This window comes from Aotus nancymaae, unplaced genomic scaffold (genome assembly GCF_030222135.1).
Source record: "Aotus nancymaae isolate 86718 unplaced genomic scaffold, 86718_ANA_hifiasm-v0.15.2.pri h1tg000138l, whole genome shotgun sequence".
Lineage (NCBI taxonomy): Eukaryota > Metazoa > Chordata > Mammalia > Primates > Aotidae > Aotus > Aotus nancymaae.
The window spans coordinates 2,571,014-2,632,202 of record NW_026988553.1 but is presented as its reverse complement, the minus strand read 5'-3'; the positions used below and the strand labels follow the sequence as shown (position 1 = coordinate 2,632,202).

Sequence of the window (61,189 nt, the reverse complement as noted above, 5' to 3'; positions counted from 1 at the left end):
AGGGACACGGCATCCTCTTTCCTCCACACTCACCTTTGGAGTTGATGACTTCTCCATTTAATTTCTGGGCTTAAAGCAGACCCTCCTCAGGACTTGAGTCTTCAGGGATAAGACTATGGAGTCTGGGATGGAGAGCCCCTGAGTTAAATGAGATCAGCTTTCTTCAGAATTCCCCTTTACAGGCCGGAATCCCGGCCTGTAATCCCAGCACTTTGGAAGGTTGAGTTGGGTGGATCACCTGAGGTCAGGAGTTTGAGACCAGCCTGGCCAACATGGTGAAACCTCATCTCTACCAAAAATATAAAAATCAGCCGGGTGTGGTGGTGGGCGCCTGTAATCTCAGCTACTCGGGTGGCTGAGGCAGGAGAATCGCTTGAACCCAGGAGGCGGAAGTTGCAGTGAGCCAAGATCACACCACTACACTCCAGCCTGGGCGACAGAAGCAAGACTTCTCGGGGAAAAAAAAAAAGAAGTCCTGTTTCCAGACCAAATGCCTTCAGATGAAAGGAGGTGAGGCAGGCTGCTAAGTAACATAGTGACCAGGAGGAAGAAGGACTGTCCCCGGCAGTAGAGGGGGAGTTGTGGGGTCCTCAGTCTGGGTCTTGGGCTCAAGGGCTCAAAAACAGTCACCTGCATGAGAAGCATGTGCCACCTCCAGCACCCTGCCTGGAGATACTGTCAGCAGATCGGTTCAGAAGGACCTGGGTGATGGGCACGTGGGGACTGCTCAGATTGTAGCCACTAAGGACATCTAAGCCACAGCCCGGCTCCGAGAGGAGACCCACAAAGCAACTTTCTGTTGAGAATTCAACTTCCGACATTTGTGTGTTTCCTCATCTGGATGCAACCTGCCTGGTTCCACACACGATCTGAGGTGATGTGGCTCTCACGTGACCTGCTTACAGTTAACACGCACAGATGTCATGAGGTAACTGATTTCCCCATCAGTTTGCTGGGCACGTATTTAGTGTGACTCAGTCTCCCTGAATCCAGCTGCATCTAAGGACACTCACCGGTATCCCACTGGCTGGCCTGCCTTGCTGCTGCCAGTCCACACCCACAGCTGACACCCCAAAGATACTGCAGACGATCACTCTCTGTCCGACCATGTGCATGACGGACTTCTTAGGGTCATTTCTACTCCCCTTGCCAATATTTATTTGGAAACATTTCAAACTACAGAAAAGTTATGACATCAGGAGTACCCACGTCCCCTGTGCCGAGATCGTTGCTTTATGTCTTTGAAAGTAAGTTGTCGAGATCACAGCATTTCACCCCTCCACACCGAAGCCTGTAGCTTCTCAGGGAAGGGCAGTCTTGGCGATCAGCGCATACCGTCACCCGCACGACGCCCCACACTGATTCCACGTTTCAATGCTGGGGGGTTGTCGGTTTTCAGCAGCTTCTTCCCACACTTCAGTGCGACTCCCTGCTGGAGGGATGGAATCTTGGGTGAGTGTTGAAATGCGTCAGAAACAAAAACGCGAAGTGGAACTGGAGCACATCACAGATCTTGGACCAGAAGTGGCCTGTGAGGCACTGGAACAGACGCCACCGTGCGAGCTGATGGTCACACAGCTTGAGGACCACAAAGCCCAGGCAGGAGAGCACTCCCAAAGCTAAGTAGGTGGCCGAGGTGGCGCTGCCATAGCGCCTCTGGGTGCAAAGGGCCTGCCCCACAGCGGCCACTATGTGAGTGCCCAGTGCGATCTCGAAGCCCTGGGGATGCAGCAGAGTGAGGCTGTAACTCGCCAGGGAGGCACACTCAAGGGAGAGAAACAGCCAGGGCCACCAGCCCCGTTCTAGGTAGAGGCACCAGGCCACAGGCCATGCGAAGATGGGCAGGGTGAGCCACTGGTCCAGCACGGCGGCACGGGGCCACTGTGTCCACAGGCGCAGCCACTGAACGGGGCCATAGAGCAGGGCCATGGCCGCGAACGCATCCTTCAGATAGCGGGGACCTGGTCCCACCACGCCATCCCTGCGCAGCCAGAACAGCCCCAGCAGCACGTAGGCCACGTTCACTAGCGAGTTGAAGGGCATGGCCAGGGAGGCAGGGAGGCTGGCCACTGGTGCCTCGGCGTAGTGCTGGTAGCCCACTTGCACAGAGACGCTGTCAAAAATGCCTGTGGACACTGCCACGGCACAGAGGCTGCCGGCCACGGCCACGTGCACGAGGGCCTGCCCCCACTCCGGCTTCATCTGGACGTCGAGGTATGACCTGGGGCAGGGAGCTTCAGAGAGGCGCCTTCAAAACGCGGCCTCTGCAGAACACTCTGGGCCTCCCAGCTAAGCCAGCAGGAAGAAGCCCCGTGATTTCCGAGGCTGATGCTGCGACCTTGCCCCGAAGGAAGGCAGGAGTCCTGTTGATTGGTTGGCGCCAGCGGAGGAACACTCTGTCTTTTTCCTTTGTGGTTACAAAAGGCGTGTGGTTAGAAAACAAGCCGTCCCCAGCACCGCCTCCATGTTCCTGACCCCGGCCTCGGACCCACCGACCATCTTCACGGGAAGAAGCAAAGCAAAGTGAAGCCATAGCCACTGTGCACTGGCTCTCACTCAGGACCGCTAGAATCCTCTGTCACCCCTTTCTCCTGGCACCCAGGAAAATCCTGCCCATCGCCCCAGTTTCCTCAAAGCCACTGCATCTACAGACGAGCCCTGCCCAGCTGTCATACAACTCAGAATGGCCTTCCCATGCCAATGTGTTATAAAAGTGACGTCTCCAGCCAACAAAGCCCTTTTCAACAAATACCCAGTTGAACTAGACACAATTAGCTGGAGTCCGAGCTCTGGCCTCTGACGCAAGGTGGGGGAGGGAGGAGAAGGAGGACTCACTGTCTGCCACTCAAGCACCAGGCCAAGAGGCAAGGGGTGACCCGGAGGCCTCCCAGGCCAGCTTCCCGGGCTCCCTCTCTTGCCCTCCCCTGAAGTGCCAAGCCCCAAATCACCTTCTTTCCTCAGGCCACCATAAACCTTCCATCTCCTTCAGTCACAGAACCAGAGAGACAATTATCACTATCAACTGCTCTGAAAATGACTCCAATCATTAAAGCTCTTCTCTCTTCCATATTAATACATTTCACACTCAAGAGGTTGGGTGGGCAGGTGGGCTCAGGGAGAGAGAAGCATGGACCTCCAGTTCCTGGTCAGCTGATGCCAGACTGTGATCAAAACTCAGCTCTCCCACTCACTAACGATGTGATCTTGCACCTTAACTGTTTCGGGCCTCAGTTTGAGCACCTGTTTTTTTTGTTTGTTTGTTTTTGAGACAGAGTCTCACTCTGTTTGCCCAGGCTGGAATGCAGTGGCGCGATCTTGGCTTACTGCAACCTTCTCCTCCCAGGTTCAGACGATTCCCCTGTCTTTGCTTCCTGAGTAGCTGGGATTACAGGTGTGCACCACCACACCCAGCTAACTTTTGTATTTTTACTAGAGATGGGGTTTCACCATGTTGGCCAGGCTGCTCTTGAACTCCTGACCTCAAGTGATCCACTCAGCTCAGCCTCCCAAAATGCTGGGATTACAGGCGTGAGCCACCATGCCTGGCCGAGTTTGCTCACCTTTGACCTAACGGCTTAGAAGTTCCAGGCCTGGGAGGGATCTTAGAAGCCATCTGCACCAGCCCCGTCATTTCACAGATAAAGAAACTGAAACTCCAGAAGTTTGACTTGGCTGAAAGTTACAGCCCGTGGAGGAGCAGAAACCCAGGCATGCCGCCTCCTGACCCCAGGGACCCTCTGCTCTTCTCCTGGGAAGACGCGACAGGAGGGCTTCCACCTGGCCTCTTCCTTGCTTCCTGGTGCCATGGCCTGGGTATTTTTATTAAGATACAGGGTCTCACTCTTTTGCCCAGGTTGGAGTACAGTGGCACAATCAGCTCACTGCAGCCTCCACATCCTGGGCCCAAGCTATCCTCCTGCCTCAGCCTCCCCAATAGTTGGGACCAGGGGTGCACCATCACCTCGCCCTGCTAACTTTTGTTAAACATTTTTTGTAGAGACAGGGTCTCACTATGTTGCCCAAGCTGGTCTCGAAGTCTTGGCCTTAAGTGATTCTCCTGCCTTTGCCTCTCAAAGTCTTGAGATTACAAGAGTGAGCCACTGCACCCAGCTAAACCCCTCTTAAGTTGAAAGTCCAGTTCCAATATTTTCAACTTATGATGGCTTTTTCTGGACATTACCCTGTTACAAGTTAAAAAGGATCTGTAGCTGGGCATGGTGGCTCATGCCTGTAATCCCAACACTTGGGGACTTTGGGAGGATGAGGCGGGTGGATCATCTGAGGCCAGAAGTTTGAGACCAGCCTGGCCAACACGGTATAACTCCATCTCTACCAAAAATACAAAATATTAAGCCGGGCAAGGTGGCTCAGGCCTGTAATCCCAGCACTTTGGGAGGATGAGGTGGGTGGATCACTTGAGGTGAGGAATTCATGATCACCCCAGCCAATATGGGAAAACCGTATCTCTGCTAAAATACAAAAACTAGCTGGGCGTGATGGCTAGCGCCTGTAGTTCCAGCTACTTTGGAGGCTGAGGCAGAAGAATCGCCTGAACCCAGGAGGTGGAGATTGCAGTAAACCGAGATTGCGCCACTGCACTCCAGCCTGGGTGACAGAGTGAGACTCTGTCTCAGAAACAAACACAAAGTGTCTGTATATGTAGACCACTTAGCATATTTTATTATTATTATTTTATTTTATTTTGCTTTTTAAGACAGAGTCTCATTCTGTCTCCAGGCTGGAGTGCAGTGGCGTGATCTCAGCTCACTGCAACCTCCGGCTCCCGAGTTAGAGCAACTCTCCCGCTTCAGACTCCTGAGTAGCTGGGATTACAGGTGCCCACCACCATGCCCAGCTAATTTTTGTATTTTTAGTAGAGATGGGGTTCCACCATCTTAGCCAGGCTAGTCTTAAACTCCTGACCTTGTGATCCACCTGCCTTGGCCTCCCAAAGTGCTAGGATTACAGATGTAAGCCACCGCGCCTGGCTTATTTTATTTTTTGAGACAGAGTTTTGCACTGTCCACACCATCACCTGGGCTGGAGTGCAATGGCGCAATCTCGGCTGACTGCCACCTCTGCCTCCTGGGTTCAAGTGATTCTCCCGCCTCAGCCTCCCAAGTAGCTAGGATTACAGTTGCCCACCACCACGCCCAGCTAATTTTTTGTATTTTTTGTAGTAGAGACAGGGTTTCACCATGTTGGCCAGGCTGGTCTCGAACTCCTGACCTCGTGATTTTCCCACCTCGGCCTGAGGTGGCATGAGCCACCGCACCCAGCCTATTTTATTTAATTAATTTTTTTGAGACAGTCTTGCTCTGTCGCCCAGGCTGGAGTGCACTGGCATGAACTCAGCTCACTGCCGCCTTCACCTCCTGGGTTCAGGCGATTCTCCTGCCTCAGCCTCCCAAGTAGCTGGAACTACAGGCGATAGCCATCACGCCCAGCTAACTTTTGTATTTTAGTAGAGAAGAGGTTTCGCCATATTGGTCAGGGTGGTCTTGAACTCCTGACTTCAACTGATCTGCCTGCCTCGGCCTCCTAAAGTGCTGGGATTACAGGCATGAACCACTGCACCCAGCCTATTTTGTTATTTTTAATGGCTTATAGAGTGACATTTTGATACACCTATATAATGTATAGTGATCAAACAAGGTAATTAGCATATCCATCACCTCAAACATTTATCATTTCTTTGTGTTGGGAACATTCCAAATCCTTTCTTGTAGTCTTTTGAACATACACAAGAAATGACAGTTAACAATGCTCACCCGACCGTGCAGAACAGCAGGGTCCACTCGTGCAACGAAGCTGGGATTCCGTATCTGTTATCCAGCTCCTCCCAATCTTTCCCTACCCTCTAATCTTTCCAGTTTCTAATGCCCACTATGCTTCTATTTCCATGAGCTTGATTTTTTTTTTTTTTTTTTTTTAGTATTTCACATAAGGATTAGTGCATAAAATATTTATCTTTATGTTCCTGGCTTATTTCACTTAACATAATGTCCTCTAGGCTCACCTATGTTGCCACAAATAACAAGATTTATTTTATTAGTTTGCTTATTTCTTTGAGACAGGGTCTCACTTTGTCTCCCAGGCTGGGGCGTGCAGTGGTGCAATCGCAGCTCACTACAGCCTCCACCTCCCAGGCTCAAGTCAATCTCCCACTTCAGCCTCCCAAGTAGCTGGGACCACAGGCATATGTCACCATGCCTGGCAAATTTTGAAAATTTTTTGGAAAAACAGGGTCTTGCTATGTTGCCCAGGCTGGTCTCAAACTCCTAGGTTCAAGCGACCCTCTCACTTTGGCCTCCCAAAGTGCTGGGATTACAGGTGTGAGTTACTGCACCCAGCCAATAGGCTTTTTTTTTTTTTCCAAGACAGGGTCTCACTTTGTTGCCCAGGCTGGAGTGCAATGGCATGATCTCGGCTCACTGCAACCTCTGCCTCCTGGGTTCAAGTGATTCTACTGCCTCAGCCTCCCAAGTAGCTGGGATTACAGGTGTGCGCCACCACGCCCAACTAATTTTTGTATGTTTAGTAGAAACGGGGTGTCACCATGTTAGCCAGCTGGTCTCGAACTCCTGACCTCAGGTGATCTGCCCGCCTTGGCCTCCCAAAGTGCTGGGATTACAGGCGTGAGCCACCATGCCTGCCAATAGTTTATTTTTAAATGGCTCAATAACATTCCATCATGAATATATACCACATTTTCTTTATATATCAATCCACTGATGGACACTTAGATTCCTTCCTTATCTTAGCTATTATGAGTAGTACAAAGGCACAAAGAATCTACATTGGGGAAAGGATAGTCTGTTCAATAAATGGCCCTGGGAAAACTGGGTAAGTATGTGAGAAGAATGAAACTAGACCCCTATCTCCCACCACACACAATAATCAACTCGGAATGGATTAAAGGCTTAAATGTAAGACCTGAAACTATAAAACTACTAGAAGAGGCCGGGTGTGGTGGCTCACACTTGTAATCCCAACACTTTGGGAGGCTGAGGAGGGCGGATAACCTGAGGTCAAGAGTTTGAGAGCAGCGTGATCAACAAGGGAAACCCATCTCTACTAAAAATACAAAAATTAGCTGGGCGTGGTGGTAAGCACCTGTAATCCCAGCTACTTGGGAGGCTGAGGCAGGAGAATCGCTTGAACCCAGGAGGCGGAGGTTGTAGTGAGCCGAGATCATGCGACTGCATTCCATCCTGGGCAGCAGAGTGAGACTCTGTCTCAATCAATCAATCAATGAAAATAAATAAATACATAAATAATACAAATAAAACTACTAGAAGAAAATGAGGAAATGCTCCAGGATATTGGTTTGGGGAAAGATTTTATGCCAAGACCCCAAAAGCACAGGCAACAAAAACAAAAACAGACACATGGGAGTGTATGAAAGTGAAAAGCTTCCGCACAGCACAGAAGCAATCAACAATGAACAGACAATATGGGAGAAAATATTTGCAAATGATTCATGTGACAAGCACTGTTTAGTTTTGAGGTGCAAAGTCCATCTGCCCTCCTGCAATTTAGGCCCCAAATGGGTGGGGCAGGGTCTGATTCCTTGCTCTTCCTCAGGTGCCAGTGAAGCCCTGCTCAATTTCAATTCAATTACATTAAAGTACAAAGCCAGCACTTCTGCTGCCTTTTACCATTCCTATTTGCTATTTCACTTCTCAGGCACATCCTGGGGCCCACCTGAATCCTCTTGAGCCTCATTCTCAGCCTTCTTGCCTTGGGGTTCCATTGCTGAGGAGGACCACCAGCCCTGGCATGTGAGTGCCCCATTGCCCTCTGAAGCGTGGTGTTGCCACACAGGAACCACAGCCCTCACTGTCACTCCACATGTCCTTGCTTCACACAAGCCTGCCATCTCAGCAGGGGGCACCCGCACTCCTCCTGCCCCCTCCTCCCAGTCAAAGAAGCTTCCGGGTCCAGGGGTGTACACACAGTAGCCCCAGCATCTTTGTGGAGCAGCCATGGACAGGATCATGTCTGCCCTGACTTCCACCCTTCCATGACCAGCTTCCCATTCCATGTCCTGGATTATGTCTCAAACTCTTGGCCAGACTTAAAGTGCCATTCCCATGCAGCTTTTTGAGCTCAGGCCCAGCTCTGTACTGGAAGCTCTTTGCTCACTGTGCCTGGCCACTGCCCTTGACTCAGCTGTCATTTCCTCTCAGGCACTTCCCCTTCAGCTCCTAACTCCAGCCGAGGCACCAGCTGAGGCCCAACCTGGTGTCTACAGGTCCTTCCCTGCACCCATCTAGGGCCCCATGGCACCCATGCTAGCCTGACCCTCCTGCCTGCCAGCAAGCAGGGCAGAGACCTGGAACAGGAGTCAAACACTGTCAACCTGACCGAGGAAGAACTCCAGGAAGGGCGTGGAAAGCAACTCCTCTTTCCGGATGCAGGGGCTCAGTCCACTTGAACCAGGGCACGGCCGACAGTGACGATGTAATCAAAGTACCTGTCCAAAACCCAACCGAGCTGGCTACCATACAGCCTAGCTTCCCTGTACCTTTGAACAGCCATGATCCTTATTATGTGACACTCAAATCTCGCCACAGCTTCCCCCAGGGCCCGGCATGGGAAGGCAAACACCTCAACAGCATGGGCCCCTGGATCTGGGGTCTTTCAGGGAAGCCCTGGAAAGCCTGACAATCTCCTGGCTAAGGGCCCAGACTCTCCTGCACGTGTTTAAACAGCAGGCACTGACATATCCAGGCCTTTAGCATTTATGACAACTAGTTATGTCCCCCCATGACCTTCCTTGCTGTCTGTCTGCAGATAAGGGGACATCGTGTGGGACATCCCAGCAGGAAAAGCTAACCTGGGCCAGACGGATGTGCAAGCAGCGAGGAACAGCCACGTACACTTGAATTTCTTAAATTAAAATTAATTTGGCTTCTGGACTGAATTCAGGCAAGGCCCTTGGAAACCAGCAGCTCAATTTTTTTGTTTGTTTTTTTGAGACAGGGTGTTGCTCTGTCGCCCAGGCTGGAGCACAGTGGCGCGATCTCAGCTCACTGCAGCCTTGAACTTTCTGGCTCAAGCCATCTTCCCACCTAAGCGTCCCAAGTAACTGGGACCACAGGCGTGTGCCACCATGCCTCGGGGTCTCACTATGTTGCCCAGGCCAGGTTCAGGCGATCCTCCCACCTCAGTCTTCCAAAGTGTTGGGATTACAGGCGTGAGCCAACGTGTCAGGACTTAGTTTTCTTATTTACCATGGGTGGGGAACTTGGGGACATATAAGTGAACTTGGGGACATAGAAGTGAGGTAACTAGCCTCGGTCACAAACAGCAGGTGGTGGCACAGACAAGCAGGAATTCTTCTGTGGCCTTTCTCAAATGGATACTTCCAACTGCATGAACCGAAACACAGAGGATTACAAAATACATGTAATATGTTGAGAGGCGACTTAAAAAATATTGTTGAAAATGTGAGAGACAGTGATGCATTAAATTACAAGGTCTTCCAGCAGGACGCTTAACTTCAAAGTAATAATTCTGCCTGTCGGTAGATCTTGTAATTTAATTGAACTTCTAGGCATTTACAACAAAAGCCACAGGCTCTGACAGGACCTGTCTATCCATTTATACTGGTGACTGCAGCTCCCGGGCAGCAGCTTGGGCCCCTGCGCCGCGGCCTGCGCGTGGCAGGGAGGATGCCGCCGCCGCGCCCGGGCTGCCTCCTGGAGGAGGTGGAACGTAGGGGCGACGCTGGGACCCACCTCCCGGGGCTGCGGTGAGCACTTACAGTAATGGCGCGAAAAGGCCAGCAATCACCATACGGGTATTTCGCCTCGCTTGGGGAAATTCAAATCTCCGATAAGGGCGGACCCGAGCAGCGCGGGTGCGCCTGCGCGCGGGGCGGGACACGGGGCCTGGGAAGCGGGCGGGGGGGGGTGACGCAAAGTGATGCGAGCGCCTCCCGCGCCCGCCTGGTTCGGGCGCCACCGGTCCGACTGCGGGCCCCTCGGCGGTGGGGGCGGCCGGGCGCGCGGCGGTTTGGGGCGCGCGGCCCAGCTCATTTTGCTGCGGCGCCGGCGGAGGTGCTGGCGCCCGGGGGCGGGGCCAGCGGCCTGGGAGCCTAGGAGCGGGCGGACGCTCCACCCCCGGGCGCCTTCGCTCGGCCGCGTCGCCTCCCACTCTCGCCCCGCCCCCGGTTTCCCCCGGAGCGCGCCTTGGGCCACCTCCTGTGGCTGCTGGGTGTGCAGGGCGGGAAAACGCTCGCTCCCCGGCCGGAGGTCTGGCTGTGGTGACTCTTCGCCACCCCCGACCACCTGCATGCCCCTGTCACCACTGCTGGTTAAAGGCAGTTCCTCAGGCGTGCGTCCCTTCAGCAACCCGACACAGTTCCCAAGGGGGCGGGGCCGAACGCGTCGAAGGGTGGGGGGTATAACTCTCATCCGGGTATTCCCGAGATGCCGCCGCCGCCATCTTTGTTTTGTGCTGACAGTCGCTATTGACGCCCGCGGACGGCCGGGCGAGGGGAAGTGGCAAGATGGCGGCTCCCAGGGCGGAGGCGTGGAGGCTCGCCCGGGGGGGCTGTGGGGCGGGGCGCGCCTGCGCCTGCACCTGACCTGAGCGCGGCTCCAGCCCTAGCCCAGCGCGCGGCCGCGCCGACCCCTCACCCCCGCCGCGAGGCAGCGCCGGGGTCCTTAAAGAGGCTTCGGCCCAGCGGCGAAGAGGTGCGAGGGCGGGTGGGGGAAAGCGGTGACGTCGTCCGACTCCGCCCCCTCGGCCGACCGCCGGCGCCGCCGCCGCCATGTTTAGTTGTTACTTCTTTACACAAGATGGCGGCTCCCAGGGAGGAGGCATGAGCGCCCTGCCGTTACCGCTCCTCCTGCCGTACAGTTGCCGCTTCGGGGCCTAACTCTGGCTCCTTGAAGCGGCTCCTGTGGGAAGGAGTCATAAGGAGGGAAGTGAGGATCGGACACTGCCTTGAGTTTGGTTTGCAGTGGAAGAACTGACCCAGGAAGAAGAGAATAGGGGGGAACGGGGAGCTAGTCTCAAGATGGCGGCTCCCAGGGCGGCAGGCGCAGCTTGAGCTGCAGAGGCGGACTAAGGGGAAAGGTGCGAGACCTCTGACGGCCTTACGGCGCGCGCCTCCAAACGGCCCTCGGGAGCTCGAGCTGATTCCGCCGGCCTCCGGCGCGCCTCCATTACTTAGGTGTGTCGAGGCTGTTTCGGGAGCGGCTGCTGCACTTAGCGCTGGGCGGGGAAGCGAGACGGTCTCAAGATGGCGGCTCCCACAATTGTGGTCTGAGCGCCGGCGGGGCTGCGACGACCGCGGCGCCTGTGGCTCCTTTCCACCCGCCCCGGAAGCCGGCCAGTCCTGGGGACTTGGGGGTGTGGGAACCGGGCCGGGGTTCCGCCATTTCCGGCGGGGGAGGGCTACGACTGAGGAAGGGAGGAGAGAGAGGCGGCTCAAGATGGCGGCTCCCAGGGCCTTCCGTCCGAGCTTGTAAGCGGGAGCGCCCGAGCAAGTAGTCGGGGCGACGGGACTCGGTGGCCTCCAGCTTATCGAGCCTGGGCGCTTGACAGTTTTGGGCAGCTCTTGAGGAGACGAGGTGAGCGAGAAGAAAGGGAAGAGCCAAAGGGAAGGAGAGCAGTTAAGATGGCGGCCTCCATGGAGTCGTCTACCGCTGTGTGAGGAACCGCTTCTCCGTTAGAGCTGCCTTAGACGAAAGGGGGTGTGTGAGAAGAATTGAGGGGCTCCCTTCCCGCTTCTTGACTTCTCCCTACCGCACCCTTTCCCGGAACTATGGCTTCGGCCGTGTCGCCCGCCAACTCGCCAGCGGTGCTACTGCAGCCCCGCTGGAAGCGAGTGGTGGGCTGGTCGGGTCCGGTGCCGCGTCCCCGTCACGGCCACCGCGCCGTGGCTATCAAGGAGCTCATCGTGGTGTTTGGCGGCGGCAACGAGGGAATAGTGGACGAACTGCACGTGTACAACACGGGTGAGTGCAAAGCCCGCTGGGTCCTCGGCACTTTCCCTCCCTCCATCTCCTTCCTCTCTCTCTTCCCTCCCTCCCGCCCTCCCTCCATCTCCTCCCTCCCGCCCTCCCTCACCATCTTCCCTTCCCCCGTCCGTCTCCCCCTCCCTCCCCTCTCCCCCTCCCCCCTCCTCCCTCTCCGTCCCCCCTCCCTCTCGGTCCCCCCTCCTTCCCCTCCCTCCCCACTGATCGGTTTGCCCCTCCCCTTTGCTGTGCCGGGCTTCAGTGCTTTACTCTGATCTTCTTCCCGTTCTGAAACCTCTTGTCTCCCGTATTTGAGGATTGGTTTTCGTCAGTTAAAAGAAAGTCCCTGGTCCGACTGATCGGGGAGTGGGGCTGTTGCCAGCGGTGGTGACTTCAGACCCACACCGTTACCCAGCGGGCCGGGGCCGGGGCCGGGGCCGGGGCCAGGGCTGGTGCGGGCGGATGTGTCCCCTTGGCGCAGGCAGAGTTCCCTCCCTCCCTCCCTTCTCCTGCGCCTGCTCAGCTCTCCATCTCGAGTGCCCATTCTGGATAAATGACCATTTCTAGATTACAGATTCGTTCTCTGTCTCGAAAAAGGGAGGGAAGGGACGCCTTCATAGGGCGCAGAGTTTAACATCCTCATCTGCCAGCCGGCTAATGCCGGAGCCCTGGGTACCCCAGCAGGGCCGCCTCCCTTTCGACATTTACTTCTGCAGCGTTTCTTTTCAAGTCGCCCCTTCTCTTAATCTGGTGCCTTCTGGTTTACAAGCTGAGTTCTAGTTACCCCTCAGCGGCCTGTGTAGTCCTGTGTCTCCCCGCTTCGGCGGATCCAGGGGCTTACCCCGCCCGCTCTTCTGCCTCCCCGCAAAACCCAAGCCCTTGTTAGTTGGGAGGGGGGAGGACTCTCTCTCTTCAGGTATGCCTGAAGCAGCACAGCCTTCGTGGGGGCTATCTGTTGTTGCCCGTGCCTAGTAGCCCTGCCTGTCCATGAACTTTGTGACATCCTTTTTCTTGGTGGCCACTTGGCCCGTTTTGCGCCCCTAGCACGAGGGTCAGCTCCCACATTGCCTGCTGGCTGCCCGTTGGCCCACAGGATCCTGGTCTTGCCTAGAAGGCAGGGTCAGGGTGAGTTCTGTCCCAGGCAAGACCTGGAAGAGTCTGGGTGAAGGGAACCCCCCCACCCGCAGGCTGGGGTCCTGGGAAGCCCTAGTCCTCAGTGGGAGCCGTGGCTTCCAGCACAAAGCCCTTGCTCTGCAGCATCCTCCCCTGGGGCTCTGGCAATCCCCTGGCCTCCGTGGAGTCCCTGCAGACAAACCCTTGCTGGGTGGGCTTTGTGTCCTGGGCAGTGAAAGACTGTTGTTCTTTGACTGGGCCCTAGCGCCTTGACGCTCTGCGGTGGGAAGTCAGAGCTGCCTGGAGGGAGAAAGTTGGTTTGGGGAATTGGGAGGGCTGGAGCTGGGCTCTTGGGTGCCACTTCCTTCCCCACCCCCCAAGGCAGAAAGTGCTGGTTTCTCCACACCTTGGAAACGGTTGCCACCTACCACACGTTGCTTTGAAAGGCTGGTGGGTTGCCGGTGACCCTTTTTCATTCCAGGTCTCTCAGCACCTGTTGCCTCCAGGGAGCAGGACCTTTCTCAGCACCCCTCCCCCGGGCGGGGGTGCTTGGTGGTTGGTAGTGCCAGCCCACGCAGCTGCAGTAGCAGGAATTAGCTCAGTAACCTAAGGTCAAGGGGCAGGGATACAGCTTCTCCAGTGGTAGGGCTGTTTATAGCGGCGCCGTCACCATGAGCAGCACCTCCTCAACTCTTTGGACTGACTTTCTTCTCAGAAGGCCTGGAGCAGGCTCCCTGGCAGGGAAACGCAATTTTAGAAAGTAGGGCAGGGGCCTAATTACAATTGGCTCCAAAGTCCACCGCCACCGCTGCCTTGGCTTCCTGGGGCCTCTGCATATTCATTAGTTTATTAAAATGAATTGACCACTTTGGCATGAATTCATTACCAGTCTGCAAAGACAGGTTGTGCATTAGAGGGCAGTCTGCCTTCCAGAGGGCTGCTTTAAACGAAGCCCTGGTATCCTCCAGGGTAGCAGTTTGGGAACTGTCATCGGCAGTTCCTCGGAGGACTTCTCCAGAGAGAGCAGCTGGCCGACCCAATGCCCTCTTCCTCACCAGGGTTTCTGCTTGGGAATCGGCAGAATGGCAGAATCCGGAATCAGCGGGAGTTGCCCCCTCCCAGCAGCCCAGCCTCCTCACCTTTGTCCTGGCTGCTTTTGCGGTGTTTGGGAGGAGGCGGGGCGTTTTCTCAGGGTCAGTCCTCAGAGAACCTTGCTTGGAGAGAGCTGATCTGGAAGGGGTCCCCGTTGCTAGGAGAAGAAAGAAAGCTTCAGGGGCTGTGTGCTTTGAGAGGTCTTAGGGTAGCTACTGTCCTTGTCCTTAGGAAATTTTAGTTCCACATGGCAAGCCAAAGGATTCAGAGCGCTGCCAGTGGTGGTGGGTGGGGGTGGTGGTGATGAGAGTTTTGGCCTCAGCGGCTCTGAAAGCTGGAAGGAGCCTCGGACAATGTCTAGTGAAACTTCCTTGTTTCTGCACGTGAGGAAATTGGGGTCCAGGGTCACCCTGCCAGCTGGTGGCAGAGTTGAGCGGGAGTGCAAACCTTCACAGAATCTGTTCTACCACCTGTCTCTTGGGGGCCACCACCTTTGAAACACCTCCCTTCTCGTCTGTCCCTGTATCTAATTGGTCATTGCGTCGAGCTGACATCAAATCTGTCCCCTCCACACCAAGCTCTCCTGTCCTTTTATTAGACTCGTGCGGTCACTTCCTGATTGGCCCTATGAGTTTCATTTGTCGGGAAATCCTGTTCACCCTTCAAGGCCCGGCTGAAATGTCACCTCTTCTGAGAAGCCCTTTCCACTGCTGCCCTCCCTCTCCGGCGGTCGCCCCGCTCTGTGCTCCCGAGGGCCAGGCTTGGGTCAGAGCTCCTCTAGGGTGCTTGTCTCATTGTGGGAGGGGGGCACGCAGCCTTCCTACCCCATTGGGAGTATGAGCACAAGAGCGGTGTCCTCTGTGCCTCCCAGCATGTCATGTGCCACACAGGAAGTGCTCTAATGTGACAGGTGGAACAGAGAGGAAGGCAGTTCGTTGAACTTGACCGGCTGCCCCCCTGCATGGGCACTGGTCTCTAGATGGTGATGGGACGCTAGCAACCACGGTGGAGCTGGTGGAGCATGAAGTGGGTGGGGGAGCTGATGAAACACGGAGAAGCCGGGGCGTGGCCTTGCCCTCAGGAGGAGGGCAGCTGGAGTGGTGTTCGTCCAGGGCAGGGTCCTTTCCACACCTTCCCCTCTCAGCTGAGAGCCAGCATCTCCAGGATGAGGTTCCCCAGGACTGGGTTATGTGACACCCCCCGGATGATTCAGGGGCGACTGAGAGCAGCTGTCACATTGAGAAGCTGGGAGAAGGGAGGGGTGCTTCTCGTGTGCTTTCAGAGGTGGAACCAGGACTGGTGGGTGAGATGAGGGCCGCAGGCTTGTCTTCACACCAGGAGCTGTGCTCCCTGATAGATCTCTCTTGACGTGTTCTAGAATGAGATCAGCAGCTCTTGGGTCCTGTAGAAGGTATCACAGGGCACTTCTGGCCTGGCCTGCTGGTTCACTGGTCAGCATGTGATGGGAGAGCTGCCGGCTGACTCCATGTGCCATTTAGCTTTGTCCCAAACGCTGACCCATGGCCCCATAGCTGTGGGCTTTGACCATGACAGGGCTCAGGGGAGTGAGGGTGGCTGCATGGACATGGGACCCTTGGGCAGACACGGATCGGTCGCTTTAAGTCAGTGATGGGGCTCTTGTCTCCCTGTCTCTGTTTTGCACTGTGACCGCAGGTGTCGCTTGCCCTCCTGGCTTTGCCCCTTTACCTATCGAGAGCAGTTGACCCAGGCAGTCTTGGGTCTCCTTGTGCGTTTACCTTGGCAGCTTGCATGGAGCCCCCTCCAGGGATTAGTCAAGGTGGCCTTGGCAGCTCCTGCTTTTCTGGGGTAGTTTTTGCACTGGGAATGAGAAAGAGGCAGGGCCCAGGCCCCAAGCTTGTGGGTGCGGGCTGCACAAGTGTTGCCTTCGGCCTTAGGAAAATGGCATGGGAGCTCAATGCTTGGCATGTCTGAGGCCCAGTGACTCAGCTGAGCGGCTGCAGAGACCGACAGCCTGCTGAAAGCCCACCCGCGGAGTGGGTGCTAGAGAGTGGGGTGGGGGCCGCCTCTGGAGGTGGTGCTGGTGCGGTCGTGCTGTGGGGGTTTTTCTGTTTTTCTTCTTCTTTTCTTTTTTGAGGCTAGATCTTGCTCTGCTGCCCAGGCTGGGATGCAGTGGCACGGTCTCAGCTCACTGCAGCCTAAAACTCTGAGGATCAGGCAGTTCTCCTGCCTCAACCTCCCGAGCAGCTGGGACCACAAGTGTATGTCACCACACTCAGCTAATGTTTTAAAATTTGTAGACACAGGGTCTCCCTGTGCTGCCCAGGCTGGGAGTTGTGCTTTGGATGAGGGCAAGCCTTGCACACGGTGTGCATTGAGCCCTGGGGGTGACGGTGTGGGACTGGGTGGGACCAGAGTGCAGCGGGGTGTGCATTCCTGACCATGGCCCTGGGTGCACCTGAAGACGGAAAAAACTACTTCGTTTTTCTTCTTCTATGGTCTCACAACGCTTTTGGTCACCAAACTGAATAGTCTGTGCTATAACACAAGATCACAGCATCCCCTGTGTGGAAACCTTCCCAGTTCCCACCCCACCGGAATCCCCTATGCCCTGTCATGTCCTGGGGAACCCATCTTACGTCTCAAGTCGTGTGAAGGGGCCTCAGCGCCTTCCGCTGTCTGCTCACTGAGATCTCACCCAGGCCAGCTCAGAGGCATAGAGTCGGGGTTGCACCTGGCCCCCAGTTTGGGGTTTTCGTAAAGAGTGTGGTGAATCCTCTGTGGGGCCCCTTCATAGGAGGAGGTTTCCTGGGAAGCCCTGGCATGGAGGGTGTGAGGGGAGTCGAGTTCAAGGGCCCAGTCCCAGCTGAAGGCTGGCTGCGCTGTCCTGGGGAAGTAAAGCAGTGCCTAGGGTCTGATTCGCCTCTTTCTTGGTGGTCTCCTCACCCCCATGCGCTTTCGAGAAGCTTCTGTCATGGCTCTGCTGAGACTGCCGCCTCTGGCTTTCAAGAATGTTCCAGAATAGCATAGGTGTGGCAGCAGGGGTGGGGAGGGATGCTGGTGGACCAGCACCTAGGAGGCCAGAGGAGGTCTGGGAGGTCTCGTCCCGTGGCTCTCCGCGGCCTTGAGTGGTTGCTTTTTTGGCCACTTGAAAGTGCTGCTGTGGGCTCTGGCTGTCCTGACCCTGTGATACAGGGACAAAAATGTGGGCCCCAGGGAGGAGGAGCACAGGTCCACCAAGAGGGTATTTTGGGGAGAAGTTCATGTCTGATCCACTGAGTGGTTGGTAGGGAAGGAAGGCAGTGGCTAGGCTCCCAGTAGCCGATGAGGGATCTTGCACAGTGACATCCCACTCATTAAGATGACCTTGATGAGAAGCAGGGTGGTCACAGGCCCTTTGGCAGTGGCCTGAAGTCGTAGGGTTTGGAAGATGGCCCAGGTGGCATGGCTGGAGTTGCTAGAGCACCCACAGGGATGGTGCTGGCTCAGCCCCTCACCAAGCTTGACGGCTGGCAGATTTGGGGAATGAGGGGAATGGGCGCTGCCGGCTCTACTGACTTCTGCCTCCTTCTGTTCCCCAGCAACCAACCAGTGGTTCATCCCAGCTGTGAGGGGGGACATCCCTCCTGGGTGTGCAGCCTATGGCTTTGTGTGTGATGGAACTCGCCTCCTGGTGTTTGGCGGGATGGTGGAGTATGGGAAATACAGCAATGACCTGTACGAGCTCCAGGTAAAGCAGCCCCAGGTTCTCACTCTGCCTCCTCAGCCCCACGACCTGATGGTAGTGGCTTCAGGATTGAGACAAGTGGGAGGTGGAAGGGACGCTTGAGAGTCTGCAACGCCACTCTGAACTTGGCCCGCCTCAGGAGAAGGCCGGGCCTGACACCCAGGACCTTCTTGCTCCAGCAAGGCACCTAGCTTGCCCCCGGCCATTTTCTCCTCCACCACGAGTTGCCCTGGGCCCCCAGGGTTCAGCCTCCAGGTCTTGGTTTTGCAGGCGAGCCGGTGGGAGTGGAAGAGACTCAAAGCAAAGACGCCCAAAAACGGGCCCCCTCCATGTCCTCGGCTCGGGCACAGCTTCTCCCTTGTGGGCAACAAATGCTACCTGTTTGGGGGTCTGGCCAATGACAGCGAGGACCCAAAGAACAACATTCCAAGGTGAGGCTTGGTCCTGTTCTCTTCGGAACCCCCCGGGTGGGTGTGCGGCTGGGTCCCTGTCCCATGCTGGGTTGTAAATGAGAGCTGTACCGGATGCCCTCTAAGGAGCCTTCTGGCTCCAAAGTCACTGCTAAGCCTGAGCAGGCCTCATGGGTGGAGGGCCAAGCCGGAGGCGGAAGCCGCTTTGCCTTGGGCTGGGGCCTGCTCTCAGACTCGGCCTAGAGTTGCTCACGTTCCTTCTCGGCGTCAACTGCCTACAGGTTTCCTGATGGGTATTTTCCAAGGCCTATGGCCAAGGACTCTATTTGGAGGTAGTCCCAAGCCGGTGCCCCTCTTGCTCTGTGGAGCCCTTGTATAATGCCCAGCTTTGTGTACACAGCAGGGCGTGCTGCTGGGTCTGGGACTCGGGGCTGCTGTACAGCCTCGCCCACCCTCTCCCCTTCTCTAGCTGGGCTCATCCTAGGGAGCTTCTGGCAGCCCCTTCCTCAGGAGCCAGGGCAGAAGAACTGCACAGCTCCCATGGCCCTAGTCCCTTTGTGTACTGGGGAGCCTCTCTGTCACTAGTAGCCATCCAGCGAAGCCTCTGGTATGAGGAGCTGAGACTTGCTCTAACTGAGCCCTCCTCATCAGGTACCTGAATGACTTATACATCCTGGAATTACGGCCAGGCTCTGGAGTGGTAGCCTGGGACATCCCCATCACTTACGGGGTCCTGCCACCACCCCGGGAGTCACATACTGCTGTGGTCTACACTGAAAAAGACAACAAGAAGTCTAAGCTGGTGATCTACGGCGGGATGAGTGGCTGCAGGCTGGGGGACCTGTGGACCCTAGATATCGGTGAGCAGGGTGGCAGCACCCGGCCTGAGTCTCGGCTGGTCCCGGGGGTGGCGCTGTTGTGTGGTCAGGTGGGGCTCGTAGGGAGCTGGAACGCCCCACTTTAGTGCTTTCCTCTTGTCATGGATTGTCCTTAGGTTTGGGGCTCTTACCTCCGCCCTGTGCTGGCTTAGTTGGCCGAATTGGTCTGCTGGCTTATAGGAGAATAAGAGATTAAGCCTTTCTAGAATGGAATTCTCTGGACTCGTCAGTGGTCAGACTGTGTGGACTGCTGTGTCCTCCTCTGACTGCTGAGGTACCACTGCATGCCGGTAAACTGTGAGGCCTTGGGGGACTGCTTGGACAGGTCGCCAGCTGGTGGCATCAGGAGTGATTGGGGAAGATGGCTAACTGTGGGCTGAGAGAGAGATGTCAGTGTTGTCCTATACATAAGAGTCAGCACTGCAGAGAAACAGTGTCCTGTGAGGGAAATTTCCAGTAGTGTTTGCTGAAGCGTCTGTAGCCTAAGGTGGTTATGATGGTGAATATATTTCATGGAGAGTTTGGGGTGTGCTCCCAACTCCTCCCCAAGCACAGAGCGCAGTGCCGGCTCAGGGCAGGCACTCGGGATGTACCTGAAGGAGCGTGCCTGCTAGGCTGGTCAAAACTGACTGGATAACACGGGAATCTAGCTCCCATGACAACAATCAGAGGGCCTGCTGTGGGCTGTAGGGAGCCAGGGATGTAATTCTTTAACTGAGACAGATCCTATCTTCCTGAGCTAGCTTGAATCCAGGGAACGGTCTGTGTGTGGTCCAGCGTGTGTAACCCTCTCCCCTGTTTCTCTGCAGATACCCTGACATGGAATAAGCCCAGTCTCAGCGGGGTGGCGCCTCTTCCTCGCAGTCTCCACTCAGCAACCACCATCGGAAATAAGTGAGTGTCTGCTCACCTGTGTCTCCCTTCTCTAGACCAGCGTGGCCCTCCCCCGAAGGGCTCTCAGTTTTGTTCTGTCAGACCCTAAGACCTGAAGATGCCTCTTTCTGGCTAGACTGGCATTTGGCAGCCCTATTTTTCCATTACGACCCTGGGGGACCAAGGAAAGACAGATTCAGCGTGGAGGGGGCCACACACAAGCCCAGCCTGAGACCCTCCCTGGGCCTGTGAGGCTCTGCACCATTGGATACAGAGCGTTCTAGGTCCTCTGTGCAAGCACTTGGCTGTCTTTGTGAGTGCCCAGGTCCTAAGGGGAGCCTAGGAACTGTGGAGATGAAGGTGAGCTTTAGATGAGCTGAACGACGCTTTTATATGGTAGAGGTGGCACAGTTCTGAGAGCTGAGCTACCAGGCAGGAGAGGGCCGCTTCAGGAGGCTTCACGAGTCCTTGGGGATTCTCCTGGGGATAGCCAGAGGACTGAGCTCAAGAACTGGGGTAGCAGAGGTGGTCACTAGCTTGGCACCAACTCTACAATCTTTTCCCACTCTTCCCTCCTCACTCCCAGAATGTATGTGTTTGGTGGCTGGGTGCCTCTCGTCATGGATGACGTCAAAGTGGCCACACACGAGAAGGAGTGGAAGTGTACCAACACGCTGGCTTGTCTCAACCTGGGTATGGCCTCCTTGGGCTCTGAGTGGCCTGTGGCTGTGGGAGACTGCAGGAGGCCAGCCCTCCTCAGCCTAAGCTGTGTGGGGTGTGGGGTGAACAAGCTTGGGCCCCTGGCTCACTCTGGAATCCACCAGAAGGATCCAGTGGGCAATGCTTCAACACTCTGAAGCAATGTTCTGCCTCTGAATTTTTGAATGAGCTCTCAATCCAAATGGCCTGACATCCAAAAGTGTAAAAGCCTCTACAGTGGAGAGCCTCCCTCCCTCCTCCCGGTTCTGCTTCTCAGAGGCAGCCACGTGAGTGGTTTCCTGTCCACCTTGTAGGGACTCTTCATATCCAAGCATTAGTCATAGGTGCCTTTAAACACAAAACAGTGGTAGCCTGGCGCACGCAGTGCCGCACCTGGCCTTTCTCATCCGCTGTAGCTTGGAGATCACTCCACATCCCTGCCCCGCAGCAGCCTCCTTCAAGCTGTGGTTGTGCTGCTGTCTCTTGTACAGGCGCCGCTCCGTGAGTATCCTTGCACCGTCTTCACCTGTGTGCAAGTGTATCCTAGAGGTGAAAACCTAGAAGTAGAGTTGCTGTCTGATGTGGCTGAAGCGCCCTGTACAGAGAATTTGGCCACATAGGTGCCTCCGGTGGTGCCCTCACAGAGTGGTCAGGGCACTCACTGTTTGCCAAGCCCGATAGGTGGCTGAAGCTCCCTTCTGGCTCACCTTGAGCCCCAGCTGCTACAGGCCCAGAAATCAAAGTGCCAGCCACCGGTGGTTGAAGTTGACATTTCTTTTGCATGAAGATCTTTTTATGGTGTTTTCCCTAAACCGTCTTCCCCACTGCCATCTCTTTCTGTGAGTTGTAGCATTCCGTGATGGGCGAGGAGGTAAATCCTAGTCAGCCGTTGGTGTTTATAATTTTACTTTATATGGGGCTTTTTTCCACAAAGCTTTCTTTGTTTCGTTGTTTTTAATGTAATAATCTGATAACATCTCGATTTTAATTTCCATCCTTGACAACAAAAGAACCAAGGGCAACTGGGGGTGGCGGGTTTCTTCCGTCCTCCCTGCTGACCTCACCCGTCCGCCCCCTCCCAGATACCATGGCCTGGGAGACCATCCTGATGGATACGCTGGAGGACAACATTCCCCGGGCTCGGGCCGGCCACTGTGCAGTCGCCATCAACACCCGCCTGTACATTTGGAGTGGGCGCGACGGCTACCGCAAGGCCTGGAACAACCAGGTCTGCTGCAAGGACCTCTGGTACCTAGAGACAGGTAGGCCCAGCCCAGCCGACCCTCCCACCCTCGCAGCCTCCCGCCCCTTCTCACCAGCTGCATTCTCCCACAGAAAAGCCACCACCCCCAGCCCGAGTACAGCTGGTACGCGCCAACACCAACTCCCTGGAGGTGAGCTGGGGGGCAGTGGCAACAGCCGACAGCTACCTTCTCCAGCTCCAGAAATATGACATTCCTGCCACGGCCGCTACTGCCACCTCCCCTACACCCAATCCAGTCCCATCTGTGCCTGCCAACCCTCCCAAGAGCCCTGCCCCGGCAGCAGCCGCACCCGCTGTGCAGCCGCTGACCCAAGTAGGCATCACGCTCCTGCCCCAGGCTGCCCCCGCGCCCCCGACCACCACCACCATCCAGGTCTTGCCGACGGTGCCTGGCAGCTCCATTTCTGTGCCCACTGCAGCCCGGACTCAAGGTGAGCCAGGGATCCGGGGACGTTTAAAAGTAAGGGGCTGGCCAGGGAGAGGCAGTGGCAGAGCAGGGGCTGCAAGATGGCAGCCTAGACAGCAGGCCAGCGGCCAGGAGCTTGGGGCTTAACTCCAAAAGTCTTGGGGGGATGCTAAAGCCTGGCCCCGCCTGTGGACACAGTCACCCTGAGGGCACAGAAGAGCCAGACTCCCACACAAGCAGGCCAGCAGAAGTGGCTCAAGCTGCCTGCTGAGCTCGGCAAAGGGGCTGGGGACATCGTGCGGAAGGTGAGATGGCTGACGGCTGGCCCCTTCTTTCATCAGGTGTCCCTGCTGTTCTGAAAGTGACCGGTCCTCAGGCTACAACAGGAACTCCATTGGTCACCATGCGACCTGCCAGCCAGGCCGGGAAAGCCCCTGTCACCGTGACCTCCCTGCCTGCCGGAGTGCGGATGGTTGTGCCAACACAGAGTGCTCAGGGGACGGTGAGGAGCAGTCTTTGGGGTTGGCGGGACTTCCTGTTGATCCAGTGCACTAAGTTCTAAGCGTACTGGGGGTTTACACACACCCCCCGGCCTCTAGTAGCACGCTTCCCACGCGTTTCCGTCTTGGGACATGCACACATGGAGAGCACTCCTGCAAGGTCGTGGTGGGAATTAATAAGTTAATGCCTAGAAGGCCTAACCTGCTGCCTGGTCCTAAGGGCATTGGCCACGTGGACTTTCTTGTCCTGCAGCCTGAGAGGAGGAGCTAGCCAGCTGGGCTTGATGCAGGCCCATGAGAAACGAACTGGACCTGACTTGACTCTGTGGTCTTTAAAAAGGATCCAGAGCTTCTGGCCACCTCTTGCCACAGGGGTTGCCGTGCATGGTCGGTGATGGGAGTCCTCCTTGTCTGGGGCCAGGAGAGTGGGGTCTGGCAGTAGAGAAAGCTGAGCCACGCTGGTGGGATGAGGCTCCCCAGAGCAGGGCTGAGCCCTGGGCAGGTTCCAGTGAGGTCCACCAAGCAGGGAGGCAGGTGGTACCCGTGACCTGGCCTCACATGCCCGTGCCCGCTGCAGGTGATTGGCAGTAGCCCACAGATGAGTGGGATGGCCGCACTGGCTGCCGCGGCTGCTGCCACCCAGAAGATCCCCCCTTCCTCGGCACCCACAGTGCTGAGTGTCCCCGCGGGCACCACCATTGTGAAGACCATGGCCGTGACGCCTGGCACTACCACCCTCCCAGCCACTGTGAAGGTGGCCTCCTCGCCAGTCATGGTGAGTGTCTTCTGGGGCTTGTCACTGTGATTAAACAAGCATGGTCATTCCCTCTGGGCTTTAGAGCTAGCCGTTGGACCGTGGGCTGCAGAAGAAGCTGTCTCCATGAAGAAAGTCACAGCCTCAGGCGAGACCTACAGTCTCGGCCTCCTCCCTTGCCCGTTAAAGGAAGGGGGAACCAAGCTGTTCTTGGGCTTGGGAGCGGGAGGAGGAGGGTGACTGGAGGTGGGAGCTGTGGGCCCACCATGGACATCTTTGGGTGGTTTGCCACTCTATTTCTCTGCCTGGTCTATCACTCATCTCTGCCTCCTCCAGGTGAGCAACCCTGCCACTCGCATGCTGAAGACTGCAGCTGCCCAGGTGGGGACATCGGTTTCTTCTGCCACCAACACGTCTACCCGCCCTATCATCACGGTGCACAAGTCAGGCACCGTGACAGTGGCCCAGCAAGCCCAGGTGGTGACCACAGTCGTGGGTGGGGTCACCAAGACCATCACCCTGGTGAAGAGCCCCATCTCTGTCCCAGGAGGCAGCGCTCTGGTGAGTGATGGGTGCCCCCTGGTCACATGTGACAGCTGCCAGGCCACAGTGACTGCCAATGGTTACTGGCCACCCTGGGCCGGCTCCAGGAGAGTCCCAGCCAGGCCATGCCCTTGTTTGGTTTCCAGATCACTCCCTGCTCCATCTTTTTTTTTTTTTTTTTTTTTAAGATTTCCAATCTTGGCAAAGTGGTGTCAGTGGTCCAGACCAAACCAGTTCAGACTTCAGCAGTCACAGGCCAGGCGTCCACAGGTCCTGTGACTCAGATCATCCAGGTGAGCGCTCTTAGTTTCTGCACACAGGGAGAACTCGCATCTCTGCCCATGGAAGATCACATGAGCACACATGGTTCAGAAAGTTCTGCTGCTCAGTAACCTCGCCCACAGCCTCCAGAATATTCCCTGAGCCACCAAGGCTGCTGACAGAGAGTAGCCAGACCACACTTCTCTTCCTGGCAGTGGCACCGACTCATGCACCTGCTTCTCCCTTTCAGACCAAAGGGCCCCTGCCAGCGGGAACAATCCTGAAGTTGGTGACCTCAGCAGATGGCAAGCCCACCACCATCATCACTACCACACAGGCCAGCGGGGCAGGGACCAAGCCCACCATCCTGGGCATCAGCAGCGTCTCCCCCAGTACCACCAAGCCTGGCACGACCACCATCATCAAAACCATCCCCATGTCGGCCATCATCACCCAGGCGGGTGCCACGGGTAAGGGCCTCCCCTGACATGCAGGTGTCTGCAGGTCCTCGCTGGAGGGAAATGGAGGTTACAAGGCGCACTGTGTTTCTGTTTTTTACCCATTTCCACCTTCTCCTTGCCACCTTTTGTGTCTAAGGTTGCTGGGGAGATGGCAGGGCTGTGGCTGTGACTTGTGGCTCTTCATTATAACCCAGGGCAGCAGGGGCAGCCCTCACAGAGCCCATCTCCCCTGGGCCTCTACTCTCCCATCCAGGTGTGACCAGCAGTCCTGGCATCAAGTCCCCCATCACTATCATCACCACCAAGGTTATGACTTCAGGAACTGGAGCACCTGCCAAAATCATCACTGCTGTCCCCAAAATTGCCACTGGCCACGGGCAGCAGGGAGTGACCCAGGTGAGGTACCCCCAGCCACGTCTCAGCCCCAGTGTCCTAGTGCAGTCCACCCCAGCAGGCCACACAGGTCTTCCCGACGGGCCTGGGAGGGGTGGCGTCCACCAGCCTGGTGGTGACATTGGTGGCACTTTCTTCTGGTATTCCAGGTGGTGCTTAAGGGGGCCCCAGGACAGCCAGGCACCATCCTCCGCACTGTGCCCATGGGGGGCGTCCGCCTGGTCACCCCCGTCACCGTCTCCGCCGTCAAGCCAGCCGTCACCACGTTGGTTGTGAAAGGCACCACAGGTGTGTACCCACAGGCCAGGGCCCCTACTGCCCCTAGATGACAATGAAGCAGGGCTGGCCTCCAATCCCCATGGCAGATCTGCGGGGCACAGCAGCTGCTCTCTCTCGAGACTTCTGTGCCAGGAGCTCCAGAGTGCCCTAGCCTGTCTGCGGGAAGAGCCCTGGGAAGGAGGCAGCAGCAGCCTCGGCCCAACTCTGCCTCCTTTCCTTCAGGTGTCACAACCCTAGGCACAGTGACAGGCACGGTCTCCACCAGCCTTGCTGGGGCGGGGGGCCACAGCACCAGTGCTTCCCTGGCCACGCCCATCACCACCTTGGGCACCATCGCCACCCTCTCCAGCCAGGTGATCAACCCCACTGCCATCACCGTGTCAGCTGCACAGACCACGCTGACAGCGGCAGGCGGGCTCACGACCCCTACCATCACCATGCAGGTAGGGCAGGGCTCTCGGGTGCATGTGGGCGAGGGACCTTCACATGAGTGGAAGCACGCGAGGCTCATGCCCTCCGTCTGCAGGCCTTTCCTTTCTGGTGTCACACTGCTGCCAGGCGTGGCCATGGTGGGCTTTTCCTCACCTGGGGCATTCTCCCTGGTGTCACATAGTCCCTGTGTCGTCGTCCATGGTTTGGCCATGCCTGGTGTTTGAACACCGAGTTCTAGGGGACGCTGCAGTTCATCTGTGTGTGTGTGTGTGTGTGTGTGTGTGTGGTGGTCTCTTCGTAGGTTTGAAGCTGGAAAACGGTGAAATGTTTGTTGTTGGCCTTTGAGCATTGAGGGGGATTTTCATTCCCTGACAAAGGACTTGACTGCAGCCAGGCTCCTGCCTTCCCCTTGCCCTGCCCCCACAGCCTCTTCCTCATCCCAGTTGCCTTGGAGGCAAAGTGGTTCCTCTTCCCTGGCCTCTAAAGCAAGTCGGTGTCTTGGGGGTAGGGGCAAGTGGGTCTTAGGTTTGCCAGGGCCATTGAGGAGCGGTCAGTAGTCCCAGGCTGTGCAGTGACAGTGCAGGACAGGGGGAGGGACGGGCAGATGGCCAGCTGCGGCACTAAGTCTCCTCCTGGTGTGTCTCCCCAGCCCGTGTCCCAGCCCACCCAGGTGACTCTGATCACGGCACCCAGCGGAGTGGAGGCCCAGCCTGTGCACGACCTCCCTGTGTCCATTCTGGCCTCTCCAACTACAGAGCAGCCCACCGCCACAGTCACCATCGCCGACTCGGGCCAGGGTGATGTGCAGCCTGGCACAGTGACCTTGGTGTGCTCCAACCCACCCTGTGAGACCCACGAGACTGGCACCACCAACACGGCCACCACCACTGTTGTGGCTAACCTTGGGGGACACCCCCAGCCCACCCAAGTGCAGTTCGTCTGTGACAGACAGGAGGCAGCTGCTTCTCTTGTGACCTCGACCGTGGGGCAGCAGAATGGTAGCGTGGTCCGAGTCTGCTCAAACCCACCCTGCGAGACCCACGAGACGGGCACTACCAACACCGCCACCACAGCCACCTCCAACATGGCCGGGCAACATGGCTGCTCGAACCCGCCCTGCGAGACCCACGAGACGGGCACCACCCACACAGCCACCACGGCCATGTCGAATGTCGGCGCCAATCACCAGCGAGACGCCCGTCGGGCCTGTGTAGCCGGCACCCCTGCCGTGATCCGGATCAGTGTGGCTGCTGGGGCACTGGAGGCAGCCCAGGGCTCTAAGCCCCAGTGCCAAACCCGCCAGACCAGCGCGACCAGCACCACCATGACTGTGATGGCCACTGGGGCCCCATGCTCGGCTGGCCCACTGCTCGGGCCGAGCATGGCACGGGAGCCTGGGGGCCGTGGCACTGCTTTTGTGCAGTTGGCCCCTCTGAGCAGCAAAGTCAGGCTGAGCAGCCCAGGCAGCAAGGACCTGCCCACGGGGCGCCACAACCATGCAGCCAACACCGCCGCCGTGGCCCGTTCCAGTGTGGGTGCCGGGGAGCCCCACGTGGCACCTGTGTGCGAGAGCCTCCAGGGCGGCTTGCCCAGCGCCACAGTGACTGTGACGGCCCTGGAGGCACTGCTGTGCCCCTCAGCCACCGTGACCCAAGTCTGCTCTAACCCGCCGTGTGAGACCCATGAGACCGGCACCACCAACACCGCCACTACCTCGAATGCAGGCAGCGCCCAGCGGGTGTGCTCCAACCCGCCATGCGAGACCCACGAGACAGGCACCACCCACACGGCCACCACGGCCACTTCAAACGGGGGCACAGGCCAGGCCGAGGGTGGGCAGCAGCCCCCTGCTGGTCGCCCCTGTGAGACACACCAGACCACTTCCACCGGCACCACCATGTCTGTCAGTGCGGGCGCCCTGCTTCCCGATGCCACTTCTTCTCACAGGACCCTGGAGTCTGGCCTAGAGGCGGCAGCAGCGCCCAGTGTCACTCCCCAGGCTGGCACCGTTCTGCTGGCTCCTTTCCCAACACAGAGGGTATGCTCCAACCCCCCCTGTGAGACCCACGAGACAGGCACCACTCACACAGCTACCACTGTCACTTCCAACATGAGCTCAAACCAAGGTAAGTGAAGGTGGCCACCTGGCTTTCATGGTCTCCCAGACCCCCAGGCTGAAAGGGTGAGAGAACGATGGTGGGGGTTCGACCACAGTCCACCGGTCAGGTTCCTCAGTGCCCAGTTTATCAGCGGGGTGGGCTGGGACGTCCTGACTGCCAGCAGCAGATGGGGGATCTCCAGGAGCCTGTCCTGCCCTCTCTGACCCTCCCCTTGGGAGTACAGGAAGCCCATGGTGGTCAAGCCAACTGTAGGCCTGGGGGCTCCTGCTTAGCAGCCACCTGCCTATTGCCCCCACAGACACCCCACCTGCTACCAGCGATCAGGGAGAGGTGGAGAGCACCCAGGGCGACAGCGTAAACATCACCAGCTCCAGTGCCATCACGACAACTGTGTCCTCCACACTGACGCGGGCTGTGACCACCGTGACGCAGTCCACACCGGTCCCAGGCCCCTCTGTGCCGGTAAGAGCCCAGGGGGTCCTTTTCCTCTCCGCCTTCCCTGCCTACGCCTGTGCAATTCCACAGTCAAGACACCAGATGTCGCTCTTTTACCAGGCATGGGGCTGCTCCTGGTTCTTTTTCCGGACCATAAAAGGGCAGCCTTGATGTCTGCTGCGTTCCCCCACATCTCTGGGGCGCTTTTATTTCTGTGACTGGTTACCATCGTGTGTCACTTCACCACAGCTTGTACAAGACGTGGCGGGGTCTGAGTGTCTGTTCAGGCCAGGACGACTCTGAGGACAGGTTAAACCTGACCAGGGGTCTTAAGGGCTTCTGTCCTCATGCTGCTCAGAGAACCACTGCCCACCCCTCTTCCCCCATTTAACATGGGCTTGAGCTGGCCGATTGAGAGTGGCCCACAAGGAACGGTGAAGGCTGGCTTGCTTCTCAGCCCTGCTTCCTGGTTCTGGCCCCCCTCTCCTCCCCTCTGACAGGGGCTTCTCTCCCTTTCTAGAAGATCTCATCAATGATTGAGACTGCCCCAGGGGCTCTGACTACCGAAGTCCCCATCCCGGCCAAAATAACAGTGACCATAGCCAACACAGAAACTTCTGACATGCCCTTCTCTGCTGTTGACATCCTGCAGCCCCCAGAGGAACTCCAGGTGTCACCAGGGCCTCGCCAGCAGCTGCCACCGCGGCAACTCCTACAGTCGGCCTCCACAGCCCTGATGGGGGAGTCCGCTGAGGTCCTGTCAGCCTCCCAGACCCCTGAGCTTCCGGCCGCCGTGGATCTGAGCAGCACAGGGGAGCCATCTTCGGGCCAGGATTCTGCCAGCTCTGCGGTGGTGGCCACTGTGGTGGTCCAGCCACCCCCACCTGCGCAGTCAGAAGTAGATCAGTTATCACTTCCCCAAGAGCTAATGGCTGAGGCCCAGGCCGGCACCACTACCCTCATGGTAACGGGGCTCACCCCTGAAGAGCTGGCAGTGACTGCTGCTGCAGAAGCAGCCGCCCAGGCTGCAGCCACGGAGGAAGCCCAGGCCCTGGCCATCCAAGCGGTGCTCCAGGCCGCGCAGCAGGCTGTTATGGGTGAGCGCCAGCGCCACCTCGGGGGAGCAGTAGGCCACAGAGACAGCCTGGGAAGAGGAGCCTATTTCTCTTGAGGGTGGCATGAGCCAAATGTGTTGGGGAGGATGGGCACAGGGGACCCCAGGCAGGCCAGGTAGTGGAAATTGCCACATGGGACCAGCTGGCTGGGGCTACTGCCCAGGAAACAGATGGGGCCCCTCGGCCAGGGCTTAGCCTATAGTGGAGGACGGGTGGGAGGTGGACGGGGTCTCCAGGACAGGCTCTGGGGGCCTCTGCCTGGGCCACCCGCCTCCAGCCAGCCTTCCTAATAAGTAGTGTTTCTCTTGACCCTGGAGCAGGCACCGGCGAGCCCATGGACACCTCCGAGGCAGCGGCAACCGTGACCCAGGCGGAGCTGGGGCACCTGTCGGCTGAGGGCCAGGAGGGCCAGGCCACCACCATCCCCATCGTGCTGACACAGCAGGAGCTGGCTGCCCTGGTGCAGCAGCAGCAGCTGCAGGAGGCCCAGGCCCAGCAGCAGCACCACCACCTCCCCACTGAGGCCCTGGCCCCCGCCGATAGCCTCAATGACCCGGCCATCGAGAGCAACTGCCTCAACGAGCTGGCCGGCACCGTCCCCAGCACCGTGGCGCTGCTGCCTTCAACAGCCACTGAGAGTAAGTGGCTGAAGGCGAATCAGTGCTTTGGTGGTGGGGGCACCCAGGGAGGCCAGGGCAGGACAGGAGGCTCAGTCCCACTTGGGAGCCAAGTCTTTGTCGTCTTTCCCACTGACACCTTTGTTCCCAGGCCTGGCTCCATCCAACACATTTGTGGCCCCCCAGCCAGTTGTGGTGGCCAGCCCAGCCAAGCTGCAGGCTGCAGCTACCTTGACTGAAGTGGCCAATGGCATCGAGTCCCTGGGTGTGGTGAGTTGGGTGTGGTGGGGCTCCTGAGGCTGGGTCTGGGGGGCAGCACTGCCTCTGGGTGCTGAGGGCCTGATTTCATCACCCCGATTCTGTCTTCCAGAAGCCGGACCTGCCGCCCCCACCCAGCAAAGCCCCCATGAAGAAGGAAAACCAGTGGTTTGATGTGGGGGTCATTAAGGGCACCAATGTAATGGTGACGCACTATTTTCTGCCACCAGACGATGCTGTCCCATCAGACGTAAGTGTCCGCAGGAGCTGATGCCCTCAGGTGGGTGGATCTTGGCTCCACTGTCCTGAGTGGGGCTTATAGGAAACTCCTCCATCTTTGGGCCAAGCTAAGTAGCCAGGAAGCCTGAGGATAGCCAGGCAGAGACCATCCCCCTGAAGCAGGAGAAAAGGAGACCTTTGGTTCCTTCCCGCCAGTACCTGGCCACAGTCGGCCTCGCCATGTCCCTGCTTGCCATAAGGGGCCAGCCACCGCTGACCTCTTTTCCCTCTGGCCCGTAGTCACCACAGACCTTCAGCGTCCCTGGGGTGGCCCAGAGCTGCCTTCTCCACAGCAGAGTTCATGCCACTCCTCTCTTCCCAGGATGACTTGGGCACTGTCCCTGACTATAACCAGCTGAAGAAGCAGGAGCTGCAGCCAGGCACAGCCTATAAGTTTCGTGTTGCCGGAATCAATGCCTGCGGCCGGGGGCCCTTCAGTGAAATCTCAGCCTTTAAGACATGTCTGCCTGGTTTCCCAGGGGCCCCTTGTGCCATTAAAATCAGCAAAGTGAGTCTTGCTGTGGGGTGGCCCTCTGTACCTGCTTGGTTCCCTCCTGCCTCAGCACATGAGGTGGCAGTGTGGGCATAGGAGGGCTGAGTTTTGAGTCCCAGTTTGTTTTAGCCCTTCTACTTGGAGGAAGATCTCTTTGAAGCTCCTTGAACTGCGACATGGCATCTCTCTACTGTGTTAGAAAATGGTTTATGGGAACCATGATCGGTCAGTTCTGGAAGCTTCTAGCTTGTTCTGTTGTTGATCTTCTGACCCCCCTGGGTTCTAGAGTCCTGATGGTGCTCACCTCACCTGGGAGCCACCCTCTGTGACCTCCGGCAAGATCATCGAGTACTCGGTGTACCTGGCCATCCAGAGCTCGCAGGCTGCGGGTGAGCTCAAGAGCTCCACCCCAGCCCAGCTGGCCTTCATGCGAGTGTACTGCGGGCCCAGCCCCTCCTGCCTCGTGCAGTCCTCCAGCCTCTCCAACGCCCACATCGACTACACCACCAAGCCTGCCATCATTTTCCGCATCGCTGCCCGCAACGAGAAGGGCTATGGCCCAGCCACACAAGTGAGGTGGCTGCAGGGTGAGTGTCCTTTGTGGGGCTCCTCAGGCAGCTTCTAGGGAAGGCACAGGGAGCCAGGTACAGCAGGTGGAACTGTCACCCTCTGAGATTTCTTCCCATGTACCGTGTCTCCCTGCTTCCTTTGGCGCGCACACAGCCCCCTGACGGGCAGCTGTCGAGTGGAGCAGGGGCCCCAGCTCCGGGCCTGGTGGTGCAGGGGACGCTGCCCCAGGATGTTTGAGGGGACAAGGACTGAGAGGGCTGTGGGAAAGCGTAGGTTTCTAAGCCCGAAAACAGCGTGTCCCAGGTCCCTGGCGCGCAGCAGGTGAGGGGTGGGATGCACGGGAGGCCAGCCATGTCCGGTCAGCTCATGCTCCTGCTTCAGCTCCGCGGGGGCTGACTGGGACTGGGGCACCTGGGACCTGGAACCTGGGAGGGCAATGAGAGGTGGGAGCTGAGCTGAGTGGGTTTCTAACCTGCATACAGAGGGGAGTGAGTGGTGTCGTGTTCTAGTCAGGGCCGGTGCCCCACCCTTGCTGGCTGCTGGTCGAGCACTGTTTGACACCGAGAGGCTCTGTGGGCAGGCAGGGCGCGGGTGTCCCTTGCTCTTGTTCTGTCACAGTGCTGCTCACCCATCTCTCTTGTTCCTTCCAGAAACCAGTAAAGACAGCTCTGGCACCAAGCCGGCCAACAAACGGCCTATGTCCTCTCCAGAAATGTAAGCAGGAAGCCCTTCTCAGGAACTTTCTGAGGCTGGGGGCGGAAATAGCTGGGCTCAGCCTCTCATCAAATGACTGGGGGCACTTAACCGGCCCCCACAATGGGCCGGGCCCTGCACCGGCAGGGCCTACCGTGGTGTGAGCTCCACACTAACTTTCTCTTTCCTTTCTCTGTCTTCCAAGGAAATCTGCTCCAAAGAAATCTAAGGCCGATGGTCAGTGAGAGGAAGCTGACCAGTCCCTGGATTCTTCTCCAGACTCCCCTGCTTCAGGAACACCCGCCAAGGCCCACCCCTCCCACCCCGCCCCGCCCCGGCATTCGCACTTCACCCTCCAGAGCCGCCGTTTCTGCCTCCCCCCTTTCTCTTTCTCTCTGTTTTTAAAATAATCTAAAGAAAGCACATTTTACCATTGCGGTTGGGAGGAAGCAGAGGCAGATGGGAAAGCAGAGAGAGGAGCGCGCTTCCCTTCCTCCCCTCTAACTAGGGAGGGCGGAGCTGAGGACTGCTGTCCTCCTGGGGATGTGCAAGGGCCAGGTTGGGGGCGGGCGTGGAGCGGAGGAAAGGCACCCCCTCGGCCTTCCCCAGGGCGGCTTTCCTGACACTCTGGCCCGGGTGTCTGTGTGGTTCTGTTTTCTTTTCTTCCCCTTGTGTTTCCAGCCTCCTAACCTCCCTTCCTCAGGCTCCCCCGGTCTGCCCTGCTCAGTGACCCCCAGGAAGCTTACACTTTTTCTCAGAGGCCTTCGTGCTCCAAACTCTTATCCTCTTCCCCTCTTCTTTCCCATTTTAAAAAAGAAAAGAAGGAAAAAGAAGAAAGAGGGGCAAGGAGCCCCACGGCGGCCTGGGCAGCACCTGTGCAAACCTCCCTGTGGGCCACGCCGCCGACTGCTGCATTGGTTGTGTTTTTTAGGTTGAAATTGGTGAAGTTCACACTTTGGTTGTAATTTTAGCGTGTGGGGTTTTGTCTCTTTTGTTGTTAGCTGTGTACAGAGTGTGTAATCCTTTTTTGTGTGTGTGTGTGTTTTTGTTTTGTTGCTTTTTTCTCCTTGGCTAATTCTTGGCAGGGATCTTTCTGGAGGAAAAGCTGGGGCCAGCCAGGGCAGGAGAGGTGTGGAATCTGCCGCCCAGCCCAACTTCCTGTTGCTGGCTCTTGTCCGCCACCCCTTTGCCTGTCCTCAGGCTGCTGGAACAAAGAAAGGACAGCTCATTCCTCATGGGCGATCACTCCGCACCCATAGGGTCGAGCCTGGGGAAGCTGGAGGGAGGGCTGGGGCCTCGTTGTCCTGGGTTCCCAGCCCCCGCCGCCCCTCCGTCAGCACCACCAGCGCTGTCTCCCTCAGGGGGCTGCTGCTTTCTGCAGCCGCTGTGCCACCTCCCTCAAATTGTCATGGAAAGGGTGGAGAATGGAGGGGAACCAGGCGTCCTTGGAGGCAGCCCGGGAGGGCAGCTGTGCAGTGTCACCTACAAGGGAGGCTAGGGCGACAGATCCGGCCGCCAGCAGCAGCAGCATAGCAGCTGCATGAATGTGCAGCATGGAACCCAGGCCAGGCTCCGGGAGCTTCCGTCAAGGAGGGGTTTGCCAGCAAGTCAGAAGGCTTTGAACTGAGCAGCCAATCTCCAGCCCTTCCCCACCAACCTCTGCCTGGAGATGCAGCAGCCTGTGTCCTCCAGGGCCTCTGGTTTGTTGTATTATAGTATATTTCGCTGTGGAAAATGTCCCGTTTAGTCACCTTGGAGCCCGCTCACCTGGTCGTGTTGTTTTACCCCATCCCTTCGCGCGCGCATATTCATTTGTTTCTGAGGAGAGTACACCGTTCACTATTGTAGAGTGACCCCTGTGACTCAATATTACCATAGTGCGATGTCGTTTTGTGCTATTTTGAACAATTAAAAGACTTTTTTTGAAATAACCACTGGGTGGCTCACTGTCCCGGCATCCTTGCAGGAGGCCTAAGCAGGAAGGCTGAGACCTGCCCAAGGCTCACGGGAGCCCCCTGGTGGGGGACCTGAGCTCCGGTGAAAGTGAGGAAGGCCCCCCCGCCGTGGCGTGTGGTCTTTGGACCAGGTCGGACCAGGTTCCAGAAGGTTGCTTGGCAGCTGCTTTGCAAGGCAAGAACCAAGGGGCCCCTTGGGCAGCCGCTGCTGACTTCCTATGTCTGGGGCTTGGATCCCTCCCTCCCCTCCTGCACTAGAGGATGGGGTGGGGCAAAGGCCTGGCAGGTCACCAGTGGTGGTCTGGGGTATGTTGGGAGGGGATGCTGAGTCACAAGCACACTGCGTACTGCAGAGGTGGATCCCCTCATCCTGCTTCCTCTTACGCGGGAGCCACGCCCACAAGGGGAAGAAGCAGAGCTTGTGACCCAGACCACCTAGCAATTGGGATCTGCTGCGCTGAATTTGTACTCGGCGCTCACCAGCCAGGAGGCACTGAAAGCCCTGGGGCAAGGCAGCTGGGGCAGCACAGGCCTAGGCGGGTCCGAGGGGAGCGGCATGGTGCTCCTGGGGCTCTCAGGCCTGGTGTACCTGCAGTCCTGCCCCCCGTCCAAGCCCCACCGCCTGCGTCTGTTTCCCCCACACGCCTCTGCTGCCAGAAACTCCTGGAGTAACAAAAGCCTACATGTCTCCACCTGTGGCGTGGGTGTGTGTGCAAGGCCCTGTCCAATGTGACCTCTCCTGGGAAGCCTGTCATGTGCGATACTCTGTCCCCACCTGGCCAGGGCTTGATGCCAGGAGCCAAGGCTCTGTCTTGGCCACTGCACCAACTGCGACGTGCCACAGAGCCCAGCGTCTCAGAGGCCCAAGGAGAGGGGTGGGAAAGTGTCCTTTGGAGCAGAGCAGTAGGAGCCATGCCTGGGGCTGGGGGAGGCCAGGGGCCACATGGGGTTGGCCCCAGAACGAGGGGCCTTGAGGATTTGCCATACATTTGGCAAATGGCTTTGTGGGCGCTTTGCCTGGTGGGGGCAGTACAAGGGTTCTTCCCACCCCACTCCTGTAGCTGGCACCTGCAGGGCTACCCACCCTCCACTTGCCTTCAGCTCACCTGTCTCACGGCGGCTGCATCACACTTCAGAAGGCAACGGCCACATCAGTCAGGCCTCTGGTGTTTATCTGAAAATACTGAATTTCCGTCTGACGGTACCACTCCACAACCTCTAGGAAAGAGCCCTGGGCAGGGAGGGGGAGCATGGCACCTCCTGGTCCTGCTCCCAGGGAGCCCGGGAAAGCTAAGTGCTCTCCCTCAGCATTGACCAAGGCCCTGTCCACTGGACCCAGGGCTAGGGGGACCACCCAGAGAAGCCTAGAACCCTCCGCATACCAAGGCTCAGCCAGAGGGAGGCTGGACGTGAACATGACCATGACAGGCCTGCCAGCAGGGCAGGTAGGTACAGCCTGGCTGGACACAAAGTTCATCCTTGGGCATGAGCCGAGGCTGACGGCAGGTGCCAGGGGCGTCAGCCTCATTCCCGAGCACCCCAAAGGGGAACTGAGACAGTCACTGTGGCATCAAAGACCAGCAGTGCAGCACCATGCCCAGGGCTGGAAGCCACTGGCCTCGTAGCACAGTTAGGTCAGATGGTCATAGAGCTACAGACAGATCTGGGCAGCTGGAAAATAGGCCCAGAGAAGGGGGATGTGGGCTCTTACCCGCAGTTACTGTCAGGCCTCAGAGCTGTGTCACTTGTGTAAAGTCAGCGCTAAGGCCGGGCGTGGTGGCTCCCGCCTGTAATCCCAGTAGTTTGGGAGGCCACGGCAGGTGGATCACGAAGTCAGGAGTTTGAGACCATCCTGGCCAACATTGTGAAACTCCGTCTCTACTAAAAATTAAAAATTTTTTAAAAATTAGCTGGGTGTGGTGGCAGGCACCTATAATCAATCCCAGCTACTCCACAGGCCGAGGCAGGAGAATTGCTTAAACCTGGGAAGTGGAGGTTGCAGTGAAACAAGATCACGCCACTGCGTTCCACCCTGAACAACAGAGAAAGACTCCATCTCCGGGAAAAAAAAGAAAAGTCAGCGCCAATGGCTGCCCATTACTGACTGTTGAGGTGGTTGGTGACAAACTGATTCAAAAGAGAGGATTTGCTAGGCCGGGCGTGGTGGCTCATGCCTATAATCCCAGCACTTTGGGAGGCTGAGGCGGGTGGATCACTTAACCTTTGGAGTTCGAGACCAGCCTGGACAGCATGACAAAACCCTGTCTCTACTAAAAATACAAAAATTAGGCAGGCATGGTGGCACACAGCTGTGATCCTGGCTACTTGGGAGGCAGACGTGGGAGGATTGTTTGAGCCTGGCAGGTCAAGGCTGCAGTGAGCAGCCTGGGAGACAGAACAAGACCCTGTCTGAAAAAAAAAAAGGACTTACCTACCTGCCTGCCATATCTGTGCCCAGAGGAGGCAATAATGTGCCTGCTGTATCTATGCGGTGACAGGTCAGAGGGCCCTCTACCTGTCCCCTGTCCTGCTGCACCCCTGCCCCACAGGTTTGCTAGAGCCAAGGTCCTCAGTCAGCCTGCCTGGGCCCCTGGCACATTGGGGGACACATTAGAGCCCTCTCTGGGCTCCCGTAAAGGTAGCTGGTGTGGGGTGGGGTGGCAGCCCCGTTCCCCCTGCCCCCTCATCCCAGACCGTCCTGCCATCCCAGCATTTCCCACCAAGGAGGAGGGGAGGGGTAGGAACGAGCGCGGGGGTGGGGCCCCAAAGCCCCGCCCTCAGGCCCAGCGGAACCCTGAAGAGGAGGGGGTGGGTGAGCCCGGGCGCGGCTCTGTCAGCTGAGTGACAGTCACGGGACCTCGACCAACTCTGTCTGGCTTCCTGGAGGAGAGGGAGGGATGAGCAAAGCTCTCCGAGCACGACAGGCCAGTAGAGGGGCGCGTGGGGGTAGTGCTGTCTTGGAGGGTCCTGGGGATGGTGAAGTCTGAAGTCCCGTGTGGAGGTGGGGGGATCCCTGAGGGCTAGGTCCAAGGCTGGGGGTGCCTAGGTCCTACGCGGAGGCTGCGCCTTCAAACCCCAGTTCCCTTAGGATATGGAGAAAGAGCGGGAGACTCTGCAGGCCTGGAAGGAGCGCGTGGGGCAGGAGCTGGACCGCGTGGTGGCTTTCTGGATGGAGCACTCCCACGACCAGGAGCACGGGTACTTGGCACACTTCTGGAGTCCTCTGCAGGGTTTTTGCCCTTCCCGAGCCTCCTCCTCACTCTCAGGCCCCTCACAGATTTGCTGGCCCCAGAGGGGCAGGAGGGGCAGGGAAGGCACCTTCCAGTCTCTGCTAACCCTGCACTCCTACAGGGGCTTCTTCACGTGCCTCGGCCGGGATGGGCAGTTGTATGACGACCTCAAGTATGTGTGGCTGCAGGGCAGGCAGGTAGGGTGTCCCCGGTCTGGAACCTCAGTATGTGTGGCTGCAGCGCAGGCAGGTAGGGTGTCCCCGGTCTGGAACCTCAGTATGTGTGGCTGCAGCGCAGGCAGGTAGGGTGTCCCCGGTCTGGAAGCTGGCCGCTTCAGGCGCGTTCCCTCCCTCCTTCCCATACTCCGCAGGTCTGGATGTATTGTCGCCTGTACCGCACTTTCGAGCGCTTCCACCGCGCGCAGCTTCTGGACGCAGCGAAAGCAGGTACCCCCTTCCTGCCTATCTCCAAGTGACCCAATCCGTGTTTACTCAACAGGGCACATGTGCGGATCTCATGCTTCTAGAGGGGTCTAGAAGCAGCGAAGGACTGGGGAGGCTCAAGGGCGGTGTGTGTGGGGTATGCCGGCCTTACTCCTGGCATGCTAACCCCCCAACCTCCAGGTGGTGAGTTCTTGCTGCGTTACGCCCGAGTGGCACCTCCTAGCAAGAAGTGTGCCTTTGTGCTGACTCGGGACGGCCGCCCGGTCAAGGTGCAGCGGACCATCTTCAGCGAGTGTTTCTACACCATGGCCATGGACGAGCTGTGGAGGACCACAGGGGAAGCACGGTACCAGGTGTGTGAGAGGAGGGCTGCCGAGGCGGCCACTGGGCCTCAGGGTGCCCTTGAAGACCCCACCCCGGAACCCTGCCATGGGCACCTGATGCATTCCCACTCAAGATGCAAGTCCCCTCCCACAGACCCATCTTCCGGCCAAGTCCCCTTCACCTCTGACCGCTCCCTTTCCACAGGGGCCCAGACAGAGAGGGCTCTAGCCACGACTTGCCCCTAACCAGGAAGAGGCTCCTCCCTCCGCCCTGGGCTCCTTGTGCTGCCAGACCCTGACCCCACAACCTGGGAAGGGCTGTACCCCCAGACTGGGAGCCCACAAGGCAGGGTGGGGCGGATCTGCGTGCTAGGCCCCGAGTGGGTGTCTTTGGAGTTCAGAAGAGGAATCAGCTCTCCCACCCCAGGGCCTCAGCCTGGGCCTCCCCTTGCCTCCCACACCCCCAGACGGAAGCGGTGGAGATGATGGATCAGATTGTCCACTGGGTACGGGAGGACGCGTCAGAACTGGGCCGGCCCCAGCTCCAGGGGGCCCCAGCCGTGGAGCCCATGGCAGTGCCCATGATGCTGCTGAACCTGGTGGAGCAGCTCGGGGAGGCGGACGAGGGGCTGGCGGGCAAATATGCGGAGCTGGGGGACTGGTGCGCCCGGAGGATTCTGCAACACGTGCAGGTGGGGGACCACTGGGGAGCTGGGGTGGCGGGAGGCCCTCCACTCCTCCACTCCCCCACTCCCCCTCTCCCCGGGGTGCCCTGGGGCTTTACACACTGGGAGAGACAGAGATTAGGGGAGGTCCCCGCCTGGGGAAGGTGGAGGGCCCGAGGGTGGGAGGGAGGGTTCGGAACCCCAGGCATAGTCTGACAGCAGAAGACCCCCCCCACCAAGTCCCTCTCAGGCCTCTGTCTGTCCCCGTTCGATGTTTCACCCTCCTCTGCTGGAAAGGATCAGGCCAGGAGAGAGGATTAGAACTTTGTAGGCCGTGGCTAGGTGCTGTGGCTCATGCCGGTAATCCTAGCACTTTGGGAGGCTGAGGCGGGCGGATCAGAGGTTCAAAACCAGCCTGGCCAACATGGTGAAGCCCCGTCTCTGCTAAAAATACAAAGAGGTAGTGGGGCGTGGGGGTGCACTCCTATAATCCCAGCTACTCAGGAGGCTGAGGCATGAGAATCGCTTGAACCCAGGAGCGAGACTCTGTCTAAAAAAACTTCCGGCCAGGCACAGTGGCTCACACCTATAATCCCAACACTGGGAGGCTGAGGCAGGTGGATCATGAGGTCAAGAGATCGAGACCATCCTGGTCAACATGGTGAAACCCCGTCTCTACTAAAAATACAAAAATTAGCTGGGCATGGTGGCGCACGCCTGTAGTCCCAGCTACTTGGGAGGCTGAGGCAGGAGAATTGCTTGAACCCAGGAGGCGGAGGTTGTGGTGAGCCGAGATCGCGCCATTGCACTCCAGCCTGGGCAACAAGAGTGAAACTCCGTCTCAAAAAAAAAAAAAAAAATTCCTAGGCCCAAGGGAGTGAATCAGCACCTTCTCAAACACCCCTCTGAGCCTGGCCCACCCAAGCCAGCAGGGCCAGGGGATTGGGTGAGAGGGAGGGAGGAAGGGATTTCTGGGGCTGGGTCTTTCTTTTTTCTTTCTTTCTTTCTTTTTTTTTTTGGAGACAAAGCTTCACTCTGTCTCCTAGGCTGGAGTGCAGTGGTATGATCTCAGCTCACTGCAACCTCTGCCTGCCAGGTTCAAGCGATTCTCATGCCTCAACCTCCCGAGTAGCTGAGATTATAAGTGTGCGCCACCATGCCTGGCTAATTTGTGTATTTTTAGTAGAGACTGGGTTTCACCACGTTGGTCAGGGTGCTCTAGATCTCCTGACCTCAGATTATCCACCTGCCTCAGCCTCCCAAAGTGCTGGGATTATAGGTGTGAGCTACCATGCCCACCTGGGCCAGGGCTTTCTAATGGGTGGCTGGAGCCAACATTCCCTTCTGCTCCTTCCGGGCAGAGGGATGGACAAGCTGTGCTGGAGAATGTGTCAGAGGATGGCAAGGAACTTTCTGGCTGCCTGGGGAGACAGCAGAACCCAGGTGAGGGACAGGGTGGGCTGGGGGCCTCCCAGGAGGAGGGGAGTGCTGAGCCTTGCGTTCTAGGCTTCAGATGTGGGGAATGCCTAGCGGGGGTCCTTGAGGAGGCAGAGGAGAGGGGATGGGACCTCTCCAGACTGGGGGTTTCCGCAGGGGAGCAGACTTCCAGGGCCAGGGAACTCAGAGCATCGCTCACTGTTAGGGAGGGAGAAGAGAGGTGCCAGGGGCTTTCGCTCCCTCTGTCCCCTCCCTCAACCCCACCCAGGCCCTTCCTTATGTCAATCCTCACCAGGCCACGCACTGGAAGCCGGCTGGTTTCTGCTCCGTCATTTCATTCGGAAAGGCGACCCCGAACTTCGAGCCCACGTTGTTGACAAGCTGCTGTTGTTGCCCTTCCATTCTGGATGGGACCCTGACCACGGAGGCCTCTTTTACTTCCAGGATGCTGATGACTTCTGCCCCACCCAGGTGGGAGAGCACCCAGGGCCATGTGTGACCCACCCTGTTTTAAGGCTTTCTGCCCAGGGAGATGGGTGCTTCTTGTAGAGGGTAACTTTCGGCCGGATCGGAACCTGAAGGCCTGCTGTTGGCTTCTGTGCCAGTGTTACAGGAAAGGGGTGGCGATCCAGACCCCAGGAAAGGTTCTTGGATCTCATGCCAGAAAGAATTCAGGGCGAGTCCATCGAGTAAAGTGAAAGGAAAGGAACAGAAGGGTGGCTACTCCACGGTCAGAGCGGCCGGGAGGGCTGCTGGGTGCCCGTTTTTATGGTTATTTCTTGACGACATGCTAAACAAGGGGTGGACTACTAATGTCTCCCCTTTTTAGATCATATAGGGTAAGTTCCTGACGTTGCACGGTGGTTGTAAACTGTTACGGCGCTGGTGAGAGTGTAGCAGTGAGGACGGCCAGAGGTCACTCGCATCGCCATCTTGGTTCTAGCCAGATCCTTTACTGCAAACGGTTTTATTAGCAAGGTCTTTCTGACCTGTGTTTTGTGCTGACCTCCTGTCTCATCCTGTGACTCAGAACGCCTTCACCATCTGGGAATGCAGCCTAGTAGATTTCAGCCTCATTTTGCCTAGCTCCTGTTTAAGATGGAGTTGCTCTTGTTCACACACCTCTGACACCAGTGCTCCCCAGTCCCATGTTACGTGGAGGCCACCAGGGAGCTATTGGTTTGGGGCCCTGGTGTCTCTGCAGGTATCTACATGTCAGGAAGCTGATGCCACTGGGAGGGTCCTTCAGAACCCCCAAAGATGTCCTGAAATTCAGCTCCAGTAGCTTGGGCCAATGGAGACAGAGCCAGGTCTGGAAAGTTGGGGAGGGGAGTGTCCTGCTGAGATGCCCAGCTCTGCTCTCCCCTCAGCTGGAGTGGGCCATGAAGCTCTGGTGGCCGCACAGCGAAGCCATGATTGCCTTCCTCATGGGTTACAGTGACAGCGGGGACCCTGAGCTGCTACGCCTCTTCTACCAAGTGGCTGAGTACACATTCTGCCAGGTGAGCACTGCCTCCTCATCACCTCTAGAGGCTGAATGGGGGAATGCGGGGAGTCTGGCAGGCTGTGGTCTTGCCCCCTTGCTGGGCACAGTCGCTCAGCTGCTCTGAGAGTTCCTGGAGTCCCAGTACTGCTTGTTCAGTTAATGAAGACGCCCCTGCCCTCCTAGAGCTTGAATTTTGGTGGCGGGTGTGGGTCGGGGAGCAGACTGTACACAAGCAGACCTAGGGCTGGTGAGAGTGACAGCTGTGGGGATAATACCACTGGAGAGGGTTGTGGGGGGCTCCTTCCTATGAGGTGGCAGTGGGGAAGCACTGAGCAGGGGCCGAGTCAACCAGGGAGGCCTGGCAGCCTGGGAGTGAGGATAATGGCAGAGTGGCCAACGGACGGACTCCAGCTGCCTGGTCTGATTCCATTGTTACTTTTGTCCCGGGACTTGGAGAGAGGGTGTTATGGGGGAAGCCTGTAGGGTATACGGCAGAAGCTGGGACAGTGAGGGCTGGCCTAGGTGGGAGCTTGCGGGGACACAGGGTTCACAGTCTGGTGGAGCGGCGGTGGGATTCCTGAGTCTCTGGTGCAGAGGGAAAGATCTGGACGGGCCATGAGTGTTTTCAGCTCATAAGAATGTAGATGCTACCGAGCACAGTGGCTCACACCTATAATCCTAGCACTTTGGGAGGCTGAGTCTGGAGGATCGCTTGAACCCAGGAGTTCAAAACCAGTCTGGGCAACATAGTGAGACCCCCATCTCTAAAATGTTTTTTTTAATTGGCTGGGTATCATGCACACCTGTAGTCCCAGCTACTCAGGAGGGACTGCCACTGAGGAGTCCCAGCTACTGAGGCGGGAGGACTGCCACTGAGGAGTCCCAGCTACTGAGGCGGGAGGGCTGCCACTGAGGAGTCCCAGCTACTGAGGCGGGAGGACTGCCACTGAGGAGTCCCAGCTACTGAGGCGGGAGGACTGCCACTGAGGAGTCCCAGCTACTGAGGCGGGAGGACTGCCTAGGCTCAGGAGTTTGGGGCTGCAGTGGGTTCTGGTCACACCACTGCACTCCAGCCTGGGCTGGGCAACAGAGCAAGAGTCTGTCTCAAGAAAAAGAAAAACAACAAAAAAAAAAGGAGTACAGATGCTGCTGAGATCTATGAGGCAAAAAGGGAAATGGGGGCCCAGCAAAGGAGACAAGAATCAGTGGTGATGTAGGAAGAAAACCAAGCCACGGACCCCCCGAGGCCCAAGTGCTAGGTGCAGAGTGATAAGCTGTCCTGACTGCTTCCCAGGAGGCACCTCGAGCTGCTGAACCCAGGACAGGGCATAGCACCCAGTGGTGAAGGCCTGGGTGGTGAATGAATGAATGAAGATGCATCATGTGTTTCTAAAGCCGTGACTCCGACTGCGCTGGTAAACCCTGATACTGGGAGGACCATAACAGGAGGTCTTATTCTGGGGTCTATGGGCTTTGAAACCCTGTGGGGGAAATCACATCTTTATTTGTACTAACCTCTAACTGAAACTAGTATTTGCTTCCATTATGAGTGGAGGCAATGAACCACATTGGTAACAGCAGTGCCTGGCTTTGTCACCAATAGAAGTCCCAGTGTCACATATGCTCATCACTACTTCCAAACCACGGGGGTTCTTAGACCTGCAGCTTATCTTCATATTTAATGCATTCATAAAGTATGTATTAGGGACCACCAATTTTGGCTCTAAAATGAAATTGAAGGAATGCATTTTAATGTGATAGACATGACATTAAACAATTACAAAAGTTATAATCAACACGTAAATTGGCTGGGCATGGTGGCTCATGCCTGTAATCTCAGCACTTTCGGAGGCTGAGGCAGGTGGATCACCTGAGGTTAGGACTTTGAGATCAGCCTGGCCGACATGGCAAAACCCCGTCTTTACTTTAAAAACACAAAAATTGGCTGGGTGTGGTGGCTTGTGCCTGTACTCCCAGGACTTTTGGAGGCCGAGGTGGGCAGATCACGAGGTCAAGAGATCGAGACCATCTGACCAACATGGTAAAAGAAACCCCATCTCTACTAAAAATACAAAAATTAGCCAGGCATGGTGGCGCGCACCTGTAGTCCCAGCTACTTGGGAGGCTGAAGCAAGAGAATCGCTTGAACCTAGGAGGAGCCGAGATTGTATCACTGCACTCCAGTCTGGCAACAGAGTGAGACTCCATCTCAAAAAAAAAAAACAAAAACCAAAAAATACAAAAATTGGGCCAGGCATGGTGGCTCATGCCTGTAATTCCAGCACTTTGAGAGGCTGAGACAGGCGGATCACTTGAGGTCAGGAGTTTGAGACCAGCCTGGCCGACATGGTGACATTCTGTCTCTACTAAAAATACAAAAAATGAGCTGGGCTTGGTGGCGGGCGCCTGTAATCCCCAGTACTCGGGAGGCTGAGGCAGGAGAATCACTCGAACCCACAAGGTGAAGGTTGCAGTGAGCTGGTATCATGCCACTGCACTCCAGCCTGGGTGACAAGAGGGAAACTCCATCTCAAAAAAACAAAAAACAAAAAACAAAATAAAAAACAGGTAAGTCATTATGCACCAACCAGCATAAGAGAATACAGAAGGCAAAAATCCAGACATTGAAGGGAATTCTTCTTTAGCTTCCTGTGTCGATCAACTAGTCAGAAAACAAGTAAGGACTTGAACAACGCAACTCAAAAGATAGAACTAGTTTTTTCTTTTTCTTTTTTTTATAACTTTAATCTTGAGTTATGTGTGACTCAGAACTAGTTTTTTTCTTTAATTTTTTTTTTGAGATAGGGTCTCTGTCACCCAGGCTGAGTGCAGTGGCACAATCACGGCTCACTGCAGCCTCAACCTCCTGGGCTCAAGCCATCCTCCCACCTCAGCCTCCCAGGTAGCTGGGACTACAGCTGTGTGCCGTCACGCCCAGCTAATTCTTTAAATTTTTTTGTAGAGATGGGGTCTCACTATGTTGCCCAGGCTGGGTGTAAAGTCCTAGCCTCAAGTGATCCTCCCACCTCAGACTCCCAAAGTGCTGGGATTACAGGCATGAGCCACTGTGCCCAGCCCAGGACTAGTTTTACCTCCCACAAAGAATACACCAACTGTTTACACCTACAAACAAGAATACACCAATTCTTATGGGCCACAATTTAAAGAGACATTTTCATAGTGGACTTCAGTGTAATTGATTCCATGATCCTTTTGAGAAGGGGCCGAACTCACAAGCCTACCTGAGACAGATGCCGTATGGAATGCTAGTGAAGAGAGAAGGAAAGAGAGTGGAATGGGCACTGGGCAGGGGCAGAGGGAGGATGAGATGCATTTGGGACAAATGGTGAGCCAGGATACGCGTGAGATCTCTGCTAGACATGCACAATCTCATCTACTGGAAGACAGGCCAGTGCAGGGAATGGGAGCTCCAAGGGAGTCACTTATGAAGAGTTTCATGACAGGTCATCGCCTTCATCAGGGTTCTTCGTTTCTTTAAATCAATGTAACCACCACTACAATCAGGACAGAACGTTTCTAGATCCCAGGGCAGGGCTCTTTCATTCCACCTAGCAGTGTCGTGTCCTCTTGCCCAGTTGGTTATAGAGTTGCAGCCTGCCTGCTTCGTTCACGCCTGCTTTCATCTTTGTGGAGGACGCGGTGTTGCGGTTAAGATCGTTGGTTCTGGAGCCACGTTACCTGGGGTCAGCCCGGGCTCTGACCTTGGGTAGCGCTGCAGTGGCATCTGGGCGGGTCCTGCAGGCGCTAGCTGTCACTGTCTCTGTTATTCCAGTTTCGCGATCCCGAGTACGGGGAATGGTTTGGCTACCTGAGCCGAGAGGGCAAGGTGGCCCTCACCATCAAGGGAGGGCCTTTCAAAGGTGAGTGGGAAACAGGGCGGGGCCGCAGGGGTCGCGCCTCTCGGCGGCTCCCGGCCTTCACCAACCGCCCGCCTCTCCCGCCTCTCCCCACAGGCTGCTTCCACGTGCCGCGGTGCCTAGCCATGTGCGAGGAGATGCTGGGCGCCCTGCTGAGCCGCCCGGCCCCCGCCCCCGCCCGCCGAGGCGCGGAATAAAGGCTGAGTCTGCTCCACCTGCAGCTGTGCGCGCGTCAGTGTCTGTGGGCTCGCGGGAGGAGGGCTGCCGCGCCGAGGGAGGGGCCGGCTCCAGCTCCGGGGCAGCGCCCACCCCGCCCCGCCCCCGGGCCCGCCCATCGCTGACCAGCTCCTTGCATTGGCCCGCCCCGCGTACTGGCCTGTCCCGCGCATTGGCCAGCAGCCTGGAGGACGGGCCCAGCTGCCGTGCACTTCCGGCCGGTGGCCGGCCCGGCGCGCACCGCCCCTTCCGCTGCCACTCAGCTAGCCCAGCCCCGGTCCCAGCCCCGGTCCCAGCCCCGGTCCCAGCCCCCGCCGTCCCGGCGTCGATTCGGAGCGCGGCGGCAGCTGACTGCACCTTCACGATCCGCTGGGACCCGCGAGCCCCGCCGCCGTTATGAACATCCGCAATGCGAGGGTGAGCGCCCGGGGCGGGAGACTGTCCGCGCCGCGTGGGCGCCGGGCCCGGTGGCTGCTGCGCATGCTCCCGAGGGCCCCGGCCGAGCCCGGCCCGGTGGCCCTGCGTGTGCCTGCGGCCTCCAGACCTCTGAGATTGGCCTAGCCCGCCGAAGAGGCAGGGTCGCGGGGCAGGGGCTGCGATTCTCTCCTGTTTACGTGATGTCGGGCCTCCGTTGGGTGGGCTCCGGGAACCTCCAGGCGCCCACTCCTGTTCCTGTGCTCCGGGCGTTGAGCAAAGTCACATCGTCATAGTGCCTGCCCAGCCCCGGGGGACGGGGGCCGAGCAGACGACGGGGAGCAGGCTTCTCACCTGTGGTCACCGCCGCGCTTGACTGAGCTCGTTCCACTGCCCTTCCCTGCAGCCGGAGGACCTGATGAACATGCAACACTGCAACCTCCTCTGCCTGCCCGAGAACTACCAGATGAAATACTACTTCTACCATGGCCTCTCCTGGCCCCAGGTGGGCAGCTTCTGAATTTGGGCGTGGGAAAATCCAGGCCGAGGAAAATCCAATCGGGCCATCTCGAAGGGAGTGGACAAGTCTGTCAGCCCAGAGGGCTATATGGTCGGTGACTTCCCGGGTGTTTTCAGCTGGCAGGCAGGGGCAAAGGAAAAGAAGGCGCCTGAAGGGAGCAGAGAATAGGGGCAGGATCCCCACATTGTGTTTTCTTTCAGGCATGGGGAGGGCACAGTGTGGCTTGGGGCAGACCAGGTCACCCAGCCTGGAGGTGGTGAGCTGTCATACAGCGTGCCACTCGTCCAGCTTCTGTCCCTGTAAGGGCTCCTCCAGCTCCACCACGAAGTGTTCTCATTCCCCTTTCCTGTCTGTCACCAGCTCTCTTACATTGCTGAGGACGAGAATGGGAAGATTGTGGGGTATGTCCTGGCCAAAATGTGAGTCATCAAGGAGGAAGAGAGAAGCTACACGTGTCTGGTGGATGCTGCTGTGGGCTTTTAAAAAAACGAATAGGCTTTTTATTTTCAGTACAGTTGAAAGTTTTTAGAAAAGTTGAACAGAAAGGACATGGAGTTCTCATTGAACCCCACAGCACCCCTCCCTGCCAGTTTCCTCTGTTAGTAGCATGTTGGATTTGGGTGATCCATTTGTGACAAGTGACAAACGAATGTGATTTATTATTTATTTCTTTATTTTTGAGATGGAGTCTCACTCCGTTGCTCTGTTGCCCTGTCGCCCAGGCTGGACTGCAGTGGTACGATCTCAGCTCACTGCAACGTCTGTCTCCTGGGTTCAAGGGATTCTCCCGCCTCACCCTCCCTAGTAGCTGGGATTACAGGCACGTGCTACCACACCCGGCTAATTTTTGTATTTTTAGTAGAGACAGTGTTTCACCATGTGGGCCAGGCTGGTCTCGAACTCCTGACTTCAGGTGATCCACCCGCCTTGGCCTCCCAAAGTGCTGGGATTACAGGCGTGAGCTACTGCACCCAGCTGATATATTATTAACTAAACCAACAGTTTACATTGCTGTACTTCTCTTTGTGTTGTAAGTCTTATGGCTTTGACCAATGGCATGTGTCCACCTTACATTATCACAGGATCGTTTCACTGGGTTCCAGGCATTCATCCCTCCCTCTCCTTATCCCCTGGCAACCGCTGATTTTTTACTGTCTGCATAGTTTTGCCTTTTCCAGGATGTCATAGAATTGGAATCATACCATATACAGCCTTTTCAGACTGACTGTTTTTCACTTAGTAATATGCATTTCAGCTTCTGCCTTGTCTTTGCATGGGTTGACGGCTCATTTCTTTTTTTATTTTTCTTTTTTGAGACAGGGTCTCGCTCTGTTGCCCAGGCTGCAGTGCAGTGGCACGATCACAGCTCACTTCAGCCTCAACCTCCCAGGCTCAAATGATCCTGTCACGTCAGCCTCCCAAGCAGCCGAGACCACAGGCATGCGCCACCATACCCAGCTCATTTAAAAACTTTTTTGTGGAGATGGTGTCTCACTATGTTTTCCAGGCTGGTCTTGAACTGCTGGGCTCAAGTGATCTTCTTGCCTTGGCCTGCCAAGTAGCTGGAACTCTAGGCGTGTGCCACCACACCCGGCATGCATGGGGTTTTTAGGCAGCAGAGGGTGGCAGGATCGGCTGCGCTGATCCAAGAGGCTCCCAGCTCTCCCCCAGCTGGGGTCTTAGGTGGCTGTAGGGCCAGTCTAGAGTTTGCATGTCCACTCTACGTATGGCAGGGGCTGGGGGTGGAGGTGCCTACATGGAGCTCCTGCAGCCTCTCCTTCCTCTCTCTCCAGGGAAGAGGACCCAGATGATGTGCCCCATGGACATATCACCTCACTGGTTTGTAGAGTCCACCCAGGCTCTGGTGGGGGTGGAAGTGGGGTTAGTTGGGGGAGCCCTCAGGGTCCCAGCCCCTCATCCCCTCTTTGCTTTTCCACCAGGCTGTGAAGCGTTCCCACCGGCGCCTCGGTCTGGCACAGAAACTGATGGACCAGGCCTCTCGAGCCATGATAGAGAACTTCAATGCCAAATACGTCTCCCTGCATGTCAGGAAGAGGTGGAAGCTGGGCTGAGGGAAGGGGGACTAAGGGGAGAGATGCTGCCTTGACGGGAGTCCTGGGGGGCCTTGGCTTTTGGTGAAGATCCGGGAAGTGGGATTGGTGGGAAGGAGGGACCAGAGGGAGGGGCAGGACCTGGACGTGCTACCCCTGCCTGGCTAAATCCGTGCAGCTCAGCAGTGCCTTGTTCCCCTGCAGTAACCGGGCTGCCCTGCACCTCTATTCCAACACCCTCAACTTTCAGTAAGTAGATCTTGGTTTTTGTAATGGGTTGGGGCTGGTCCCAGGTCTAGCGGTCAGGGCAGCTGAGACCAGCTGAGCTGCTTTCCAGGCAGCGGGTGGGCTAGCTACGGGGAGGAGGCTGTGATCCCAGCGCCGCCAAGATGCCTCCACACTCACTTGGTGGCTGATGATTGAAAAGCCAGCATGGGGACAGCACCTGCCTGTTGAAATGTGCTCTGTTTGTGTTGTGATGGAGGAGCTCTGGCCCATGCTGGCTGAGGCTGGTGAAGGGCACAGGGTTGTTAGTCATGTTTGGGAATAGAGAGGTATAGGTCCCTGGCATGAGCAGATACTAAGGAGCAGGACTCTGTGTGACCAACTGCCTGGAAGCATCTAAGAGATAGCAGAAGCAAGGAGAATGCATGTTCAGGAAGAAAGGGCCGGCAGCCAGGCATCCTAGTGGACGGGGCAGGTCTGCTGAGGACCGGGAGGCCCCATGTGCCTGGCCCAGGAGAGAGAACCTGGCAGTCAGTGTGCCCAGTAGACAGTGGAAAGAAGTGCTTGCAAGTGAGGCTGGGTGGGCTGTCCGTGGAGGGATGCTAACTGCACTCAGCACCTGTTTGACTGTTGGGAAGGGCGGTGGCCTCTGGGCTGGGTGCTGGCAGGAAGGATCTGTGACCCAGATGAGGATGTCTGGTGCTGGTGGGAACTGCTTTATAGTGAAGTCAACAGTCCTCATGTCTGAGGTCTTACAGGGCCAGCCTTCCAGGTACCTCCCCAGTGCAGGCCGGGCCGTGCTGTGTAGGGATGCCTGCCCTCGAAAGGGCTCACCCTCTTCCCTGCGTTCTCATAGCTGTGGTGAGGCAGCTCAGTAAGGGATAGGAAGCAGGGCAGAAAGGGAAGGGGAAGGCTGAATTCAGGGCTTCAGCTCACAGGAAACCACAGAAGGGGAATCCTTAGTAGCCAGGCTAAGGACACAGAACAGGGGCAGGACAGGGGTGGGGCGGGCCACTGTTACCTGGAGCCTTTGCTGGAGAGAGCAGAGGGCAGGCCACACTGGAAGTGGGGCCACTGGAGGATTCTTTCAGGCTGGACTTGCTGTCTCAGGACAGAGCCTTCAGGGAGAAAACATGGCACCTTGCTTCAGTAGCCATGATGCCAGGAGCAGAGGAGGATGTACCCCGAGTATGGGTCTTCCTCCTTGCTCTCTGCCCTCTGCCCCCAGGATCAGTGAAGTGGAGCCCAAATACTATGCAGATGGGGAGGATGCCTACGCCATGAAGCGGGATCTCACCCAGATGGCCGACGAGGTGAGAGCACCGCAGCGAAGCCAAGCAGTGCGGGCGGCGGGGAAGGTGGCGGCACTTGGGAGCCCTGGGACAGTGGCTGGAGGCAAGACCAACTTTGGGTGCCAGCCCTTGTGGCCACATTGCCAGGAGTCACGGCCTCAGTTTCCTAGGCTGGGCTTTAGAGGAGGCTGTCTGCCTAGCAGCAGCCTGGAGGGTGGTGGGAGAGGCAGAGGGAGGAGGCTTTTAGAAGGGAAGTGGGACAGCCTGGGACCAGTGTGTGGCCTGCCTGCTCAGAGGTAGTTCTGAGTCAGGGTTCTGCCCAAGGTGGCTGGGCTGGTCAAGCGGCAGCACTCGGTTGTGGGGGCCTCCATGGTAGTCAGTGAACCCAGGGAGCAGTGAGCAAGGCTCCAGCCAGGTGTCCCCACTCAGTTCCGCGTGTCTTGCCTAGCCCTGCTGCTTCTCATTATGCCCCTCCCCTCAGCCAGCGACAGGTCCAGTCACCCCTTGTCTGGAAATTTAGGCCCTGTCTCTTTGCTCCCGCTTCTCCCTGGGCTCCTGGCGGCAGCTGAGGCGGCACCTGGAGCTGAAGGAGAAGGGCAGGCACGTGGTGCTGGGTGCCATCGAGAACAAGGTGGAGAGCAAAGGCAGTTCACCTCCGAGCTCAGGAGAGGCCTGTCGCGAGGAGAAGGGCCTGGCTGCCGAGGATAGTGGTGGGGACAGCAAGGACCTCAGCGAGGTCAGCGAGACCACAGAGAGCACAGATGTCAAAGACAGCTCAGAGGCCTCTGACTCGGCCTCCTAGAGCCTGCCCCATCCCTTCCTCACCCCACGAGCTTTCACAATAAATTCGCTCCGTGGCACTGGGGAACTTCGTGTGTGTGTGTGTGTGTGCGCGCGCGTGCGTGTGTGTGCACATGTGTGTGTGCATGCGTGCAGTGTGTTTCTCCAGCTCCTCTGTCTGGTGGGGATGTGAGCCTCACAGCCTTTTAACCCAGGGCATCCTGCCAGGCCCAAGTAGAAGGGAAGAGCTTTCTGAGAGCCTTGGGGGTGGGACTCCCCAGTCTCATGACCTTCAGCAGCTGTGGCCCCAGGGAAGGAGGCCCTGGACTTCAGGGAGAGACCCTGCCTTGGAGGCCTGCTCGGCCACGCTGAATGTGTTCTGTGCAAGCCTGGACCGCTCAGGCTCAAAGCTCAACAGCGGGTTCCCACTCTTGGTGGCCTTCAGTACTTCTGCTTGGCTCTTGAGTGTCCCACCTCCAGCCCTTTTCTCTCCTAATCACACTTGCTTTGGGCTATAGCAGCTCTGCTACATACCCGTGGGCTTCAGATGTAGACATCCAACTGCTCATTGGGCCTATCTACAGCTGTCCTGTCTGAGTAATGAGCCAGCCAGATGCCCAGTTGCTCAGGCCCCGTCAGTGGTCCTTGAGTCCTCCCTCCTCTGCCACCCTAATGGTCCGTGAGTCCACGATACCTCTTGGGTCTGCTCCCTAACCTGAGTTCGCAGTTGAAAATCATTGATTTGCCGGGCACGGTGGCTCAAGCCTGTAATCCCAGCACTTTGGGAGGCCGAGGCGGGTGGATCACAAGGTCAAGAGATCGAGACCATCCTGGTCAACATGGTGAAACCCCGTCTCTACTAATACAAAAAATTAGCTGGGCATGGTGGCGCGTGCCTGTAATCCCAGCTACTCAGGAGGCTGAGGCAGGAGAATTGCCTGAACCCAGGAGGCGGAGGTTGCGGTGAGCCGAGATCGCGCCATTGCACTCCAGCCTGGGTAACAAGAGCGAAACTCCGCCTCAAAAAAAAAAAAAAAAAGAAAATCATTGATTTATCGTACAGTCCCCCCTGTTTCTCCTATTGACATTTTGTATTAGTTGGTGTGTTTGTTTCTGTTGATGAGCCAATACTGATATGTTATTGTAAACTGTAGCACATGTTTCACATTAGGGTCCTTGTCTGTGTTGTACAGTTTCTATGGGGTTACACAAATGCATAAAGCTATGTATCCCCCATTACAATTTCATGCAGAATACAAAACTGGGCAGCTGTTGGGTACGGTGGCTCACACCTGTAATCACAGCACTTTGGGAGGCCGAGGAGGGCGGATCACTTGAGCTCAGGAGTTGACCAGCCTGGGCAGCATGGTGAAACCCCATCTCTACTAAAAATAGAAAACTTAGCGAGGCGTGGTGGTGCACACCTGTAATCCCGGCTAATCGGGAGGCTGAGGCAGGAGGATCCACCTGGGAGGTGGAGGTTGCTGTGATCCCAGATCATGCCACCACACTCCAGGGACAGAGACCCATCTAAAAAAAAATACATAATACACACATATATATCAAAATCCTGTTTTTCATAGAGTCACCCTAATCATAACGCTCACTCCTGTGTCTTTAGTCCCTCCGGTTGCAAAGCCATCGCTTGCTGTCCCTAGTCCCTGGGCGGGCCCTGTATTCCTCAGCCATCTCTATACACAACATCTCTGCCACTGCAGGTGGCACACTGCTGCTCCACCAGGTTGAAAATTCGCCATACAGGCCTGGAGCTCGGTTCTCGTTGGCTGGCGTGTCGCACGTGACCAGCAGGCAGCCCGCCGCGGTGGAAGCGGAGCCCGGAGCTCGGCAGGGCGGGGCCGGGACCGGAAAGTCGCGCCTGCGCACGCCCACAGCTCTCCAGTTCCCGGCTCGGGCGAGGCTGTGTTTTGATTGGCTCAAGACGTGGGCTTCCCTTTGTATGGGCCGGAGGCGGCGCCCTGTCCCGCCCAGTGCCTGGCGTCAGTGTCTTCCGGCTCGCAAGCCGGCGGCAAGCTTCGTTCCCAGGCTCTGATTGGTTCGGCGGTGCCGAGCTCTGCGCGCAGGAGGTGGAGGAAAGGCGGGGGAAGGGCGGGGGAAGGGCGGGCATGCGCACTGCGTCGGCCGCGCACCGGCGCCAGTGGAAGGAAGCTGGGCCAGGCTCCCACGGCGCCCTCCTTCCTCCCCTGCTCGGCCCGCCCTCTGCCCTCTGTCCCTAGCGGGCCCGATGCCTGTCCGCCGCTCCCTCTGTCCCAACGCGGGCAGGTCCGCGCTTTCTGCGGGCTGCCTGGCTTTAGGATGCTTTGAAGGGGAACAGTGGAGCTAAGGATAGAGCGAGCAGCAGGTGACAGTTGAGTTCAGGGCCTTAAATGTCACACAAGTGCCCTAAAAGCCAGGGCCCAACACTCAGGTTCTAAAGCACGGGCTGAATGGGGCATCCTAGGAATAGCTCTGGAGTGAGAAAAGGAGTGAAGAGAGCGTTTGAGGCACAGGCTGAGCCCTTTCCTGCCTGCCTGAGCCCTGTGCCTGTTTCTGCTGGGTGGGGGGACTTTTGGGGACCAGTCGGGGCTCGGATGGAGGAGCAGGGTGTGTTGGGGTCAGCTAATGAGGGGCAGGGGTCCCTGATTCCCCTTGGCCTGAGGCAGCAGTGGGACGTGTGAGTCTCCCGAGCAAGAGCAGGTTGGGGTGTGGGTGTGGCTGTGCGCGCTGTGGGCAGGGGCGCAGGCTCGCTGGGCTTGCTGGAGGACTCGAACCTCAGCATTTCCGAGACCAGCTGCTGGAAGTCCAGGTCCTGGGCCTGCCTGGGTCTGGCTAGCTCCCAGGCCTCGAAGCCTCAGGTCCTGCAGACCCACACAACGCCTTCGAGAAGGGCCTGGGTACTGGGAGAAGGGGGCGGGGAGCTAAGGGAGTGTTTCTTCCTTCTGGGCAAGAGAATTAATTGCTCATAGTTGAAAGGCAGGAAGTACCTGCACAGCCTCCCCTCCTCCCCAGATCTGCAGGTCAAGGTCATGTGTGCCCGTATTTGCACAGAGCCTGACTCTGACATCCGTGCACATACACGCCTAGGACCCCAGCACTGGTGCCTGCAGGCCCACTTTCGGGACACACTCCTGGTGCCCAAGCGCTTTGTCCCTCTCCCCAAGTCTATATCCCAGGGATTTCCCTCCCAGCAAATTGAAGCCAGTTGTCTGCTTGGCATGTCAACAACCTCCTGCCTCCTGCCTTCCGGATTTCCCAGAGAAAAGCTGCTGCCCTGTGGTAGTGGGTGGAGGAAAAGCCCCACCACCCCTGGATGAGGGAGGCCCCAGACTTGCCCCCAGGGTAGCTAAGACCTTACTCTGAGGGGGCTGCCCCCCTCAGGCCTATGATGGGCAGGTGCAGCTGCAGGGGAAGGGAGGCAGAGCAGTCTCTTCCGGCAGCAGGAAGTGGTAACCGCCTATGTGGAAATTGTGGGGCTAAGCAGAAGGGGAACCAGAGCTGAACCCTGCTCCCCCACCAAGGGGGCCTGGAGGGAACAGCAGCCAGCTGCTGACGTTCTGCTCTCTGGCGATTACCTTCCTTCTCCTCCCCTCCGAACTTCCCACCCCAGCTCTCAAGGCTCCCTGGGAAGGGACGACCCTGTCCGATGTCTGGGGGAAGCAGCAACCCAGGGGCAGTCCAGGGCCTGGGGCAGCAGTGGTGTTCATGTCCACGGGCCCTGTGGGCCAGCGGCCCCGCTGCGAACGGTGCAGTCTGGCAGTGGTGACCACGGACAGCCTTCTGGAGGTGGTGGCAGGATTGCAGCCAGGGATGCCCGCTTACCTCGGGCTCTCACACCCGCCCCGGCTGCTTGGCAGCGGGGCTTTCGGCACAAGGCAGCCTAGGTGCAGGCCCAGTGGGAGAGGACGACAAGGCCGGGGCACAGTGGGGCTGCAAGGGGCGCCCTGCCCCCAGGAGCCCCTCGCGGGCAGTGCCAGACCTGGGCCGCCCCGCCCCACCGGGAGCCGCGCTGGGGGCGGGGCTGGGCGGAGCCCGCGCAGGGTGCTGGCCGCAGCGCCCCCAAGTCCCGGCGCCGGGCCTGCTCGCGGCCGCGTGGGAGCAGTGGGGCTCGACGGCGCGGCCGCGAGGCCGCCATGGCCGCTCACGGGAAGCTGCGGCGGGAGCGGGGGCTGCAGGCTGAGTATGAGACGCAAGTCAAAGGTGAGAGGGCGCCGGGCTCTCCCGGCCCGTTTCCTGCGGAGACCCCAAGGTCGTGAGGGCGCTCCAAGCGTCCCCGCACTGACCTAGGGCCCGATAATCTCCCCAGCGACCTCTGGAGGGGGGTGGAGGAGGGAGCCTGAGCCCCTTGCCTGTTTCCCCACGCCCATTGGCCTCAACCTCCTGCCATCTTCCCTTTCTCCTTTCCTCTCTTCCTTCGTTTGGTCTCTGTTCTCCTTGGGTCTCTGTTCCTCACCCAAGGCCCAGTGGAGACACAGTGGAGACACTGGTGGCCGCTGGTAAAGGGGAGCCGGATGCACCAACGTGCCCCCAGGAGGCAGTGTTTTAGCTACAGTGAAGTCGACCACCTTGATTTGGCTGGGGAGTGGGTAAGGGAGTCCGGGTGAGTGGATTGGAGGAGATCACCTGGCCCTAACCCCGCTGCAGTCCCTGGAGCCCCAGCAGCTTTTGCCTCCCTTTGGCACTGAGGGGGATCAGAGGCGAGGGCCACTGTCTCTGGGTGAAGCTGGTGCAGTGAGTCTTGGTTGAGAGATTCAGCCTTCTGAAATTGAACCTCTTCGGGTTCTGATAAACACCCATGTGCAAATCACATGCAAATCAGCTTTGCAAATTCTTAGCCAATTGCTTGTGCCCATCTTATTCAGGGCATGGTAACTCTTGCAAAGGAAAAAGGCAACATCTCAGCGCCAGCAGCTCCTCCATATCACTCTCAATCACTCCATTTTGCCAATTACGGAAACAAGCTCAGAGAAGTGCAGTGACTCGCCCATGGTCACACAGCACTACAACTGCTAGGACATAGAATGCAATGACCCTTGAAGTGCCTTTCCACCCAGAGATGTAAGTTCCAACCTCATTATTCAGTGCAAGCAATTTATACCAAAATATGCCCCAGTCCTCCTCATTTGGAAGAGGCAACCCGTGTCCAGAGCCAGCTTGAGGTAACTACACAGGGTGAGCCAGCTTTCCAAGCCTCACCATCATCTTGCTCAGATGGAGGTAATGATCTCCATCCTGCTTCTCCAAAATGCCATGAAGCTGAAAGACTTGGAAAATTTCAATCAGCAAATATGGGTCAGTGATTTCCCACTGAAAAGCTGGGGTTTCGAGCAGGACTGTCTAAGGTTTCCTCGCGTGCTCTGGGTCTGCGTCCCACTCCCTGGAAAAACATCCTACCAGGCTACAAAACAGGGGTCACTGTCTTGACACCCTAAATTCTCAAAGGTCAGCATAGCCGTGGTTTTGAAGACCATCTTCTCTTCTGGTTTGCTTGTCAGCAGAAGTGAGACCGAATGCCTTGCTCACAGGAAGTGCTGGGGGAGCCTGGGGCCCTGCTCTGTAATTCAGGCACACATGTTTCCTATACATCTGTGCTATCCCAGGCCCTGATTCCAGCCCCTCCAGTCCCTCCAGCCCCTCTAGCCCTGGCTTGTTACCCAGAGTAAAAACAGTGATTCAGTGAGGACTCTCCTGATTTCAGATGGCGTCAGTGCCACACCCTCACATTGGCTCACGGGTCTAGTGGGGGAGACATAGAGTTTCCATTATGATAATAAGCACTGCAAAAGGAAAGTGCAGGGTGCCGAGAAGGGGTCAGAAGAGGGCCAGCCCTAGTTTAGGGGGGAGGTCAGGACAGGGTGTGCTGACGAGTTTGTCTGAACTGAGATCTGAAAGCTCTGCCGGGAAAGCCACCAATGCAATCGACTTGCAATTCACATTTCCTGCTCAACACCAGCCAGTGTGCATGCCCGGATCTGGACCGGGACATGACTTCGTCAGTGTTTGCTGCCGGCAGTGATGAAGAAAGGCAGCGGTTCTCTCTGCTGGTTCTTTCTGCACTGTTCAGTTGTCATAAGTCCCCAGGGATTGTATTCCTCTGGGGGAAGAAGGGCAGGGCAGGCTCCAGAGGGACGGTGAGGCAAGCAGTCGTCTAAAACCTTTCTTGGAATGAAATGAATTTTACTTTTATCAAAAGAATGTTAAACTGAGCTGGGCGAGGTGGCTCACGCCTATAATCCCAGAACTTTAGGTGGCTAAGGCGGGCGGATCGCCTGAGGTCAAGAGTTTGAGACCCAGTCTGGCCAACATGGTGAAACTCCGTCTCTACTAAAAATACAAATATGAAAATTAGCCGGGCGTGGTGGCGGGTGCCTGTAGTCCCAGCTACTCGGGAGGCTGAAGCAAAAGATTCGCTTGAACCCGGGAGGTGGAGGTTGCAGTGAGTTGAGATGGCGCCACTGCACTCCATCCTGGGTGACAGAGCAATACTCCATCTCAAAACAAAACAAAACATTAAACCGATTCAGTGAGGAGTCTCCTGATTTCAAATGGCATTAGCACCTACCCCACCCGGCCTTTGTAGCTGACCAGTCAACCACAGGAGGCCAGCCTCTGATAGGATGAGAACACTCTCCATCTGTCTCCCTTGGCACCGTGGGCTCTGCTCTGCTTTGTCGGGACGTCCCCCGCCCCAGGCTTCCACAGCTTGATCCCCTGGTGGGAAGACCGCTTCTGTTCAGTGATTCCATTGGAAGGGTCAGGCTCCTGGGTCCCTCACCTGGCTAGTCTGGTGGGGGCAGGGAGTGGAGGGGCGGAGGGGTGGGTGATGCATTCAGCCAGGGCTGGGGCATCTGGAGTCGAGGGGGCTGAGACTAGGGAGGGGACATTCTCCAAGAGGAGATCGGAGAGGAGGTAGGGATGCTGGGCAGGCCACACTCACAGGGTCCCCATGCAGCAGCAGCCCCCGGGAAGTCACTGGTGGGACAGAAATCCAACGAGATTGAGCTGTTCCCAGCGGAGTCCTGCCTCACTGGTCCCGGTCTGAAACCCTGCAGTCTTCTGCCTGGACTCCAGCAGGCAGTGCGATGGGACCTGTAAACGAAGCTGGACCACATGCTCCAGCTACTGTGGCTCCTCTTTCACTCGGAGTCCAGCTGGGAATTCTCCCTAGACCATGGACTCTCTGCCATCTGTCCCTACCAACCTCTCGGATTCTCCCCGGCACGCCTCATAGCCAGCTCCAGCTTTTTGCTCCAACGATGTGGCTTGTTCTTGACCACCCTCCTTTAAAAAGAGCTCCTTGCCATCCCCCGACCCCCCGCTTTGATCTCGCTTTGCGTGTTCATCTTCTCAGCACCTATCACTCCACGGACATGTGTCTGTGCCCCCATTCCAATCCCAGCTCCAGGAGGGGAGACACTTGCTCAACCCTCTTTGCCTCTGTATCTAGAACATGCTTGTCACAGAATGGGTGCATAATCAACATCCTTCTTAATGAAGAAATCACTTCATGTCCCTCCCTCGGGATGTGGATGGCGATGAGTAGGTGGGCAGCCTGCTGGCCAGAAGCCAAGATAGCGTCTTATTTACTGGGACCTGCTTGGGCACTCAGCAGGTGGCAAAAGCGTCTTCTGAAGGTTGCTTAAACTTGCTGGGCGGGTACTTATTTGCTTCAGGCCTGTGTCAGGGAAGCAGCATTGCCAAATCAAGCCAGTGATAGGGTGCAAAAGGCTGGCAGTACGGGGCCCTGGGTGTGGCTGTCTGCACGGGCTTGGGGCAGGGTGATTGGGAGTGGGAAGTGGGGACAGAAGACAGGGGCTAGCTCCCTCCCCCATCCTTTCACTTATCAGGCTGGATCAGCTCTCCCTGGCATCCAGCCCTCACTGTGGACTGCCCTTTCCCCTGGGGCCTGAGGGCAGGGTTCCCCAGCCACTGAGATGGCGAGTTCGCTGCAGGCTTGCCCTGAGCAGTGCTGTGATCTGTGTGCTGTGTGTCTGTGTGTTTGCAAGGGAGACTGCCACCTCCCGGGGCCTGGGTACTGGTGGGGAAGGAAGTGGCAGGGGAAGCCATTCAGGGGCTTTCCAGGAACGAGGGAGAGACGGGAAGTCAAAATGAAAGGTGCCCAGCGGGTGATGGGGTGAGACGGGGCTGGGTCTGTGTTTCACCCACCACGGTGGGCTTCACCCTTCCCAGGGCAGCCTTGCTCCCTCTCACTCCGGGCCTTTGCACGGCTCTCCCCTCTTGCTGGGACACCCTTCCCCTTCCTCCTCAACTGGGTGGGTCTGGCCATCTCCCGTTAGCCTCAGCAGAGGTCCGCTGGACAGCTGCCTGCAGGCAGATCTGCCTGCAGGGGCCTAGCCCCTTTCCTCCCCTCGTAGCTCTACACTAAGTCCAAAGGAGCCCTCAGAGCAGATGGGACCGGGGTCTGTGTGTCTCTGCCTTTCCCAGCCCATGCTGGCCTGGCTGACCCAGGCAGGGCGTGCTGGCCAGGCCTGAGCCATGGTCTCCCAACAGAGATGCGCTGGCAGCTGAGCGAACAGCTGCGCTGCCTGGAGCTGCAGGGCGAGCTGCGGCGGGAGCTGCTGCAGGAGTTGGCAGAGTTCATGCGGCGACGCGCCGAGGTGGAGCTGGAGTACTCCCGGGGCCTGGAAAAGCTGGCTGAGCGTTTCTCCAGCCGCGGAGGCCGCCTGGGGAGCAGCCGGGAGCACCAAAGCTTCAGGTAGGTGATGTGCTGGCAGGGGGGCCGTGGCAGGGCCCACGCTCCCGCTCCCGGGTCTCAGTGCCCCTCTACCCCCAGGAAGGAGCCGTGCCTCCTGTCACCCTTGCACTGCTGGGCAGTGCTGCTGCAGCACACGCGGCAACAGAGCCGGGAGAGCGCGGCCCTGAGCGAGGTGCTGGCTGGGCCCCTGGCCCAGCGCCTGAGTCACATTGCCGAGGACGTGGGGCGCCTGGTCAAGAAGGTGAGGCTCTCACCCTGGGCTATGGGAGGTGTTCGAGGCTTTGGGGCTGGGAGGGCACCGGAGGCCAGGTGGGGACCAGGCAGAGCGAATCTGTGTGCCCCCCAGATGGGGCTTGAGCTGGGCAGAGCCTCGAGTGCCGGTGGGTGCCGCTCTGAGCTGTGGCGTGCTCACCCTTGCCTCCTCCTCTAGAGCAGGGATCTGGAGCAGCAGCTGCAGGACGAGCTCCTGGAGGTGGTCTCAGAGCTCCAGACGGTGAGGACAGGGCTGGGGAGGGGCCTGTCCCAATAGGTCAGGGAGAAATCATACTCATTAGGGAGGAAAACCCCCGACCATCACATTGCCCCAAGCCAGGCTCAGGGAGAAGTGTGCGCCTAAGGGAGTCCTGGGTTTGGGGGTTCAGGGGCAAAGGCCCCCTCTCCCTAGGCACAGGGCGTTAGGCCAGGTGTTCACATGGGATTGCCCAGCTCTGAGGTTCAAGTTCCAGAGGGGTGGGGGTGGAGGCTGGGCGACTGGCCCATCTGTGACCTTCAGCAGCGCCGCCTTGCTTTGGGTGTCCCTGCAGGCCAAGAAGACGTACCAGGCGTATCACACAGAGAGCGTGAGTGCTGAGGCCAAGCTCCGGGAGGCCGAGCGGCAGGAGGAGAAGCGGGCAGGCCGGAGTGCACCCACTGGCACCGCTGCTGCCACTGAGGCAGGGCCCCTCC

The 61,189-nt window shown here is 57.6% G+C and overlaps 5 protein-coding genes across 15 annotated transcripts in view; 4 read left to right on the top strand and 1 right to left on the bottom strand.

Moving 5' to 3' along the window:
- Positions 1-526: 526 nt before the first annotated feature.
- On the bottom strand, positions 527-9,870 carry TMEM187 (transmembrane protein 187). Of its 3 annotated transcripts, none has more exons than XM_012437915.3 (2): positions 9,773-9,870; positions 527-2,407 (listed from the first exon to the last, which is right to left on the bottom strand). In XM_012437915.3, exon 2 carries the CDS (start codon positions 2,200-2,202, stop codon positions 1,417-1,419), a length of 786 nt encoding a protein of 261 aa, XP_012293338.2. In that variant the 5' UTR covers positions 2,203-2,407; positions 9,773-9,870; the 3' UTR covers positions 527-1,416. The 3 variants fall into 3 exon arrangements, with proteins under 3 accessions (XP_012293338.2, XP_012293339.2, XP_012293340.2); XM_012437916.2 differs by having other exon boundaries at positions 9,747-9,831; XM_012437917.2 differs by lacking the exon at positions 9,773-9,870 and adding an exon at positions 5,772-6,417.
- Positions 9,871-10,747: 877 nt separating this feature from the next.
- Positions 10,748-34,550, top strand: HCFC1 (host cell factor C1). 4 transcript variants are annotated; one of them, XM_012437911.3, is made up of 27 exons: positions 10,748-11,188; positions 11,563-11,975; positions 17,741-17,889; positions 18,157-18,317; positions 18,948-19,156; positions 19,984-20,068; positions 20,634-20,740; positions 21,829-22,008; positions 22,082-22,441; positions 22,758-22,918; positions 23,494-23,691; positions 24,007-24,231; positions 24,402-24,506; positions 24,725-24,944; positions 25,189-25,331; positions 25,478-25,616; positions 25,830-26,050; positions 26,689-28,165; positions 28,458-28,621; positions 29,115-29,691; positions 30,030-30,347; positions 30,478-30,596; positions 30,697-30,834; positions 31,186-31,371; positions 31,643-31,943; positions 32,577-32,640; positions 32,825-34,550. In XM_012437911.3, the coding sequence occupies exons 2-27, from the start codon at positions 11,783-11,785 to the stop codon at positions 32,862-32,864; spliced, it is 6,240 nt and encodes a 2,079-aa protein (XP_012293334.2). In that variant the 5' UTR covers positions 10,748-11,188; positions 11,563-11,782; the 3' UTR covers positions 32,865-34,550. The 4 variants fall into 4 exon arrangements, with proteins under 4 accessions (XP_012293334.2, XP_012293335.2, XP_064227597.1 ...); XM_064371528.1 differs by lacking the exon at positions 10,748-11,188 and having other exon boundaries at positions 11,372-11,975; positions 22,082-22,140; positions 22,348-22,441; positions 29,247-29,691; XM_012437912.3 differs by having other exon boundaries at positions 10,749-11,975; positions 29,247-29,691.
- Positions 34,551-37,411: 2,861 nt separating this feature from the next.
- On the top strand, positions 37,412-46,250 carry RENBP (renin binding protein). 2 transcript variants are annotated; one of them, XM_064371484.1, is made up of 11 exons: positions 37,412-37,498; positions 37,663-37,772; positions 37,926-38,001; positions 38,175-38,250; positions 38,428-38,600; positions 39,038-39,262; positions 40,597-40,678; positions 40,968-41,143; positions 42,043-42,174; positions 45,952-46,039; positions 46,133-46,250. In XM_064371484.1, the coding sequence occupies exons 1-11, from the start codon at positions 37,472-37,474 to the stop codon at positions 46,231-46,233; spliced, it is 1,266 nt and encodes a 421-aa protein (XP_064227554.1). In that variant the 5' UTR covers positions 37,412-37,471; the 3' UTR covers positions 46,234-46,250. The 2 variants fall into 2 exon arrangements, with proteins under 2 accessions (XP_064227554.1, XP_064227555.1); XM_064371485.1 differs by lacking the exons at positions 45,952-46,039; positions 46,133-46,250 and adding an exon at positions 43,453-45,940.
- A 331-nt stretch (positions 46,251-46,581) lies between these two features.
- On the top strand, positions 46,582-51,622 carry NAA10 (N-alpha-acetyltransferase 10, NatA catalytic subunit). 2 transcript variants are annotated; one of them, XM_012437909.2, is made up of 8 exons: positions 46,582-46,669; positions 47,073-47,171; positions 47,547-47,605; positions 48,980-49,025; positions 49,127-49,242; positions 49,442-49,486; positions 50,691-50,775; positions 51,320-51,622. In XM_012437909.2, exons 1-8 carry the CDS (start codon positions 46,649-46,651, stop codon positions 51,554-51,556), a joined length of 708 nt encoding a protein of 235 aa, XP_012293332.1. In that variant the 5' UTR covers positions 46,582-46,648; the 3' UTR covers positions 51,557-51,622. The 2 variants fall into 2 exon arrangements, with proteins under 2 accessions (XP_012293332.1, XP_012293331.1); XM_012437908.3 differs by having other exon boundaries at positions 51,275-51,622.
- A 4,032-nt stretch (positions 51,623-55,654) lies between these two features.
- The window catches only part of ARHGAP4 (Rho GTPase activating protein 4), a 19,031-nt gene continuing 13,496 nt past the window's right edge, over positions 55,655-61,189 (top strand). For 3 of the 4 annotated variants that reach the window (XM_012437905.2, XM_012437904.2, XM_012437902.2), the window contains exons 1-5: positions 55,655-55,728; positions 60,040-60,244; positions 60,323-60,485; positions 60,675-60,737; positions 61,048-61,189. The exon at positions 61,048-61,189 is cut by the window's right edge and continues 41 nt beyond it. In XM_012437905.2, coding sequence (XP_012293328.2) covers positions 55,662-55,728; positions 60,040-60,244; positions 60,323-60,485; positions 60,675-60,737; positions 61,048-61,189 — 640 coding nt within the window. In that variant the 5' untranslated portion in view covers positions 55,655-55,661. Of the gene's footprint in view, positions 55,729-59,649; positions 59,663-60,039; positions 60,245-60,322; positions 60,486-60,674; positions 60,738-61,047 lie in introns of those variants that run through there. The other variant, XM_012437903.2, reaches the window with a different exon arrangement.

What these genes read in the sequence shown, in the direction of transcription:
- TMEM187 (XM_012437915.3), bottom strand. Translation starts at nt 2,202, where the DNA reads ATGAAGCCGGAGTGGGGGCAGGCCCTCGTGCACGTGGCCGTGGCCGGC.
- HCFC1 (XM_012437911.3), top strand. Translation starts at nt 11,783, where the DNA reads ATGGCTTCGGCCGTGTCGCCCGCCAACTCGCCAGCGGTGCTACTGCAG. An exon ending in CCTGTGGACCCTAGATATCG is followed by an intron (nt 19,157 to 19,983) that starts GTGAGCAGGGTG and finishes GTTTCTCTGCAG; the next exon opens with ATACCCTGACATGGAATAAG. An exon ending in CACAGAGTGCTCAGGGGACG is followed by an intron (nt 22,919 to 23,493) that starts GTGAGGAGCAGT and finishes TGCCCGCTGCAG; the next exon opens with GTGATTGGCAGTAGCCCACA.
- RENBP (XM_064371484.1), top strand. Translation starts at nt 37,472, where the DNA reads ATGAGCAAAGCTCTCCGAGCACGACAG. An exon ending in TCTGGACGCAGCGAAAGCAG is followed by an intron (nt 38,251 to 38,427) that starts GTACCCCCTTCC and finishes CCCAACCTCCAG; the next exon opens with GTGGTGAGTTCTTGCTGCGT. An exon ending in ATGACTTCTGCCCCACCCAG is followed by an intron (nt 41,144 to 42,042) that starts GTGGGAGAGCAC and finishes CTCTCCCCTCAG; the next exon opens with CTGGAGTGGGCCATGAAGCT.
- NAA10 (XM_012437908.3), top strand. Translation starts at nt 46,649, where the DNA reads ATGAACATCCGCAATGCGAGG. An exon ending in TGAACATCCGCAATGCGAGG is followed by an intron (nt 46,670 to 47,072) that starts GTGAGCGCCCGG and finishes CCTTCCCTGCAG; the next exon opens with CCGGAGGACCTGATGAACAT. An exon ending in ATGGACATATCACCTCACTG is followed by an intron (nt 49,026 to 49,126) that starts GTTTGTAGAGTC and finishes CTTTTCCACCAG; the next exon opens with GCTGTGAAGCGTTCCCACCG.